Source organism: Spinacia oleracea, chromosome 4 (genome assembly GCF_020520425.1).
Source record: "Spinacia oleracea cultivar Varoflay chromosome 4, BTI_SOV_V1, whole genome shotgun sequence".
Lineage (NCBI taxonomy): Eukaryota > Viridiplantae > Streptophyta > Magnoliopsida > Caryophyllales > Amaranthaceae > Spinacia > Spinacia oleracea.
In genome coordinates, this window is record NC_079490.1 from 24248449 (window position 1) to 24320537 (window position 72089).

Sequence of the window (72089 nt, forward strand, 5' to 3'; positions counted from 1 at the left end):
CATAAAGCCAGGAAACATATTATTAACACATAATCATTTAGCACAATTCAGATGCATACACTTTGTAGCATGCCCTCCCTAGCTGCGCCCGAACCGAACAAGAACAAGTCTTTAGGACTCCAAGTGTCGTCCCTCCGTAGATAGTCCACAGCACGTCCGGATCCGCCTTAACCTTGACCAACTAGAATCGCCCTTAAGGTTACTAGGATTTTCGGCTATTTGGGTTGCAAGTGTTTGGCTGATTTTGCTTAAAAATCTTACCTTTGAATACTTCAATTGTATCTATAAATTGTGACCCTAGGCACCTATTTATAGAGATATGGAAAAGGAATTGTAATCCTACTAGGATATGGATTTATTAATTAGAATCCTATTAGAACTCTAAATAATAAATTTAATCTCTTAGGATTAGGATTTAATCAATGCACGAATTCCAATAGGATTAGGATTCGTGACGAACACGAGTCTCGCACGACTACGAGGGATGCACGCACCCGCGCAGGCCTTGCGGCCCACACGAGTGGGCGTTGCCTCGCAGCCCACGAGCACACGCTCAGCGCGCGCGCCTACGGCCTTGTTGGGCCTGGCCTTGCGCTGGGCCTGGCAAGGCTGTGGCCTTCGTGTTGGGCGCTTGGCTTGCTGGGCGCGGGCCTGGCTTCGTGCTGGGCCTTCGTCTAGCAAGCCTCGTCCGATGCTAATTCGTACGATGCGCTTCCGATTAAATTCCCGGTTCCGGAATTCATTTCCGATACGAACAATATTTAATATTTCCGATTCCGGAATTAATTTTCGTTTCAAACAAATATTTAATATTTCCGTTTCCGGAATTATTTTCCGATTCTGACAATATTTCCGTTTCCGGCAATATTTCCGATTCCAGAAATATTTCCATTTCCAATAATATTTTCCGATACGTACCATGTTTCCGTTTCCGGCAACATCTACGATTTGGATAATATTTATATTTCCGATACGATCCATATTTCCGTTTCCGGAAATATCATCGTTTCCGGAGTATTCATTTCTTGCTTGTGACGATCTCAGCTCCCACTGAAACCAAGATCCGTTGATTCCGAATATCCATAGATGGAGTATTTAATTCCATTAAATACTTGATCCGTTTACGTACTATTTGTGTGACCCCACGGGTTCAGTCAAGAGTAAGCTGTGGATTAATATCATTAATTCCAATTGAACTGAAGCGGCCTCTAGCTAGGCATTCAGCTCACTTGATCTCACTGAATTATTAACTTGTTAGTTAATACTGAACCGCGTTTATTAGACTTAACATTAAATGCATACTTGGACCAAGGGCATTATTTCCTTCACTAAGTCCTTCATTTCAAACTTAGTAGACAAAAAATCTTTAGTGTAATTCACAACCTCAATGTTAGTGCCCATAATAATCATGTCATCAACATAGAGACAAATAATAACAAAAGAGGAATCAAACACTTTAGAATACACACAAGAGTCCGAAGAATTAGTCACAAAGCCATCACCCCTAAGAGTACTATCAAATTTTTCATACCATTGCTTAAGAGCTTGTTTCAAACCATACAAAGACTTCTTAAGCTATAGCCTACACACCTTATGCTCTTGACCCTTAATCACAAACCCTTCCGGTTGAGTCATGTAAATTTCCTCATCAAGATCACCATTAAGAAAGGTTGTTTTAACATCCATTTGATGGACCACTAAGTCATGAATTGCCGCTAAAGCAACCAAGGTTCTAATGGTGGCAATCTTAGTCACGGGTGAGAAGGTATCAAAAAAGTCAATTCCCTCTTTTTGAGTGAAACCTCTAATAACAAGTCTAGATTTAAACTTATCAATAGAGCCAGCAGGTTTCTTCTTCTTAGTAAAGATCCATTTACAACTTATGGGTTTAGACCCTTTAGGCAAATCACATAAGTCCCAAGTACGATTAGACATGATTGAATCTAATTCACTTTTAATGGCCTCTTTCCAAAAACTAACATCTATGGATTTCATAGCTTCACTATAAGTCTTTGGGTCTTCTTCTAAGAGAAAAAAAGAAACAACAAATTCACTCAAACAATCCACATCAAAGTCTTCAACAAGGAAAACGGTCAAGAAATCCGGTCCGTAGGTAGTCTCTACTCTAAGCCTCTTACTCTTCCTAGGTTGGGCTTCTTCCACTATAGTGGGAGGAGGAAGAACACTAGGATTAGGCAAAGAAACATCCAAAGGCACATCAACACTTGACTCATGCACATGTGAAGACAAAGAGGATTTCAAAGGAAAAATATGCTCAAAGAAAACTGCATCCCTAGATTCAAAAATAGAATGATCACTTAAAAGCATGAATCTATTTGCGGCACTATTATGAGCATAACCAATAAACACACAATCAAAAGTTTTAGACCCAATGGTGGATTTCTTAAAATCTGGAAAAGCAACCTTGGCTAAGCACCCCCACACTTTCAAAATACTCATGTTAGGACTATAACCCTTCCAAAGCTCATAGGGTGTCTTATCCAACTTCTTATGGGGCACTCCATTGAGTACATAACAAGCGGATAAAACCGCCTCCCCCCACACGTTGTTGGATAATCCGGAACTTAGAAGCATGGCATTCATAGTCTCTTTCAAAGATTTGTTTTTCCTTTCGGCAATACCGTTTTGTTGTGGGGTGTAAGGGGAACTTAACTCATGGATGATCCCATTGGTTTCACAAAATTCTTTTAAAGAACATTTCCCATATTCACCACCTCTATCGTTTCTAACTCTTTTAATTTTAAGGTCAAGTTGATTTTCAACCTCGGCTTTATACTTTAAAAATGCACTTTCGGCCTCATCCTTAGTTTTCAAAAGATATACTTTAGTAAACCTTGAAAAATCATCAACAAAAGTTATGTAGTAATTTTTCCCACCTCTACTAGTAGTGCAATTTTTAAAGTCCACTAAATCCGAGTGAATCAACTCTAACAATTTAGTACTTCTCGTTGTCACTTGCTTAAAAGGTTTCTTAGTATGTTTGGCCTCAACACAAATAGGACATTTAAAGGCTTTGTCAATTTTATCAAAAGAAATCAAGTTCATGTCTTTTAACTTTTTCATGTAAGAAACATTTAAATGTCCTAATCGATTGTGCCAAACATCCATAGACTCAATGATGTAAGCAAAAGAAGAAGTACTTTCATTATTGTTCAAAACATTCAACACAAACAAGCCTTCACTAAGGTAACCTTTCCCAACAAAGTCTCCATTCTTAGAGATAACAATCTTGTCCGCCTCAAAGACAAGTTTTAGGCTGGCTTTGTTGAGAAGGGCACCCGAAACAAGATTCCTCCTTAGGGAGGGAACATACAAGACATTATTCAAAAACAAAGTTTTTCCGGAAGTGAGTTTAAGGTGGACCTTCCCTTTGCCAAGAACTCCGGCGGTGCTACTATTTCCCATGTAAACATGGTCTCCATCGCTAGCATCCTCAAATCCTTTCATGATAGCCTTGTTAGCATAAAAAGTGTCTTGATGCTCCCGTATCCAAGATCCATTCCACCTTGTTCTCCACCAAGTTGGCTTCAACCACCACCGCGGCTATCACCTCATTCTTTTCAACAAGGTTGGCTTGGGAGGCACCATTGGAGTTGATCTTGTGGCGGTGATCACATTGATAGGCTTTGTGTCCTATCTTTCCACACACATAGCAAGCTCCTTTGCTCTTTTGAATCTTGTGGTTGTTAGTGAAGTTTCCTTTGGTTGAATGATTTTTCTTCTTCCCTTTGAACCTGTTTTTAGCCATAGGAGCACTAGATTCAACCAAATTAGCTTTAGAAGAATTCAAAGAAAGAGATTCAAACTTATCCTTGAGGCGGTTAGCCTCTTCGGTCCTCATATGACCAATGAGTTCTTGAAGGTTCACGTCCTTCTTCTTATGCTTCAAAGAATTGAGGTAGTCATTCCATGATGGTGGAAATTTTTCCAAGAGTACATTGGCTTGGAGAGTTTCACATATCTTTATACCTTCACCCAAGATGTCGGTGACGATGTTCTCATAATCATGGACTTGATCCATGATCGACTTGTCATCCGTCATCTTGAAGTTGATCCACTTACCAACAACATACTTTTTCTTACCGGCATCATCGGCTCCATACTTCTTTTGCAAGGTGTCCCAAATGGACTTTCTTGACCGATTGGTGATGAGGAGGTCAAACAAGATTGCATTCACATGATGGAGAATGTGAGCCCGAACAAGTTTGTTGTCTTTCTCCTTCTTTGGCAATGCTTCGGCCGCCTTCTTGACATCTTCCGCCAAAAGGGAGGGATCCGGTGCTACCTCCTTGCTTGCTTCAATCACATCCTCATAGAGCACATAATCTATTTCAAGTTGCTCAAAAAAGATCAATAATTTTGGTGACTATCTCTTGTAGTTCTTGCCATCAAGAGGCTAAAACTTTGAGAGGTCGGGAAGGGTCTTGTTCATCATAGAGTTAGCCATAACAATAGACATAATATCTCGTTTTCAAATTGTTGTATTATAAGTGTTTTCAAGGCTAAAATGAAGAAAAAGAAAGTGAGACTTACGGAACTTGTTGTGCCGTGGTAACCAAACCACTGCCTTGAAAACGAGATTCGGTGCAACCGGGATGCACAATTGTATTCACCAATTCGTTCCCTAAGGTTTACACAACTCTCAACACACAATGGCACTCTTGGGTGTGAGATGGAGTTACTAGAACTTATGCCCAAAAGAGAGGAAGAAAAGGAGATGATAAGAGAATGGTTTTTCTGTAAACAACACAAAGAATGAAGCATGTATTTATAGGATTTGTGGAGGATATCAAACAGCCCAAGGAAATCAAAGGACTCAAAGGAATCCAATGATCTTAATCATGACAATTAACATATGAAAATGAAGACTTGAAACCCCCTTAATCAATAAGGAGTTCAACTCACTTAACTCACCATAATCAGAAAGGTTAACAACCCTTAAACCATACTTAATAAGGCTGCCAAAAAAGGAATCCCAAGGAAGCAAAACTTACGTCCAAAAAACGTCTTTTTACGTCTTTTTGCATTTCGCCCGATCCACTGCCCGGGCGAATTACTCGCCCATTTTTTATTTGAACCCGCGCCCGATCGGGCGCAATCCGCCTGATGACCATCGGGCGAACTACTTTTTCAAGCTTTACTTCCAACAAATGTATGTGCAACAGACAGATCAAAACACAGAGCTTTTTTCAAATTTTATCACTATGTATTATACTAAGGATCGGAGTTAGTAATAGCTTACTATTCATACTAGGGGTGCAAACGGGCCGAGCCGAGCCGAGTTTTAACCTATTCATGTTCATGTTCATTTAACTTATGCGATCTCGAGCACGAGCCCGAGCCCGAGCTTTTAACCGAGCTCAAAAATCTGTTCAAGCTCGGTTCGTTTAAAAGATTTTGTGTTCGCGAACTGTTCGTGAAAGGCTCATTTATTAATCGAGCTGAGTTTATAAACGAGCTTTTTTCATGAACAAACTTTCTTAAACGAGCTTTAGAGTATAACCACTTGAAAATCTAACAAATTATAATCATATGTAATACTCCCTCCGTCCCAGATTAGTTGTTACACTTTCCTTTTTTGTCCGTCCCAAATTAGTTGTTACACTTCTAAATTAGGAATGACCCCACAATTATTATATTGTCTCTCTCTTCCCACTAAATTTTTTTGTCCCCATACCCTCTCTCATTCAATTAAAAAAATACCCCACTAACTCCTATCACATCTACTTTTTCAATAAAATAACAATTGATAACCAAACAACCACTTATCACCTAAAATTTTGTGCAAAGGTAAGTGTAACAACTAATCTAGGACGGAGGGAGTAATAAAAATTAAAGTACATTACTTTATTTGATAAACAAACTAATAATTTAGAAAGAGTCAAATAGCACTAATTTAGCAATTAAAACTTTATTTCAAAATATTTTTATTCTATTATAGATTTCAAAAGTCAAAAATATTTGAAAAACGTATATATGGTAAAATATGATACATAACATAACTAGACGAACTTGTTCACGAACATAAATGAACGAGTTGTTCATAAATTAACTTAAATGAACGAGCATACCTATGTTCATGTTCAAGCTCGTTTATTAAGCGAGCTTCAAAAGTTGTTCAAGATCGGCTCGTTTAATAAATGAACGGACATAAACGAGCTTTAAACGAGCCCAAGCCCGAGTACTTTATTGACCGGTTCGGCTCATTTGCACCCCTAATTCATAGTAACTAATAGCAATACATTATCCTAGATCGAGTCTCCCCTTTTAATTATTAAAGAAAAGTTTCCAATCAAAGAAAAGTCTCCTTTCAAAAAAATTGATAATGTTATTGATCAAGAGTCAACTAAAGAGGCAAAGAGATATATTGTGTGATTCCATTTATACATCAAGGATTGCTACGTGACAATATATGTGAAATGAACGTTTTGCTATTTTTTTTTTTTGGTTTTTTTTTTTATTAATGCAAGAATTCCACATTACATCAATTTAATGATGTTAGTCAAAGAGACATTTCTTAGAGAGTACCACGTACGTAATCCTACTACATACTCGTAATATTGTGATGACATTGTTGGAACCTTATATTGAACAGATCATAAAAGTAAGAACCTGAAATCGTGAATAATGTTAGGGTAGTGTTTCTGCGAAGAAAATGCTTAAGTATGAAAATAGGGGAAGCCTCGTCAACCAGGCTGTCGTTTTCCTCCGATCGGTCGTGGTTTGTCCTACAAAAACGGCAAACGTAAACTGGCCCGGGGGGTTTCCGGGAAAACCCTCTCCGACGCTCAAGTCAGTCCTTGTAGAGAGAGAAAGTAGTGAGAGAGTTGGTTTGGGAATAATTGCATACCTCAGTAATGATTAGGTGAGACATATTTATAGTAATGCAGGATGGCATTATTAGTAAATATAGGCAAGTGTAGGGGCATGGAATCTTGGGCTTGTTAGAGGCTGAGATATGGGCCCCTAACTTCTGGTCTGAGCCCATCAGAAGGTTTGTGTTTGAGGGTATTTTCAGTAATTTCCCTTAGAAGGGTATTTTGGTAATTTATGCAAAAAAGTGGGTCCCACAGGGGGGCCCGAACATTAGCCCCACGCCAAATTTGCGAGTTTGGCTGAAAACTCGGGCATTTGGCGGAAGGAAATAACCCGGAGCTTGCCGGCGTGGCTTGCGGTGCTTGGTCTGTAACATAAGCACATGGGTGGGCATGGTGAGGTGCACAAGGGTCCGCGCTTGCCGTGCATAGGATGTGCACGTGTTGATTGCGGTGTGTGGGCGAGGGACTTCGCTGTTGTTTTTCCTTGCGCGAGGTGCGCATATGGGTTACACTCGGGAGACGTGGCTTTTGGCGTCATCGTATGCCAAGCCCCAAGTCGGGCGAACCGAGTGAGCATGCATTTGGCTTGGCTGCTCTTGGCGGACCGGGCGAGAGGCGTCGACTTATAGATGGGCGAGCACGGTCGAGCGAGTATGAGTGGGGCATGATGGCATGGACAGGCGTGGCTCCTTCTCCCCCTTGGGCGTGGCTGCCCCTTCTCGTTTTTTTTTTTTTTTTTTTTTTTTTTTTTTTTTGGCAAGGTGGCTCCGGGCGTGGCTGCTCCTTCTCGTTTTTTTTTTTTTTTTTTTTTTTTTTTTTTTTTTTTTTTGGAGGGCTTCGGCGTGGCTGCTCCTTCTCCCCCTTGGGCGTGGCTGCTCCTTCACCTTTTTTTTTTTTTTTGGCAAGGTAGCTTCGGCGTGGCTGCTCCTTCTCCCCCTTGGGCGTGGCTGCTCCTTCTCGGTTTTTTTTTTTTTTTTTTTTTTTTTTTTTTTTTTTTTTGGCAAGGTAACTTCGGCGTGGCTGCTCCTTCTCCCCCTTGGGCGTTGGGCGAACGATGATGCGCCATTCTTGAAAATGACTTAGATTATTTTTCTAAGTATGGGAATGGGCTGTTGTTCTCCAAAGGGACTAATGAGCCCCATGTTTGGGCGAACGTTGAAGCGCCATTCTTGAAAATGACTTAGATTATTTCTCTAAGTGTGGGGGCTTATGTGTCTGAGCTTGGCGTGTCTTTCCCTTTTGACGCGGGTGGCGCTTGCCTGGTCGATATTTGGCTTCTGCTTATGACATTCAAGAAACAAGATTTCGATAAGCGATATTACTAGCCGAGCTCTTTACTATTGCCTTGAAGATATAAAGCTTTGTTTACAATGATGGGATGTTTGTTTAGTCTATGGCGGGCTTACATACACTATGCCCCCATGTTCATCACTGAAAACTATGGCTAAGAGCTATGAAACTAAGTACTTCTTAGGGAAGAGGGAACATCTATGGGGTTTAAACATAGAACCTTCTGAGATTATCGGCGTTCCATGGTCGAGGGAGAGCCTTGCCTTCAGGGGTTTCGAGGCGGAAGGTTCCTGGTCTTACTTGTTCAGTTACCTTGTAGGGTCCTTCCCAGTTAGGAGCTAGCTTTCCCATGTCAGATTGTTTACCCGTTGATTCGATGTTCCTTAGCACCCAGTCTCCTTGGTTGATGGGCTTATGCTTAACCCTTCTGTTGAAGTGCCTTGTCATCTTTCTTTTTTGGGCAATGGATCTGAGTAAGGCATTACCTCTTATTTCAGGAAGCAAGTCTAGGTCATGGCTCTTCTTTCTCTTATTCTCCTCATAGTCATAGAACGTTACCCTTGGACTTGTAATGCCCACCTCTACAGGGAGAACAGCTTCACTTCCATATATAAGCTCGAAGGGGGACCGCCCTGTGACGTCCTTGTTTGTGGTTCGGGCAGACCAGAGTACTCCGGGAAGGTCGTCTACCCACGTCCCTTTGGACCCTTCTAGCATGGTTCTGAGTCCATGGAGTATGATTTTGTTTGCAGCTTCTGCCTGACCATTTGTCTGTGGCCGTGATACAGCACTGAAGTAGGTGCGTATAGCAAATTGCTTACAGTATGCCACGGTGGGTTTGCTGTTGAACTGCCTTCCATTGTCAGATATCAAGGCCCTAGGAACGCCAAAGCGAGTGATTATGTTTCTCCAAATGAACTTCTGAATTTGCTTGTCTGTGATTGAGGCAAGGGGCTCGGCTTCAATCCATTTGGTGAAGTAGTCGATGGCGACCAACAAAAACTTTCTCTGCCCCGTTGCGGGGGGAAAAGGGCCTAGGAGGTCCATACCCCACTGATCGAAAGGTAGTGTGGCAATGATGGCTGTTAGTTTGTTGGAGGGTAGATGTTGGACTTGAGCGTATTTTTGGCACTTTTCACAATGACGTATTAGCTTCTCCGCATCTGCTTGGAGAGTGGGCCAGTAGAATCCGGCTCTGAGTGCCTTACCAGCGGTGGTTCGAGACCCTTGATGACTTCCACACGCCCCTTGATGTATCTCCCTTAGCACATAATCACCATCCTCGGGGGTAATGCACTTGAGGAGTGGGTGTGTATAGGATTTCTTATACAAGTTATCTTCATACCATACAAACCATTCAGCTCGTTTTTTTACTTGGGCTGCTTCTTTTTCATCTTCAGGCAACTCTTGGCTTCTCTTGTAGGCTACTATCTGATCCATCCAAGTGTTGGATCGGTCGAGGTAGTTGACCGCGGGCTTGTTGATGCTTGGCTCTCTTAACACCTCCCACATGATGGTTCTTGGGGTAAGCCCTTCAGCCGAACTAGCCATCCTTGCCAAAGCATCTGCCTGTGTATTCTCTCCCCTCGGGATATGTTGAATTTGGAACTCGGCCAGTGCGGTGCTCATGTTCTTGGCTTTGTTTAGATACATCCGCATGCTATCCTCTTTGGCTTCGTATTCCCCCGTCATCTGTCCCACAATGAGTTGCGAGTCTGAGAAAACATGTATGGCGCTTGCTCCAGCCACTTGACATAATTCTAGACCAAGGATGAGGGCTTCATATTCAGCCTCATTGTTTGAGGCGTTAAAATCAAACTTCACAGCATATTTGAACCTTTCCCTTGAAGGAGATACAATGAGGATACCAGCTCCACTACCGGACTTGGAGGAGGACCTGTCTACGTTCAGGATCCACGGTGTGGAATCGAGGTTTTGCTCAGGGCGGTTGGTGCATTCAGCAATGAAGTCTGCCAGGGCTTGAGCTTTGATTGCTCTTCTCGGCTCATATTCTAATCCGAAGTCTGCGAGTTGATCAGCCCAGTCAGTCATTCTACTTGAGTGATTCCTCCCTTCAATGATCTTCCGAATTGGCTGACTTGTGAGAACCTTGATGGGGTGTGCTTGGAAGTAGGGTTTGAGTTTTCTACTGGCCATTACGAGGGCGAACACAAGTTTCTCTATGTCCGAATACCTGGATTCGGCTCCTCTGTAGGCATGGCTGACAAAGTACACTGGGTGTTGGGTCTTTTCTCGCTCAGCCACCAGGACAGCACTTAATGAATATTCGGACGTGGCCAAGTACAAGTATAAGGGATCTCCTGGTAGGGGGGATACAAGTTTTGGTAGGCTAGACAGATGATCCTTGAGCTGTTGGAAGGCTATTTCGGCTTCTGCATCCCAATGAAATGAACTCCCCTTGAGAGTTTTGAAGAATGATAAGCTCTTGTCTGCCGACCTTGAGAGGAAACGCCCCATGGCTGCTATGCATCCAGTTAGCCTTTGGACTTGTTTGACGGTTTGAGGGGATTCCATGTCTAGTATGGCTTGGATTTTATCAGGGTTGGCTTCGATGCCCCTCTCATCCACCAAGAAGCCTAGGCATTTCCCCCCTTTGACTCCAAAAACACATTTTTGTGGGTTGAGCTTCATGCCATATTTTCTAAGTGTTGAAAGGGTTTCTCTCAAATCTGTGACATGATCAGCCTTGGCTTTTGATTTCACGATCATATCATCGACATAGGCTTCGACGTTTCTACCTAACTGCCCCTCGAAGATTTTGTTGATGAATCTTTGATATGTGGCTCCGGCATTTTTCAACCCGAAGGGCATGACTTTGTAGCAGTAGACGCCCTGGCTAGTGATGAAGGCCGTGTGGGGCTGATCCTCTTCAGCCATAGGGATCTGGTGGTATCCCGCATTAGCGTCCATGAAACTGAACAAGGCGTGGCCGGCTGTTGAATCGACCAACCTGTCAATCTTGGGTAAGGGATGGTCATCTTTCGGGCAGGCTTTGTTAAGGTCGGTGAAGTCGACGCACATTCTCCAAGCGCCTGTTGGCTTCTTGACTAGCACCACATTTGCCAGCCACTCTGAGTATTGGCATTCTTTGATGAATCCGGCTTCTAGGAGCTTCTTTACCTCAGCTGCGGCTGCGGCATTGCGTTCCACCCCCTGATGCCTTAGTTTCTGCTTAACGGGTTTGTATTCTGGTTTGATGTGAAGGTGATGGGTCATGGTGGATGGGTCTATCCCCGGCATCTCTTCTACTGTATAAGCAAAGACATCTTTAAACTCTCGCAGGACCGACAAGATTTCATTGCGTAGTGCTTCCTCAATACCTGTGCCTACTCGGACCATCCGATTTGTACCCTCTTGCAGTACCTCTTCCTTGTCTGCCTCTGCTGGCTTAGGACGATCATATCCCGAGGGACAGTCGGTGAATAGGACCAGTGGGGTCTCTTCCTGCTTGACTTTCTTGGCTGGGGGTTGGGGGGTGTCTGACGCCCTTTTGAGGCTGTTGACATAGCATCTTCTACCCACTTGCTGATCTCCAAAGATCTTTCCCACAGTGCCATCCTCCAACTCGAATTGCATGAGAAGTTGGTACACAGAAATTGCGGCTTTTACTTTGTTTAGTAGAGGTCGACCCAAGATGATATTGTATGGTAGGGAGATGTCCACGACAAGAAAGTCCACCAGTAGTCGTCTTCCTTTGTTCTTAGGTCCCAACCTGACAGGTAGCCTGATGGTACCTTGGGGATGCACGGCTTGTCCTCCAAACCCAATGAGCGGCTGGGAGATGGTTTTCAGATCATCCTTGGAGTATTTGAGCCCTTCTAGGCATTTCAGAGTGATAATATCGGCAGACGACCCACTGTCTACCAGCACTCGCCCGACTGTTGAGTTGGCAACTTTCATTTCGATTACCAGGGGATCGTCATGGGACTCTTGGATTGGGCGACCAGTGCTTCCGCCAAAGGTCATCACCGGTGCTGTCTGAGAGGCTGATGATACTTTCAGGACTTGGTGTTCAAGTGCCCGTAAGCTGTCTTTTGCTTTACTAACAGACCCGCCTGCGGCTAGGCCTCCAGCTATCACTCCAATGTAATCCCCCGTATCTTCACTGGCGGATTCCTTTTCCTTGTCTTTTCCTTTCGGGGTAGGATTTTTCCTTAAGTAATCATTCAGCTTGCCCTGATCAGCCAGGTGGTCTAGCGCCCTTTTCAGCTCCCTACAATTCTTCGTGGTGTGCCCGCATTCATGGTGGAACTCACACCACTGCGACTTGTCTCGCTTTGTCTCGGGCGTTCGGATTGCAGGGGGCTTGGGAAGGATGTCTTTTCCCTTTAGATCAAGGTAAATCTCTCGCCTGTTGCGGTTGTACCTCGGATCCTCACCATGGTCCTCGGCTATCACTGGCCTTTTGAGGGAGGGTTGAGTTCGATCGGGGCTGCCATTTTTCTTTTTCTCCGATTTCGAGGGCTCTCCCCAACTTGGCTTTTGTTTTTGCCTTGTACTGCGCTCACCTCCCCAACTGATTTTACACACATCTGTGGCCTGGATGTGCTTCTGGGCTTTTTCCATGGCTTCTTCGAAGTTCGACACCCCAGACTTGATCAGCTCAAACTTGAAGTCATCCGGTTGGAGACCCGCCAAGAGGGCTGTGAACTTGGTTTCGTCCTTAAGGTTGTGTATCTTCAGGACTTCTTCATTGAATCTCTTTACATAATTGCGAAGGGTCTCCGTATCTCCTTGCCTGACTGCCATTAAGTTGACACTTGTCTTTTGGTGCCTCCGACCCGCCGCAAATTGGCTGATGAAAACTCTTTCAAGTTCATTGTAGCTCTTGATACTTCCTTTTGCTACGTGCTTGTTGAACCAGATAAGGGCCAGACCCTTCAAAGTAGTAGGGAAGTATCGGCACCAAGTGGCTCCACACCCGGTCTGGACGCTCATTTGGGCTGCGTAGGCAGCCATGTGCTCCTCTGGGTCCGTAGTTCCATCGAAAGTTTCAATGGTAGGAACCTTCACTTTATCCCGGCGAGGGGTGTTCATTATCTCTTGGGAGAATGGGGTGAGGGCTTCTTGCAACGATGAGGTAGGTCTGTGCTTATCAATTCTTGGTTGGGGGGAGTCCCACCTTCCTCTTGGGGAGGCATGCCTACCTCTGCTCTCTGGGGGTGGCGAGTATGTTCGCTCACGGCGCGGAGGGCTCCTCTCTATTCTCGAAGGCGAACGAGGTCTAGGGCGATGAGAGGATGAATGGTCCCTTGGATGTTGGTCACGGAGTGAAGTCCGTGGCCTGGGGGAATGGCCTCTAGTTCGGGTAAGGGGTGAGTGCCGCCTCCTTGTGGGAGATGTCCTTCGGGAGCTGACTTCGATTGGCTCGGCCTGCTTTGAAGGAGTGGGGTGATCTCGTGCAGAGACTGTAGTCCTGACACTAGAGGGGGGTAGACCTCGGGTGATCCTATCATTCCTGATGGCTTCTCTGGCTTGTTCGAGGCGCCTCTTGTGTAAGAGGTCTCGAGCATCGAGGTCTCCTCTGTGCAACCGTCGCTCTTCAATTATCCGGCGTGCATCTTGATTGGCCCTTGATTGATTTGGGCGAGGCTGTGCCCCACCCCTGTCTCCTAGCCTGTCCATCACACTTCGAGGCTGTGCCCTGTGAATGGTGTGAGATGCCGTGCTCACTCTTGAGCTAGCTGGGTGGTTTGGATGCTTCCTTGAAGGTCCTCCTTCTCCCCTCCCTTGGAGGTTGTGGATAGCCTCATTGACCTGAGCAGCCAAATGTTCCAGATCCTTTTGGGTGGCCAAGTTCCCCAGGTGACCTTCAACACAAGGCTGCTGGTTCTCATGGTCTTGGTCGCCATCATGATCATCTCCGTTCCCCGGAATAGGCATCAGCACATAATTAGGATGGGACCCTGATCGGTGAGAGGATGACTGTTGCCTGGTTCGTCGAGTGTTAACCATGGCTTGTAGTTGACTTCCCCACAGACGGCGCCAACTGTTTCTGCGAAGAAAATGCTTAAGTATGAAAATAGGGGAAGCCTCGTCAACCAGGCTGTCGTTTTCCTCCGATCGGTCGTGGTTTGTCCTACAAAAACGGCAAACGTAAACTGGCCCGGGGGGTTTCCGGGAAAACCCTCTCCGACGCTCAAGTCAGTCCTTGTAGAGAGAGAAAGTAGTGAGAGAGTTGGTTTGGGAATAATTGCATACCTCAGTAATGATTAGGTGAGACATATTTATAGTAATGCAGGATGGCATTATTAGTAAATATAGGCAAGTGTAGGGGCATGGAATCTTGGGCTTGTTAGAGGCTGAGATATGGGCCCCTAACTTCTGGTCTGAGCCCATCAGAAGGTTTGTGTTTGAGGGTATTTTCAGTAATTTCCCTTAGAAGGGTATTTTGGTAATTTATGCAAAAAAGTGGGTCCCACAGGGGGCCCGAACAGGTAGTTTGTCAAAGACTACGTAACCAAATACGTAGTAACATAAGTGATTATTAGTTGTAAATAATTTAACTGTCTTAAATAAAAATAAAAATAATTTGTGGTCCCATGAGTAAAAATTGTGAAACAAAGTCACCTATATAATTAAATTAAACACTCCATCCAGTAGACCATGACTACACTAAAAAGGGAGACTTTGTAAAATAACATGTACCATCTTCATCACATTTTTTGTATTCCCATTATAAAGTTTTATCTGTTACTATGTACGTTACGTTAGGGGGAACCTGTGTTTCCCCGCAATAATAATTGGAAGGGGACAAAATCCTATCCACTCACAACTCGCCCCGAATTCAGATTAGCTCTAACGTAAACTGGTTAATACACCAAAAAATATATGTTACTAATTACGTTACGTTATGCTTCCTCTATTTGTTTTTACTCGTAATATTTGTCACTTAATTTCACACTTGCAAATACATAATTTTGATCATTAATATTTTAAATTTTCTTAAAGAAATGATTATAAAAGTTAACACTACAAGAATTTGTATCTTTAACGACAACCTAATTAAGACGGGTCAAAAATCCCGTCGCAAAAGCCTTTTGCGACGGGGCTAACAACCAAACAATGACGGGAATACCCGTCGCAAATGTCTTTTACGACGGGTTTACGACGGATTTACGACGGGATTTCTATTAACGACGGCCCCCTTTTATGACGGGTTCGCGACAAGAAATCCCGTCGTTAATCAACGATTATTGGCCTTTCGCGACGGGATCGTTAATAGTACAATTTTTTGTAGTGTAATATTTTGAAAATACACATTGAAAAAATATATAAAGCTACATGACTATGTTTTATCTTAGACGTAAATAACCAACAATAGTTAAAGTAGCATATATATGTGAATAGCGTACAAACTCCAAACGCTGCGAGTATTAAAAATGGAAAAAATATTTGATAATCAGAACACGTATGTTGTTGCAGATATCACATACTCCCTCCGTCCCTTAATACTCGACCTGTTTTGACTTTTTGCACTATTCACATAATTCACTTTGACCTTATTTTATTTTTAGTATATGAAAACAAATGTTAGTACATAATATATTGTTGGATTCGTCTTAATATATATTTTCAAAATATTAATATTTTATAAGTTTTTATAATATGTAATTAAAAAAATTGGTGGTCAAAGTTGTGCATTGACAAACGTGTCCGCTCAAAACAGGTCGAGTATTAAAGGACAGATGGAGTATAAGTATATAACCCTTACAAGTCAATATGTCGATCGTTACTTGTAAGTTGTAACTACCATTTAATTTGTTTCAATATATAAACAAGAAAATAAATATTCAACAAGCTACACAAGTTATAATTAATAAGCGTCAAAGTATTTGCTTTAATTTATTTTTAATATTTAATTTCCAAAAATAAAACATAAAATTTGAAACATTCTGCTTATGTAACACAACTACGTCATGTAAACTCATTGAACAAGCAAAACTAACGCGTAAGTGTATATGTACTTGGGAGAATTTGCCAACACTTAACAGCTAATTAACAAAACCATCTTATCTAGAACATCAATACAAAATTTGGTCCCTTTTCTTTATAAAACCCAAAAGTTAATAAATCTTAGTATTAATTAGCTAATTAAACTTAAGCAATGTGTGAGAAGAACTGTTGTAATCATACACACCACGCAATCTTCTTCTTCTTCCTCCTCTCCCTTCTACTCTTGCTTAACGCCTCCAATATCAACCTTTTCAACCACTCCACACGGCCGTCCCACGGTGCAAAAGCCGGTGAAAACGATGCCGGTTCTCCCTCTCCTCCATGTGGCACCACCGGCACCACTAAGATGGTTATGGCTTTTCTATATGGCGCCTTATTCACATTGATCCTTACTATAGTTACAAACAACTCGGGATTATCCTCTCCTAAACACAATGACGAGAGGGCGGCCTACTCCGGCGCGGGCCCTTCCGATCGTACGACATTTACGAGATCTATCGTTGATGACGATGAGGTGGTCGAGGGAGGAGGAGTCGGGGTCGGGTTCGCCTTGCTGAGGACGTTTCCGACGTTTGCTTACTCGGTGAGGCGGCCGCCGAAGATGGGGAAGGGGTCGCCGTTTTGTGTGGTTTGTCAAAGTAAGTTTAGAGATGGAGAGTTGGTAAGATGGTTGCCTGAATGTGATCATATGTTTCATCTTTCTTGTATCGATAAGTGGTTGACTTCTCATAAGACTTGCCCTTCTTGTCGTGATGATCTTGATATTACCACAACTAGTCATGGATCTATTTCAAATAATGGTACTATTTCTAATGAGATTTATGATTATTTCAATAATGAGTATAATTTATATCTAGGGTAATACTTTAGTTTTAGATCATTTATATTCGTGTACTTTTTGTATATATTTGTTGTTGAGGCAAAAGAATGTACCGATTGGAATTAACCTTACATATGTCGGCCCCTTTCGAAAATAAATAAATTACGTACATAGACGATCCAATAATTTAACCATTATGGGTCAGGTCTTATACGCTGGATTAGAACTTTCGACCTCAAAGTCACAAGGTGCAGCAGGAATCACTACAAGATATTGTACTATTAACGACGGGAAATCCCGTCGCTAAAGACCAATAATTGTTGATTAACGACGGGATTTTCCGTCGCGAACCCGTCATAAAACGGGGCCGTCGTTAATGGAAAATCCCGTCGTTAATCCGTCGTAAAAGACATTTTCGACGGTTGTTCCCGTCGTTGGGTTGTCATCCCGTCGCAAAAGTCTTTTTAAGACGGGATTTTAACCCGTCGTTATTAGGTTGTCATAAAAGATACAAATTCTTGTAGTGAATATCACCACTAACCTACACGGCTACACCAAGCTTATTTGATATTATGTTCATACATATTTTATTGCATAATTTTTTGTCGATTATGAGCCTTACTTGTATGTATAAAGGGTAAATCGAATTTAATTTGTAAGGGGCCTAGGTTCGTCTAATTAGGTTGTGCAGGAATGGATGTAAATTGTGTACATATGGTAACATTTGGAAGAAATTACCTTTGACTATTGAGTTTTCTCAAACTCAACATGTAAGCTTTGTTTATAGGTAAATGTTATATTAGTTGAGTTGACTTGACTTTTCTCTATTTCTTTAATTTATCCTGCAACTTGGATTGTATAATTAAATTAAATACCAAAAAGCTTGATAATTTGTCAATGCTAGTGGATTATATTTGATCTTATTGTTTAATTTCAACTGTTTTTGTTTTTTTGTTTTTTGTTGTGGCTTTGTGAATATATTGTAGTAGTTCAATAAGTTTTTTTTTTTTTTTGACATTTAAGTTTTATATTTATGATGCTTAAAAAATTATGGTCTGAGTTATTAGATGGGATCTGTTTAAAAAAACTATTTGGTTACAAACTGAAGTATTTTTGTGTGTGACATTGACATTGTTGAGGCCCAGGCGGCCGAAAGCTAGAGACAGTTTTTTTAGTTTATTGAAGCTTATTTCCTAGATAGAACATTTCCAACGACCCGGTAGGACAATTTATCTCAAAAAAGATAACGTATTTAGGAGCATGCACGGTTAAATGGCGAAGCCAATCATAAATTCTAATTAACATTTATGCATCACAATAGTATACGAATTGAAACAAATTCTGATTCTAAGTAGATTCTTACGATCATATTAAGATAAACTTCGAAGTCATAGAAATGTAATACGAAATTACGAATTCACGTACATTACAAATACCTAGATGGTAGAATCTTACGATTTTAAAATCCTATTCAAAACGACCCAATCAATATGAATTGAATAGAATTACAATTTCGACAACTACGGATAGGAGCGGATCATGCGGTCTAGTTCGCGCGATCAACATCATATCCAAAACAAGTTCATGTATGCAACAAACAAGTTCATGCAACACTATAATGTTGTATTTATAGTTCAAGAAAAATTGTATCTATAATATCTCTTACTACCTCCGTTTCAAAAAGATCTTTACACTTACTATTTGCAATGACTCCGGTGCAATGTTTGATCGTTAATATATCCAATTTCGTATGGCAAAAAATTATAAAAAGTTGATATTTATAAAATACATTCCGAGATGAATCTAACAAGCTATCTCATGATAATTTTTGATAGATATAATAGTGAGAATTTATGGTCAAAGTTTTGGTATTTTGACACATTTTTTAAAGCGTAAAGATATTTTTAAAACAGAGGCAGTAGCTAGCTAGAACAAGTTAGGAATGGATCATGCTTCTTTGCAATTACTCATATCAATAATTTAATCATGATTATAAAAGACTTCTCATACACATTATCTTTGCGTTTTATGAAATTCTACGTAGAAGGTCTCGCTTTTACCAAATAGTTAAGCTTTTTTAATCATTTCTTTAATTTAACTTGACTCTTTATGTGTTAGGTGGAGGAATATTTTCACTCCAAGAAAGTGGCTGCAATATTTAGAATAGGTGTAAGCTGTAGAATTAGCTTAAACCTTTGTTCTCTTCTCCTAGCATGGTTTGATTTTTCTAGTGTTTGGTCTGGTTTGGTCTAATTTGATTCTTCATGGTCTGGTTTGCATGTTTTCTGCAAGTGATATCTTTTTTCTGATTTGGTCTAATAAGCAATAAGATAATTAATTCTTATTAAGATGAAGAAAACATAATCTTAATTAATGTTATTTAAATAACCAAAGGTTAATTGTGTAGCCAGAATTCGATCCATACATTACGATCAAGCTTTACCAACCAAGCTGGTTGGCATTCACGACTACTGGTTAATAACATGCTACTTCAAAATCTTTTTAAATTGTCTTAATTAGCACAAAATTTTATCTGCAAAGTGTTTGATTCACGACTTCTTGATAATATGAAGTAAGACTTTATAATTTATACTACTTGTCTATATTAAAATTACACTACTTAATTAAGTTGGTACTAAGCTTAATTGATCAATTTACCTATTTAATTACATATTGGCATGATACATTTGCTTCGTAATACCTCTATTTCTCACCAAGTTTCTCCTTATTTTCAACATGAACTCTTTCAATTGCAAGCATTATTACAACAATTTACACATTTTCGTCGTGACATCATTTCTAGTTTGTTCTCTTTACCCACCTAAGACTTCACTTGCAAGAGCACAATATATCAACGTCGACAACTCGGACTCGGACTCGGACTTGACCTCGGACTCGATTTGGAACCCGCTTTACACGGGAATAGTAGCTACGGTCTTAACCATCTTCTTCATCCTCTTCTACTACACGGCTTACACATGCTTCATTCGCTTCTGCTGGCAGCGGCCGGACCCCGTGCCAGATCAACCAGGCCGAGGCGGGCTCGACCCGGCAATCCTTGTGGCTTTCCCTGTCTTTACCTACTCTGATGTGGAAGGCCTTGGACTTACCAAGGGGCCGTTAGGTCCGGTAGAGTGTGCGGTGTGCCTAAGCCCGTTTGAGGAGAAAGACACACTCCGTTTGCTGTCCAAATGTTACCATGTGTTTCACCTTCATTGTGTGGACCGTTGGTTGGCGGCCCACACCACATGTCCGCTTTGTCGAGCCAACCTCGTCACCTTGCCCGGTGAGACGAGTCGAGTGGAATCGGGAAGTGTTGATGAGTCGGGAAGCATCATTTTGTCAGGGGTGGCAGCGGTTGAAAGTGATCATACACCCGAGGGTAAGTTTATTGGCAAGATTTGGAGGTGGAATTCAACAGGGCACTTGACGGAAATCGGATGGGAGGAGGGTGAGGTAAGGTCCGGTTTAAGGTCACCAGAATCAGTACGAAAAGACTTAGTGGCAAGCAATAATTTGACTAGGAGTAGTAGTTGTATAATAACGTTGTGGACGTAGCTAGGAACGTAGGATATATATACAAAGAGAATGAACATAAGTTGCATTTCTTTTGAAACAAATGTGTTTCATACTTTCATTGGCTTATAATAAAGACCTCGCAATTTAGAAGGTGGAGTATGGTGCACAGTGAGAATGGTGCACTTTAAGAACACTAGTATATAATTAAATGAATATTTGGTTACGTAAAAAGAATATGAATATATTTTTAATAAATAGTGAAATAATATACGAGGTATTATAATTTATAACAAAAAAGTGAAATATTATATCGCATGTTCTTTTGTCGTAGTGTCATGTTCCTTTGATTATGCTCATATGTTATTTTGCTCCACTCCATACTCATTGTGCACCATGCACGCTCCATAATCTACTTATCGTAAAGACCTTACAAGAAGTAACACCATAAGTGTCAAAGAACCAACTCAACCATAAGTTACGTTGATGTCTCAATATTAGTTTTATACTCTTTCACGCTCCCTCCCATGAAAGCCCTTTGGGCTTGAAATGTGGATGCAACATAGGTCTCCTCATACCCAACGCTAAATATTCCACTTTAAAAGGAGGGGTGTATGAGATTGAACCTGTGACCTTTGTATCACGATGACTCTTAATGTGGCTAAAAAGACTCGTCCACCTTAGATCAATCGCAACACAACACAACACGTGACACCTTTTATGCCAAGTGTCATATGTTCCGGAAAAGAGGCATAGCAAAATACAATGATTGAATATGTTAAGGAAAGCCTAAAGCAGATGCCCAATTAATAAAGAGGACCACTGAAGCTCTCTACTTCCATATCTATCAACGACACATATCCTCATCTACAAGGTTAACCAATCATATAAACTAGGATTTTTGGAACAAATCCCAAAAACCTAGCCTTATAAATAGCCCAAAATCCCAAGGTAAAGGGGCAATCAATTTATTCTCACCTACCTTAATTATTCTGCTCTAACTTCTCTTCAAAAATATTTTATCTTTTTATCAAATACTTACTTATGTATTGAAGGAAATATTTCTACGGAAATATTTTTGTTTTGCAGGTTGTAAGAAGACTGTGCCAACGCATACTTGATACCTCCATGAAAAGGGCGGCAAGTCAGCGCCAACAAAAGTTCCTTTATCAAATCTGATACCATGTCAAAGGACCAACTTAACCAAAATCTTAAGCTTATGGTTTAAGTCTCAAGATTAGTTTTATTTTCTATAAATAAGATTAGACTAGCCATGTAAATTATATTAACGCAACTCGGTCCAGCCCAGACATGTCAAAAACCAACCCGAAACTGACCCGGAAATATTGGATCTTGAATAAGATATTGTAAACCGTGACCTGATTTTATCCGAATATGAAAAGTAATGGTTCAAAATCCAACCCGATTGAAAATCGTTGTATTTATAATAATAATTGAGATTATAATGAATTTTAAACACAACAAACATGTTGTTATTGTTGTTAGGTATAATTTGATTATGATTATAATTATACCTCATTTTATGTTCGAATTTGACTAAATATAAATCCAAACCCAAAAATGAACGGCCTAAATTAACCTAAACCCAAAAATATCTTTTTAGAACCCAATTTGACCGACTCAAGGTCTAGTCCAGCCTATATTAACCGAACTAACCATGTACTAGTAAGTTCTATTAACCGAACCATTGAAAAAAAGCTCTCGATTTCCCCACTCGTGTACGTACTAGGTCCAATATTTATATTAACCGAACAAACTACTCCCTCCGTCCCGGAATACTCGACCCGGTTTGACCGGCACAGAGTTTAAGGGACTTGAATTGACTTATTTATTTTAATAGGTAGTAGTTGATAGTGGGGTATTATTTTAATGTAGTTAGTGGAAGGTGGGTTAAGAGGTGGGGTTGGGGAGAGTATGGGTTGAATTTTTAATTATTTTTTGTATGGAGTAGGGAGTAGGTGGGTTAATAGGGGTGGAGTGAGAAATAATATAATATTGTTAGAATATTTCCATTTTTAGAAACAGGTCAAGTATTAAGGGACGGCCTGATAAGGAAAACAGGTCAAGTATTCCGGGACGGAGGGAGTAATAGAGGATATTAAAGGTATACTCGTAATTATACTATTGTACCATATTATTATATACATGAGTCACAACCATCCGTATTAGGGTAAATTGTATCATTATATTCACATGGTATCAAGAGCTATAAGTTTTTTCTTTAGATCCAAAAACCCTAAAATCTGATTTTATTAAATATTCATACGGAGTATTGCAATCTGCCAGTACAAAACTCTCGTAATTGTGCTTGCAATTATTAATTTGATACTTCAAAATTTATCTTGGAAATTGTGAGTTACTAATTCAGATTTGTTTTTACTCTTTTTTGTTTTCTTCCGCAAACATCCTTCCCACGTTAATGGAGAACACATCTCCAGTGCTGCCTGCAACCATGGTTATTCCGGCAACCCCAACCACAACCTGCGCCTAGTCCTACACCTCCGCAGGTCCCAGCTCCTGGTTCGCAGCCGCTCCCAGCTTCCCCTGCGCAAAGTAAACCACTTTTGCAGCACCTTGCCGGCAACCACCGGCACGTACCTTCTGGTTCGCAGCCGGACTCTGGGTTTGACGCACCACTCACCTTCACGTGGCAGTCGGCTACTACCACGCCCCGCCGTCTCTTTGAGGCTAGCCACACTGATGCAGCGGCAGGGGTCCTTCGCTCCATGAGTTTTGGTTCGTACGGAGGAGATTATGTCAACTCTAGCTTTTCTAATCCACCTCACACAGGGTCACATGCGATCATCTTTTGGTGGACCTACATTCGTTGGCAGTCAGGGACTGTCACCTCCCATCTCAACGCCAAGTGGTTTCGGCCCTCCCCCCGGTTTTATCCTTACGGCCCGACCTTGTCTCAACTGTCTGGAAATTTGGTAACTTCGACATCTAATGTTAAAAATATAGTTACTAATGTTCTTACTACTGTTGAAAATTATTTACCATGGCGTACGCAGTTTGAATCTTTTTTGGTTTCTCATGGTCTGTTAGCTTCTTTGATGGTTCTATTACTATGCCGAATATGTTTGTGATTGATAATCAAAACCGTCAAACTATGAATCCTGATTATTAACATTGGTTAAGAATTGATCAAACTATACGTTGCTGGTTATTTGCAACTTTGTCTCAAGATATGCTTGTTGAGGTGCATGAAGTTAAGTTGTTTTCGCATTTGCTTTGGGAGAGACTTCAATCTTTTTTTATGCATGCTAGTATGGCCCGTTCTATGGAGTTGAAAACTTTGTTACAACATGTTGCTAAGCAAGAATCTTAGTCTATGGAGTCATATTTGCGTGAAGTAAAAATTCTAGCAAATTCTCTGGCTGCGATTAACTCTCCAGTTTCTACTCATGACTTGATTTTGCACACTGTAATGGGTCTTGGTCAAGATTATGATGCCTTGACAAGTCAGTTTCTACACTTTAATGATAACATTACCTTTGCTGATTTCGTCGGTCATTGTTAAGTCACGAACAACTTATTAAAGGTTGTCAGGTTAGGGAACAAGGTTTTGCCGCACATCAGGCATTCTTGGCAAGTACTCGTTCTGTCTCGAATAGATCGGATAACAACTCCACTTCCTCTACTACAAGGAATAATTTTGAGGGATCCCGTAGCAACAATGGGAGCCGTGGGGGTGGCAAAGGTCGTGGAAAAGGTCGTGGTGGTCGTGGAAAAGGCCGTGGTGGGGGTGCAAACCAAACACAAGCGCAAACACAAAATTCAGGAGGTACAGCTTTATGTAATTCAGTTTTGTCATCTGATAGTGCTGTTGTTGCTCTTGCGTCCTGCGGTACTAACAATTTATTTGCAGGGAATTATAATGTAGAGGGTGTGTTTGGTCCTAGTCCTACAAATATAGTCTGTCAAATCTGTTTCCATCCAGGTCATTCCGCAGTTGCTTGCCCATCTCGTTATTCTCAGAATTCGAATGCCGCTCTTGCTAGTCTTCCCGCAGGAGAGCATAATGAGACTACTTGGTTTCCTGATTCCGGAGCATCTTCTCACATAACTAACGACCTAGGTATGTTATCTGACAAGTCTATTTATACTGGTCCTGTTCATGTTGAAGTAGCAAATGGCACTAAAACCCAATAAAACATGTTGGCAAGGTCACATTAAACTCAAACAGTCGTCCTTTGGTTTTAAACAACGTATACCATTGTCCCAAAATTAAATTTAATCTAATGTCGGTGCAAAAGTTAGCTAAAGATAACAACTGTACTATGAGTTTTAATGGTTCTCATGTTTTTGTAAAAGACAATCAGCTTCTCAAAGCTTCTAGTCAAGGCAGTGTCTATCCCATCACCCTCATCAACCAACCTAGAGATCGGTGGCTTTTGCGTCAATCACAGCTCCAGGTCCTACGTGGCATCGTCGTCTTGGTCATTGTGGTGATAGAGTATTAGGTGCTCTTAAGAGAAATAAAGCAATTGTTTGTGCCAGTAGTAATGTGTTTGATTGTACGTGTTTCATGTTGCTTAGGAAAGTCTCATAGGCTACCTTTCCAGGATGCAATACACTCGTTTGATAAACCTTTGCAATTAGTTCATTCGGATTTGTGGCAATCGCCTATTTTGTCAAACCTTGGTTTTAAATATTATGTTTGATTTGTTGATGATTTCTCTCGCTATACTTGGATTTATCCTTTAAAACAAAAATCGGATGTGCATGATCGATTTATAGATTTTCAAAAATTAGTGGAGAATTTATTTGACTGCAAAATTAAATATTACCAAAGTGATAGGGGTCGGGAATTTGATAATGCTCTTTTGCTTGATCATTTACGAAAATGTGGAATATCTTTTAGAAAATCTTGCCCAGACACTCAACAACAAAACGGTGTTGCTAAACGAAAGCATCGACATATAATTGAACTTGCTCGAGCGATGCTCATTGAGTCATTGCTTCCCGGTCAATTATGGGTCGATGCTGCGTATACGGCAACATATATAATAAATCGATTGCCTAACCCAGTTTTGCAAGGTGCTTCTCCTTTTGAAAAATTATTTTCAAAGCAACCTGATTATTCGATTTTACGAGTGTTTGGTTGTGAGTGTTTTCCGAATTTTATTGCGAAACCATCAAATAAGTTAACTCCGAGGTCAGTTCCATGTGTTTTTATTGGGTATGGCCCGGGCTATAAGGGGTATCGTTGCTATGAACCAAAGTTGGGTCGTGTTTATGTGAGTCGGAATGTGAAATTCCATGAGTCGGTCTTTCCGTATAGATCTCTAGTATTATCGCGTCCTTCGCCGTCGACAAACTCTAGTGATACGGACCCATCCCTCCTCCTCCTTTTACTGTCGTCTTTGTCCCATAGCGTAGCCCAAACTCCGGTTAGCCATCCCCTTGTCGCCCACCTAGGTCAGTCTGGACCGCAACCTGACCGTGGCAAAAATGGCCACGCCACAGCCAGGCCGTGGCCCAATCTGCCAAGCTGTGAAGGGAACACCCAGGCACAACATACCTGCGGTGAGACATGCCCAACCACAGGCACACCGTGGCCTACTGTGCTTCTCTCTTCACCTTTGACTTCCCATCAACTCCCAGGCCCAATATCCGCAGCCCATTTGGGGTTCCTCCCCAACGACCAATTCCCCCCTACAGTCTTTGCAGACCAGTCCTTCCCCTCCCCTTGGCCCATTCTCCTAGTCATCCCACTACTCTAGAAACCCCACACCTAAATTCTACCTCTCCTCCCTTGCCACCTATGGCCCAACATACCCCACCAACCCAACATAGTTCAGTGGCCTGAAGGAAATAATGCCCTTGGTCCAAGTATGCATTCAATGTTAAGTCTAATAAATGCGGTTCAGTATTAATTAACAAGTTAATAATTCAGTGAGATCAAGTGAGTTGAATGCCTAGTTAGAGGTCGCTTCAGTTCAAGTGGAATTAATGATATTAATCCACAGCTTACTCTTGACTGAACCCGTAGGGTCACACAAATAGTACGTAAACGGATCAAGTATTTAATGGCATTAAATACTCTATCTATGGATATTCGGAATCGACAGATCTTGGTTTTAGTGGGAGCTGAGATCGTCACAAGCAAGAAATGAATACTCCAGAAACGATGATATTGCCGGAAACGGAAATATGGATCGTATCGGAAATATAAATATTATCCAAGTCGTAGATGTTGCCGGAAACGGAAACATGGTACGTATCGGAAAATATTATCGGAAATGGAAATATTGCCGGAATCGGAAATATTGCCGGAAACGGAAATATTGTCAGAATCGGAAATATTATCGGAATCGGAAAATAATTCCGGAAACGGAAATATTAAATATTTGTTCGAAACGGAAATTAATTCCGGAATCGGAAATATTAAATATTGTTCGTATCGGAAATTAATTCCGGAACATGCTTTTAATTTTGAATATTATAATTATAATAAATTTCATTTATTCTAATTATTTTACTAAAATTAAAATCATGAATTAATTTTAATACGACTGAAAATAAATTAAATTTGTGGATTCAATTATAAATTTATATGATCTTTAAATTTTAATTAAATTTGTATGTTTCCGGTTAGACTAGAAATACATTTTTATGTTTAAAATTAGTAAAGCATATGAATTTATTGGTTTAAGTGGGAGCCCTTTTAGTCATAAACTCTTGATTAGATCTACAAATCCTTAAGGTTAAAACAACTTGATTAGAAGTAATAAGGACTGAATAATTTGTAGATTATTGGTTCCCTTGATTAATTGCTGCAAATATTTATGTGATGCATAACGTGTTTTACTAACCAGCTATGTGGGCCATTCATGATAATGAATGGGTGAATGGTATATATTGTATATGTACTGTTTTGCAGGTTATGAAGTGACTAGTATGGCCCAAATAGGATAGAAAATATGGTCTGCGTACCATTAATTTGAATGTAATTGGTCTAAAGTACCAAAATTGTTTTTCAATTCAAATATGGTCTTCGTACCATCATAAAGTTGTAATTAGTTTAATTATAGCTTATCCTATTTGAAGAAAATGGTGCCTCCCACGGAGATTTTCGAGACGGACTTTGAAGTTGAAGCTTCAAGATGAAGTCGGGCCATACTAGATCACATTTATCTTATGCATGCTTTAAGTTATTTATTGCTTTAAATATGTCTTAATTATGCATGAAATTGTGGCTTGATTATGTTGCATGATTAAGGATTTTAGTTCACTTAAAATCTAACCAACATAGTAAGAGCCTTAAGTTCCAAACTTAAAAATTGAGTTAAAAGGTGCCATGCCAAAATATACACTTGCTTGGATATCCTTTACATCAATCTAGTAATAGTTTTCGCTCAGCGAGGTGTTACTTATTGGTCCTAAAGGGGCAAGGTACACAAATAATTGTGAGTACATGTTAGTTTTGGTGAAACTCAACGATATAAGTAAGGAGTCCTTTTATGTCGTGGAAAAATCGATAGGTTTACCTAATAAGTTCTTAGACGTGCCTATCAACCAAGAATAGTTTCTAGACTATTAGCAAAAGGTTTTTGCTTACCTAAGATGTTTTAGGATTAAGTCGACAAACTGTGCTTAATTCTTCAATGGATTTTAGGATCTTGGAATCATTTTATTCACACCTGCCGGAACACAAAACTTGAATAAAATGCTTAATGAACATTGAATTATGCATGTATGCTAGAATTTAAGTTTATTAAGAGAAACTGTGAATGGTTATTTATTTGTTTATCCTTTTCCATTGTAGTTTTAATTATGGCAAACAACAATTCATTCATCATTCGATCAATTCTCGAAAAAGAGAAGTTGAGCAGGAAAAACTTCCTTGACTGGGAAAGGAACTTGCAAATAGTTCTTATGCAGGAAGAAAAGGAGTATGTCCTGGAAGAGGCGATGCCCGAAGCCGCAGGCGACGGGGTCACTCAGGCAGCCCTCAATCGTTGGATTGATGCCAACAAGGATGTGAAATGTCTAATGCTCGCCACCATGAGTGCAGAGCTGCAGAAAACGTTAATCAACTCAGATGCTTTCACGATCATCAGTGAGTTAAAGAACATGTTCCAAGATCTGGCTCGAGTCGAAAGATTCGAGACTCATAGGCAAATTCTTGAGACCAAGCTTAAGAAAGGCGAGCCCGTAAGTCCACATGTTCTCAAAATGATTGGACTCATTGAGAATATGAGTCGGCTGGATCAGCAATTCTCTCAGGAAATGGCTGTAGACACCATCCTCCATTCTCTTCATAACGGGTATGATCAGTTCAAACTGAACTACAGTATGAATAGTCTGGAAAAAACGCTCACTGAGCTTCACGGTATGCTAAAGACCGCTGAAAAGACGCTCAAAAGTGATAAGCAAGATGTGCTTATGGTGCGTGGGGGCAAGTTCAAGAAATCTGGAAAGAAGAGGAATGCTAAGAAAGGTGGCAACAAGGCCAGCCCAACTAAGCAAACTGGCGCCAAGTCTGAAAAGAGGAAGGTCAGTCAACCCACTTCTGAATCTGAATGCTTCTACTGCAAGAAGAAGGGGCATTGGAAGAGAGATTGCTTGAAGCTAAAGGAAGATTAGAAGAACGGAACAGTCGTTCCATCTTCAGGTATTTTCGTTATAGACTGTATACTTGCTAATTCAACTTCTTGGGTATTAGATACAGGTTGTGGCTCACACTTATGTTCCAATCCACATGGACTAAGAAGAAGTAGAAAGTTAAGCAAGGGTGAAGTCGACCTACGAGTGGGAAATGGAGCACGGATTGCTGCATTAGCTGTAGGAACTTATTATTTGTCGTTGCCCTCTGGGCTAGTTTTGGAACTGGAAGAATGTTTCCATGTTCCAAGTCTTACTAAAAACATCATTTCAGTTTCTTGCTTAGATGCTAAGGGATTTTCCTTTTTAATAAAAGACAATAGTTGTTCGTTTTATTTTAAAGAGATGTTTTATGGATCTGCTAGATTAGTCAATGGACTTTATTTATTAGATCACGACAAACAAGTTTATAACATAAATACCAAAAATGCCAAAAAGGATGATTCAGATCTCACCTATCTGTGGCATTGTCGATTAGGCCATATAAACATGAAACGCTTAGAAAGACTTCAAAAGGAAGGAATTCTAGAACCATTTGACTTAGAGGATTATGGTAAATGCGAATCATGTTTACTTGGCAAAATGACAAAGCAACCTTTCTCTAAAGTTGGAGAAAGAGGAAATGAACTATTGGTTTTAATCCATACAGATGTATGTGGACCAATGAGTACAAATACTAGAGGTGGTTTCAGCTACTTTATCACTTTCACTAATGACTTTAGTAGATATGGTTATGTCTACCTAATGAAGCATAAGTCTGAATCCTTTGACAAATTCAAGGAATTTCAGAGTGAAGTAGAGAATCAATTAGGCAAGAAGATTAAGGCACTGCGGTCTGATAGAGGCGGTGAATATCTGAGCTATGAATTTGATGACCATCTGAAAGAATGTGGAATTCTGTCAGAATTAACTCCTCCTGGAACACCACAATGGAATGGTGTGTCGGAACGGAGGAACAGAACCTTGCTAGACATGGTCAGGTCAATGATGGGTCAGGCCGAACTTCCAATAGAATTTTGGGGACATGCACTAAATACAGCTGCACTCACTATAAATAGAGCTCCGTCTAAAGCTGTCGAAAAGACTCCATATGAGTTATGGTTTGGAAAGCCTCCAAATGTGTCTTTTCTTAAGATTTGGGGATGTGAAGTATACGTCAAACGATTAATTTCAGACAAACTTCATCCGAAATCTGACAAATGTATCCTTGTGGGCTATCCAAAGGAAACAAAGGGGTATTACTTCTACAATACATCTGAGAACAAGGTGTTTGTTGCTCGAGATGGTGTCTTTTTGGAGAAGAATCACATTTCCAAAATGACAAGTGGGAGAAAAGTAGACCTCGAAGAAATTCGAGTCGAACAACAAACTCTAGAGAATGCTCAAGATGACATTCAGGATGAAACTCAGAGATCTTTAGAAGAATCTGGTGAGAATCATGGTCAATCTAGAAATGTTACCCCGCGTAGATCGCAAAGATATAGATCTCAACCGGAAAGGTACTTAGGTATTTTAACGAACGAGAGCTATGACGTTCTATTACTTGAAAGTGATGAACCTGCGACTTACAAACAAGCTATGACGAGCCCTAGCTCCAAGCAATGGCAAGAAGCCATGCAATCTGAATTAGACTCCATGTCTGAAAACCAAGTATGGGATTTGGTCGATTTGCCAGATGGCTACCAAGCCATTGGAAGCAAATGGGTTTTCAAACTGAAAAAGGACAAGGATGGGAAACTTGAAGTTTTCAAAGCTAGATTGGTTGCAAAAGGTTACAGGCAAGTCCACGGTGTGGATTGCGATGAAAATTTTTCACCGGTTGCAATGCTAAAGTCTATTCGGATAATGTTAGCAATCGCTGCATATTACGATTACGAAATATGGCAGATGGATGTCAAAACCGCTTTCTTAAACGGCGTTTTAACAGAAACTGTGTTTATGACACAACCTGAAGGTTTTGAGGATCCAAAGAATGCTAAAAAGGTATGAAAGCTAAAGAAATCAATCTACGGATTGAAGCAGGCATCCAGGAGCTGGAATATACGTTTTGATGAAGCAGTCAGTGACTTCGGTTTCATCAACAACGCAGACGAATCTTGTGTATACAAGAAGGTCAATGGGAGCAAAATTGCTTTTCTATTATTATATGTCGACGACATATTACTTATCGGAAATGGCATTCCTATGTTGAACTCTGTCAAGATTTGGCTTGGAAAATGTTTTTCGGTGAAGGATCTAGGAGAAGCACAGTACATATTGGGCATCAAGATTTACAGAGATAGATCTAAAAAAATGATTGGACTTAGTCAAAGCACTTATATCAATAAGGTGCTTGATAGGTTCAAGATGGCAGACTCCAAGCGAGGCTACCTACCCATGTCTCATGGAATGACTCTAAGCAAGACTCAGTGCCCAAAAACACTTGATGAGCGTAGACGAATGAATGGGATTCCATATGCATCATTGATTGGTTCAATAATGTATGCTATGATATGTACACGCCCGGATGTTGCGTACGCACTCAGTGCTACGAGCAGATACCAGTCAGACCCAGAAGAGGCACATTGGACTGCTGCCAAGAATATTCTGAAGTACCTGAAAAGGCACAAAGATGACTTCCTGGTCTATGGTGGAGATGATGAATTAATTGTTAAAGGCTATACGGACGCAAGTTTCCAAACCGACAAAGATGATTTCAGATCACAGTCTGGGTTTGTCTTCTGCCTCAACGGAGGTGCAGTAAGCTGGAAAAGTGCTAAGCAAAGCACCATTGCGGATTCTACAACTGAAGCGGAGTACATTGCTGCACATGAAGCAGCAAAGGAAGATATATGGCTAAGGAAGTTCATAGGTGAACTAGGTGTAGTCCCCTCCATTAAAGGACCAATAGCCCTGTATTGTGATAACAACGGAGCTATTGCACAGGCAAAGGAGCCTAGACACCACCAAAGAGTCAAGCATGTACTTCGTAGATTTCACCTTCTACGAGAGTTCGTTGAAAGAAAAGAAGTCGAGATAAGCAAGATTGGAACTGATGAAAACATATCAGATCCATTGACTAAACCTCTGCCGCAGGCGAAGCACAACTCGCACACTGCAGCTATGGTAATCAAGCATATTGGAGAATGGCTTTGATGTCCTTATTTAATGTTTTGAAGTTTTAGAGTTTAAATCTTTGTAAAACATTATTGGTTAATCATTCACAATATATGAATAGAATTCATTTTTCCATTTAATTGTGGTTTATTAAATGATGAGTCCCTTCAATTTGACGATATATTCAAGATAGACTGTCAGGACCAGTCCTGTGACTAAGAAATGTCTATCAAGTGAACTTGAATGTCAAAAGTTGAAAATGGTCCCTGGTCGGAGTTTTCTATAAAATTGGACGCATAGAAAACGTTAGACGACTAGAATGCAAGATGACTAGTAGTTCTGTTTCTTGAACTATGTGGACATGGCAATGTCATAATCATTTGCATAGATACTTACTTTGGGAAGACTAGTATCGGACAGACCTATGAAACTTTACTGTAAGAGATGAAAATCTGTCATAAGTAAATTTCATTAAAATTATTAGACACTAAATCCTCAATACCTGAGTGATTTGAGATTACTTGTTTGAAAACTGGTTGCTTTGACGTTGACCAACCGTCGCACCGTAAAAGGAGGCTATAAAGGCAACGGTCAGGTAATCACCTATCAAACGAAGTCTAATCTCAAGATCGCAAGATTGGGATTGTCCTCCCATAAATCGGGATGAGATGCTTAAAAGTTGTACAAGGCCACTCGGAGAGCTAGAAACTGTGAAATGCATGGCCGTGCTCAGATGAATCATAGGCTATGATTATCTGCTTATTTGATCAGTTGAACTCTGAAACCGAGAAACACCTCTGGACATAATAAGGATGACAGCTCTTACCTTATGTTCAAGAGCAAGCATCAAGCGACAAAGGAATTAGGAAATGCACACTTGTCCCTAAGGACAAGTGGGAGACTGAAGAAAATAATGCCCTTGGTCCAAGTATGCATTCAATGTTAAGTCTAATAAATGCGGTTCAGTATTAATTAACAAATTAATAATTCAGTGAGATCAAGTGAGTTGAATGCCTAGCTAGAGGCCGCTTCAGTTCAAGTGGAATTAATGATATTAATCCACAACTTACTCTTGACTGAACCCGTAGGGTCACACAAATAGTACGTAAACGGATCAAGTATTTAATGGAATTAAATACTCTATCTATGGATATTCGGAATCGACGGATCTTGGTTTCAGTGGGAGCTGAGATCGTCACAAGCAAGAAATGAATACTCCGGAAACGATGATATTGCCGGAAACGGAAATATGGATCGTATCGGAAATATAAATATTATCCAAGTCGTAGATGTTGCCGGAAATGGAAACATGGTACGTATCGGAAAATATTATCGGAAATGGAAATATTGCCGGAATCGGAAATATTGCCGGAAACGGAAATATTGTCAGAATCGGAAATATTATCGGAATTGGAAAATAGTTCCGGAAACGGAAATATTAAATATTTGTTCGAAACGGAAATTAATTCCGGAATCGGAAATATTAAATATTGTTCGTATCGGAAATAAATTCCGGAACCGGAAATTTAATCGGAAGCGTATCGTACGAATAAGCATCGGACGAGGCCTGCCGGACGAAGGCCCAGCACGAAGCCAGGCCATCGCCCAGCAAGCAAAGACGCGCGCCAACGCCCAACCCATCGCCCAGCAAGCAAAGACGCGCGCCAACGCCCAGCCCAAGGCAGCGCCAGGCCCACCGCAAGGCAGGCCCAGCGCGCCAAGGCAAGGCTGCCCAGCGTGGGCTGCGTGGGCCGAGCGCACGCGTGCGGGCGCCCTCGTGGCTCCGTGCGTGTGTGTTTGTGTCCATGCACAATTCCTAAATCTATTAGGATTTGGTGTATGATTAAACTCCTATTCCTATTAGGATTATTTAATTAATTAGAGTCCTTGTAGGATTCTAAGTTTAATTAAATCGTATCCTACTAGGATTCCAATTCCCTTTCCAAACCTCTATAAATAAGGGCCTAGGGTCATAATTTATAAACACGATTGAAGTATTCAAAGGGTAAGTTTTTGAAAGAAAAATTCAGCCACTCTCTTGCACTAATAGCCGAAAATTCCCAAGCACCTTAAGGGCGATTCTAGTTGGTCAATCTTGAGGCGGATCCGGACGTACTGTGGACTATCTACGGAGGGACGACACTTGGAGTCCTAAAGACTTGTTCTTGTTCGGTTCGAGCGCAGCTAGGGAAGGCACGCTACAAAGTGTATGCATCTATACTATGCTAAATGATTATGTGTAAATAATTTGCTTTCCTGGCTTTATGGTTTTTCCGCATGATTTATGTATTGTCATATGTATCATAACCTAACATGGCCCAACTTCCAAATGATTTAAGTGCTCCACTTTCTAGCACAACCCAATCATCATGTGAGTTTAATGCCCAACCATTAAATGAGCCTAGCACATATACAACACATTTAGTGTCGCCAATATCTCCAATCCCGACTCAAGTCTCGAATACACCTCCCTCGAGTGGTAATTTTACGGATCCGTCTACGAGCAATGTTCATCAAATGCGAACACGTGCTAAAGAAGGCATTTATAAACCAAAATCAATATTAAATCTCAGTACAGTTGAAAAAGAAAAGGCACCGACATGTTTTTCTAAAGCTCACAAAATTTCGAAATGGCGTGAAGCCATGGCGGAAGAGATTAATGCAATGCTTGTCAACAAAATTTGGGATTTAGTGCCATTTGATGCATCAAAGAACTTGGTTGGTACAAAATGGATTTATACGATAAAAACCGACGAAGATGGTCATGTGATTAATCCTAAGGCTCGTCTGGTTGCTCGTGGGTTCGGATAGCAAGAAGGTATAGATTATTCTGAGACTTTTAGCCCTGTTGTTAAATCAACCACTATTCGGTTGGTTTTGTCTTTAGCTCTTTCTTCAAATTGGGTCATTGGTCAATTAGACGTTAAAAATGCGTTCTTACATGGTGATTTAATTGAGGAGGTATACATGAAACAACCTGCAGGTTTTATTCATCCTGATTTTCCTAACCATATTTGTCGTCTTAATTAGGAAAGTAATCTATGGTTTGAAACAGGCTCCTAGAGCTTGGTATCTTTGCTTCAACAGTTTTTTGTTACAACAGGGCTTCTTTTGTTGTCAATCAGATAATTATATGTTCATTTTTCGTCGTGAAAAATTTATTGTTTATCTTCTTCTTTATGTTGATGATATCATTGTCACGGGCAACTCGGCTCCTTTGATCACCAAACTCATATCTCTTTTGTCTGCCGAGTTTGCTATGAAATATCTAGGTGATCTGCACTATTTCCTAGGAGTGCAGGCAATTCGTACTTCCAAAGGTTTATTTTTGTGTCAGAAAAAGTATGTCAATGATTTACTTCTGAAATTACATTTAATTTGCACACTACTAAACCTGTGCGTACTCCTCTTCCTAGTCGTACCACACTTTCTATTAACGATGGTGATTTATTATCCGATCCTACTGAGTATCGCAGTATGGTTGGGGCTTTACAGTACTTGACTATGACAAAACCTGATATTACATATGTTGTGCATTTAGTTTCCCAATTTATGCATGCACCCTGCACATCTCACTTGTTGATGGTTAAGCGTATATACAGGTACTTGCAGGGTACTTCAGACTACGGTCTATTGCTTCGCCCCGCCCCGCCCCACACATGTCAATCATGATTGCCTACTCAGATGCGGATTGGGCAGGTTGTCCTGATAGTTGTCGTTCCACCACTGGTTATGCAATTTTTCTTGGTGGCAACCTCATTTCCTGGCGCTCGAAGAAGCAACCCACCGTCTCCAAATCTTCCACAGAAGCAGAATACCGCGCTGTTGCATACACGGTACAGGATACTCTCTGGATTAGTTCCTTGTTAGCTGAGTTGGGGATCGTCATCCGTGCACCCGTAAAGCTCTTTTGTGATAATGTTTTCTGCATCATCGTAGCAAACATATCAATATAGATTATCATTTTGTTCGTGAGTGTGTAGCTCATGGTGATTTAGTTGTTCGTTATGTCCCTATTGAGTTACAATTAGCTGATATTTTTACGAAAGGTTTGTCAGGTCAGCGTTTTGAGTTTTTACGGTCCAATCTGCGCGTGGTTCCCCTGCACAGATTGAGGGGGTGTAATAGAGGATACTAAGGGTATACTCGTAATTGTACTATTGTACCATATTATTATATATATGAGTCTCAGACACCCGTATTAGGGTAAGCCGTATCATTATATTCACAGAAACCACGTAAATTCTCGCGTACTTTGATCTCTAGTATAGTACATTCATGTGTTGTCTTTTAATCCGTAAAAGTAAAAATTAAGCCTACGACCCTTAGATTCATGGCAAAAATGATACCAATGCAAAAATCGAATGGTTTATCGTAATTAAGTTCGTAACAAACCATTGACATTATGACATTAGACGATAAGATAATGATCGAATACTCATTCAACCGAGACTAAATACAAGTATATCCAAAGAATAATTTGCAATATCAAACTAAATGAATCTACTACTACTTGCTAATTAATTAATTAAAATGTAAACCGATGCAAGAGTCAACTGTTAACATTAACACCCTTTTGTGAGTTGCAAAACTTGCAATACTTATTTTTTTTGTTCCAAGAATCTTACTAATGGCTTGCCACTTTCTGCTCAAAATTGTAGATTCTAATGAATGATGGCTACACGATTTTGCTTCAAAATACTATACTGTAAGTCTTTCGATCTCACGCGTAATCGCTCCTCATCACTATTTATTTTAAGTTAATTGGTACTAATTCGAACAAATTAGGAGTTATATTCATCAACGTAACATGATACATTTGCTCCTTTTTTCGAGTTCTCTACGTTATTATTACCATACAAACATTTTGTTCATCACATTATTATTCCTTTCTTCTTTTTACCCTACTAATTTATTTGCAAGAGCACAATACGTCAATGTAGGCGACTCGGACTCCGACTCGAACTCACTTTACACGGGAGTATTGGCTGCGGGCTTAATCATCTTGTTCGTCATATTGTACTATGCCGCTTATGCTTGCTTCAATCGCTTCTGCCGGTTCTCGGATGACCCCGAGCCCGCCCAATGCGTCCGAGGCGGGCTTGACCCGGCGATCCTAGGGCTTTTTCCTGTCTTGACCTACTCTAATGTAGTAAGCCTTGGACCCAACATGGAACCATTAGAGTGTGCGGTGTGTCTAAGCCCGTACGAGGAGGAAGAAACCCTACGTTTACTGCCCAAGTGTGACCATGTTTTCCACCTTCTTTGCGTGGACCGCTGGTTGGCAGCTCACACCACATGCCCAATTTGCCGGGCCGAGCTTGTTAACACGCCATACGAGTCGGCCCGGGTGGATTCGAGTAGCGATCACGAGGCGGAAAACGGGCCAAGAGTGGAGGTTGGAGTAAGACGGGAGATAGAGGATGATCATATTATTGACATGATTTGGAGATGTTATTCAACAGGACACTTGGCGCAAACTGATTGGGTGGAGGAAGATGAAGAGAGGACACAAGAAGCCGTAAGGACAGACTTTGTGAAAAGTAATTTGACTAGGAGCATTAGTTGTAGAATTACATTGGTCGAGAGGGGATAAGTTGCTTTTTTTTTGGGTTGGAAATTTGTAATGTGTTTTAAAATGATAAACTAGCTAGTTCTATGACAATTTTGTATAGAAACTAATTATTCTTTATAATTAACAAGAGTGATAAACTCTATATTTTGTTTAGTTGATGAAGGGAAATGAAAATGATGGTCAAAGTGTTTATTAGGGGCCAAAAGTTGGTGAATAAAAATCACTCTAGAGTTTACGCCGTTTTACATTAGTTGTTACGTATATTTTCATATTTTTAATGCGGGTAATTTTCAACAATAACTTAATATTTTTAGTTATAAATGAGCAACCGTTAAAGAATAAAATTTACGATAATATTTAGAATATATACATACAGACATATATATATATATATATATGATGACAAATTTGAAAAGATTTCGATCATATGATATCGATTCCTCCTAGAAAACTCCAAGGCCACTAGGTTGGGTATGGGCCAGGTTGTAATAATTAATGGCTGCATAGGTATGCATCTATCTCTAGATGCATATGAGCTAAAACACACTATATTATACCCATTTTTCTCTCTCCTCTAACCTTTTCCCATTTTCTATCTCATCAAACTCCATTTTATTTTTCTCTCACCATTTTCTCTTTCATCAAAACCTCCACATTCTCTCTCATCAAACTACTATTTTCTCTCATCAAATTACATATTTATCTCTCTTTAAACCTCCAATTTGACTCTAATGGATTCCACAGTGACGGTTACTCATGCGATTCTGGCGAATTTCTAGTCGGATTCGTCAAATTTCTGGTAAGATCTATCGATTTTTTGGTCGGATATGTCAAATTTTGGTCAGATCTATCGATTTTCTGGTCGAATCTGTCAAATTTCTCATCAGTTCCGGCGAATTTTTGATCAGATCCGTCGAATATCTCTCTCCTCTCTTTATGCCAATCCATGTTTATTTGTATGAAATTCGTGAGTTTCCTTTGTAAATTGATCTTTAATACGCATTTATTCAAGGTTCATTTGTTGTGAATTCGTGTTTAATAATTTGTTAGTTTCGTCACCAAATTTGATTGTGACTTTAACTTACATATTGTCGTTAATTGATTTCGTGGTTGGAGATGTTCAAATTAATATATGTAGATGTTCAAATTAATATATGTAGGTGTTCATTTATTTCGAACAACAATTTTATGCTGCGATTTTAGATCTATCACCGTTCATGTTTAATTTATAAAGTTCGATGTTCAGAATTGTAGAATGAACTACATTTGGTAACTTAGTATTGTGTTGTTGTTGTTGTTGGTATTGTTGTTGGGATTGTTGTTCGTGGTGGTTGTGGTAGTTATTGCTGAATATTAATTTTGAATTTGTTATGTTCAGTTTATAATTTATCATGTTCAACATATAAAAGATGATGTTCACAAATAATAACACTTTTGTGTGATGTTCAGTTTTTCAACTCTCGTGTTAAACTTATAAAGAATCATGTTCAACTAAATTCAACTTATAAAACTGATATGTTCAACACTTTGGTGTGATGTTTTTCAACGAAATTTAACTTATAAAAATAATATATGTTCAATACTTTTGTGTGATGTTCAGTTTCTCAAGTCTCATGTTCAACTTATAAAGAATTATGTACAACTAAATTTAACCTATAAAACTATGACATCTTCAACACTTTGTGTGATGTCCAGTTTCTCTAGTCTTATGTTCAACTAAAAGGCAAGCATCAACATTAATAAAAAAGCATCAACATCAAACAACGAGCCAAAAGCATTCTTTAAAACAGATGTTCATTATTCTTTACTAAAAGATCATGTTCATATTTTATAAGCAGGTGTTCATTATTCTTTACTAAAATATCAAAATTGGTACCTTCTAAATATTGTCATGTTCAGTTTATAACTCATCATGTTCAACTTATAAAAGATGATGTTTAATTTATAAAAGATGATGTTCACAAATAAGAAAAAATTTGTGTGATGTTCAGTTTCTCAAGTCTCGTGTTCAACTTATAACGAATCATGTTCAATTAAATTCAACTTATAAAACTATCATATGTTCATGAATAAGAACACTTTGTGTGATGTTCAGTTTCTCAAGTCTTATGTTCAATTTATACAGAATAATGTTCAACTAACAACATTATGATTTTCATGCAGGAAGGAAAAGGTTAATATGAATGCGCCAACAAAAGAAATAAACCGAAATGGAATATGTGGTATTAAGAGAGGCTGCAAGAATTGAAGGCAAAAACAACAAGAAAAGAATCTGCAAATAAGGAAGCATGTAGAAAGAGGAAAAAGACCGGTGTAGCAAAAAAAGTGAAACCCGAAAGGAAAGAAGCAGAAAATTTAGAAGCATATAGAAATAGAACTAAAATAGAAGAAGCGTATAGAAAAATAGATGACAAGTTCAGTTTTTGAACATGAATGTTCATTAAGTTACTTTAAATGTCCATTTGTTTGTTCCTTATGTGTGGTTGCAGCTTACTCAAATAATGAGATTTTTTTTGGGGAAAACAAGCGTTATACAAAATTTTTTAAAAAAATTAAAATTAAAAATTAAAATAATTTTTTTTTTTTAAAAAAAAAAAGAGGAAACAGAATAATGCATTAAAAAAGGAATGCTGAAACTGCTGAAACAAAGCAGTTGAAGCTCATATGCATGCAAAATTGCATGCATAGCTATGCAGCCAAAAATTTGGGGGCCAGGTTGCACGGGGGTCTTTTGAGTCAAACGCAAATTTACGTAACATGGCACGAGCCCATTAGAGGCCCTAAAAGGTATGAGTGATATGCCGATAGAATATGGGATTTGTTGCTAATTGCTATGCATGACGACCTGCGAATTTTTAGTTGTACCCGGTACAACCAGCTATGGTTGTACCCCAATCTAAAATGGGCATAGTTTGTATTGTTTAGGATGAACATTAATACTAGTATGGAAATAAACATTTACTATTTCGGAAATGAACATTTATTTATTTATTTGGAAATGAACATTTATTTATTTATTTGGAAATGAACATTTATTTATTTATTTGGAAATGAACATTTATCCACTCATTCGAATATGAACGTTTATCTAATTATTTGGCAATCCTTATTTGTTCAACCAATTTAGAAATGACTATTAAATGAGTATTTACTAATTTTAAAAATGAACATAGTTATTGCATTACTATGTTATTACTTTGAACATATATTTACACATATTGAGAAATTAAAATATGTCAAATGACATATATATCTTACCAAAAAAATGAACATTTAAGCATTACATATGTAAAATTGTATTTGAATTACAATATATTGGTAGAAATCATCACTTATTTTTCTATATATTCAATCTTGAATCTTGTTTTTGATGTAGTCCCGAGTTTATATACTTTTGAATGTGTGTATGAAGTGTGATATGAATATAATTGACTTTCCCGATTTCAATTTCCTCGTTGTTGTAGACTAAAAATGAAGATAGTAAGTAATTTGATATGATGATCACAACTAATTTAAAAATGAACATTTACTGATTTGAAAATGATGAGCATGCAAAGAAAACATATAGGTGAAAAAGAAAGAACAAGAGTTTAAAAGATGCTCAGTAATAGAACAAGAAAGAACAAAGAATACAAAAGGTATGAACAAATAAAACAAAAAGTATGAACAATTTCATTATGAACGTTAAGCAGATGATCATTATGAACAAACAAATAAACAAGAAAGAACAAACAATTCAACAAAAAGGAACATAAAATATAAAAAAGAACATAAAATTCCAGAAGAAAGAACAAACAGTAAAACAATTATGAACAATTTTATGATGAATTTTAAAAAGCAAATTTAGATGCCAACTATTGCTCAGAATAGTTTGGCAGCAACATGAAAGAACAAACAGTACAACAAGAAAGAACAAACAATACAAAAAGAAAGAACAATATAGGCGCTTGTAAAAATATAAAGGATCAATGAATAGCTCAATTTCATTATGAACATTAACCAGATGATTATTATGAACAAACAAATAAATAAGAAAGAACAAACAATTCAACCAAAAAGAACATACAATATAAAAAAGAACATAAAGTTCCAGACGAAACCACAAACAATACAACAACCCTAACACTTTAAAACATGCAAAGTTCAAGTTACTATTGCAGTAATAGTGCTCTGGCGATTTTTCCCCCGCTTCTATCCCTTTACTACTGATCTACCCTTCTTCTCAAATATTGCCACGTGGCTTCTCTACTTTCTCTCCAGATTATGCCACGCTTGTTTCTCTGCTTCCCTTCTCCCTGTTTCCCTTCTTCTTTCTTTCACCTCTGGTTCCAAACCCTAGCTCTCACTCGAATCTCCTTCACCCTCATTTTCTATCTCATCTCCCTTCTTCGTCCTCTCCCCTCCAGTGTTTTGCGCTGCTACATCATTCTCACTCACGAATAGCAGAACTTGGTTGTTCGTATGAACAACGATTGAAATTTCTTCCTCACTACGCATACTCCTTCTGAATCTCCTCACTATTAATTTGTCTCTTTCTCCTAGTATGATTCTCCTTCTCTGGATTTTTCGAATTAGGGTTTTATTTCTTGCTTTTAATAGTTGATTTGTTCGAGTTAGGCTGGTCTAACTGAATTGAAATATTGATTTGGTGTTTTTGTTTGATTTGTTTTTCATGATTTCTGGTATTTTTGGGGATATGGCTACAAATGTGCCACCAATCACAAGTTCACGATTGGCTGCTTCCGCGCCATCTACAACAAACGCTGCTTCTCATAGGCTATGTTCTTAGCCTTGGTATAAGGTCTTCTTTCTTTGGAATCAATGGTAACTTATCCACCATCAATTTTGTCTTTAATTTGGTTTTATGCATATTTTTGTAACATTGGTAATTACCCACCTTCAATCTTCTATGTAATTGTTATATAATTTGATTTTTGTGCTAATTTGAGCTCATGGGTATGATGGGGGACTGTCTGTTTTATCTTGTAGTTGTTGATTTTAAATGTTGGTTACAATTGGGAATTTGTGTTTGGGGTTTAATTAGTGTGGTGGAAAAGTTTAGTGCAATGGTTGCTACTTTGATGAATTCAGTTATTGGTTGTAATGCTTGATAAGGTTTTGGTGGAGAATTTGATGAATTGATATTATTTTTTTAATGGTTTTTATATTGAAATAATGTTTTATTTGTTATTGTATGCTTCTGATTAGATACATAATGTTTGTTTTGATGAATTAAGTTCTTTGCATTGCTTGCAGTTGGAGCATTGAGATTGAGTGGAGTTCAGTTACAACATTTTAATTGGTCTAGGTGTAATGGGCACAGTGGCGGTTCTCTTGGTTCACAAATGAACCTCTTTGATCAATTTTCTAGAGTTAAGGTTTGAGTTTTGAAGTTATCTGTTTGCAGAAGTCGGATTTATTGGCTTTTGTATATGTTGATAATTGGTGACATTTTTCATGATGGGTTGTCATCTTTGTTGGACTTATTCGTATGCAAACTCGATTTTTAAGCAATTTTGAGGACGCGGAGAAAATTTTAGAATAGACTGTTCTTGAGATGAATGAAGATTTGACCAAAATGTGACAGTTAACAACGCAGGTACGACGAGCGGCTCGGTTATACACTTGCTTTATTCTATTCCCTATCTATTGCTCCTTCATTTTATGATTCCTGCATCTCCCGTTCTATCTCCTTCATTTTCGATTTGCATTGAATTTTAACTGAAATTTGTTTCTTTTCTTTTGAAAATTTGACAGTCGCACACAATTCTCGAAAGAGAAAAAGATCACCAGTGTTTGATGCAGGTTTTCCATGTCGTGGAGGGTTTGTCACACATTTTTCTAAATCCTTTAGACATGTGGAAAATTTTGCTGAGGACTTCTTTGATATTATAGGCCGTTATTTTCCTATCCACTACACACATGTAAGTTTGACAGCTTGATGAACCTTCCATTGTTCTGAATATTCCTCTTATCAATTCTCCCTCTAGATCAGCCTCATTTTATTGATTTTTCCAGCATTGTTGTGAGGCTAATACACTTATCTATCTTTTGTCTGAGACATAAAGATTTTAGTCCTATTTATTCTTTAAAGTACTCAGATTGATTTTTCTATTTTATATTGTTCTTGGTACATCTTCATTCGGCCAAAGAGTGGAGATGTTGATATCAGCAGATATGACCTCTCAAGGGCTTTGACAGTATGTAGTTTATTGCGTGCTTTCTTTGTCCGATTTGGTTTCATGAGCTTCATTATGTTTACCAACCACAATTATTTATTGATTTTTGGTTGCAGTTAATTTTATGAATGATTGGAGTCATGTACTTGGACTGTAATATTACTTTTAAAGCCCCATAATTTCCCACTTCTTGCTGGCTGAAGCATTATTAGTTTGCAATAACCTATCTTGGAAGGTTGGATTGTTTCTTAAATTGATGTGCTAAAGATGGAGATATAACTATTACGAGTACAAAAATATGTAAAAAAAAGTCTTGTGTTACTGATTTCCAATTTTCCATCATGTCGTTCAAACCTAAGTTCTCTTCTGATTCGGAATTTGTTTTTTGTAGCTCAGAATCTACTTTTTATAAATTCTTGCCTATTCAGATCCCTGAACATCCTGTTGTGAAAGTTGTAGGCAATAACCATAGCAAGTCTAAATTAAAAAGAAGGTTCTATCTCAAACATGGTAGTGTCTTTAATTACCACTGATGAACCAGATGTCTTCCCTAACATGGAAAGGGACCTGGTTTAATTAGCATGTAATCTTTGTTATGTATGTTCTATTACTAATGGTGCTCAGAAACACCTTCTCTTTAGGATTGTTTTTTATTTCATACCTGGTGCAACCTGAGTATGTGTATATGGTTACTTAATTTGCTGTAATGTTTAGTTGGATTCACAATTAAAAGGAGTATGTAGAAGGAGAGTTTTGTGTATTAAGCTTTACAATGCAGTATAACTTTTCTCAAAGAGTTTGAGGTATATTGTCTTGCAAGGGTGCGATTGATGCTTGTAATATTGCTGCTAAGGATTCATGGATAGTTAAAGAGAATTTTTGTGTTTCTCTACGTCCAGGATCGTCAAAAATTCCAATTATATGGAGCTCCATAGAATCCGAGCTTGACAAGTAGATGTCGATAGTTTCTATGAGTTTATCACTTACATTGATTTGTTGTATTTTCATCTATAGCATTATTATGCTTGTTAGGAGTAACTTAGGATATTTATGAACTACAGAAACATTTGTTTATGAATCTTATCGTTAAGCATATTCAAGAGAACGTTTATTCACAAAGGTAGTAATAACTAATAAGCCAAAGGCTCTTTCTTGTGTGGAAAAAGACGTACTTGTTATTGAGCTAATTAAGGTACCATTTTGGTTAACCTAATTGAACTTCCTTATAATTAAGGGTCCAACTGACTAGGTCACAAGGGCTTTGGTGATTTAGGGTATTGAATATACTTCAGTTGCGTATTTACTATTTAGGAAACAACACAACTCTAATAGGCTTCAGAAACTGAAATTCTACAAAAAATATCTTCTGTTGCTTTTGAATCTTATGTTTTGTTTATAATTTCGTATGCAACTTGTCGTCCTTTTATCGCTTTCATAGTTCTCTTCATGTACAGATGACGTTTTCTACTTCACCCTATTTTGAGCCATTTGCTATTCTCTTGCTTCCGGAGAAACTTTCCTTAAATATGCAAAGGTTAGTTATGGATGCAACATGCAGTTTCATATGTGCCCCAGTGCAGCTAATATTATTTATTCCTCTGTCTGAGCTTGGTTTTATGTTGGTAGATAGATTCACTTAAATATCTAAGCTATTCCACTGTGAAGTACGGGCCTAAAAGAATAGCAAAACATGCCAAAGCTATATGGAGTTCTCTAAATGTTTAATACATGTGTGTTTCTATTGTCTGTGACTCATTCTTCTCTATTACATTACTAAATTATGAAGTTTTATTTGGAGTAAAATACAATTAATTTATTATACGGTTGCTTATTCTCAGTGGCGATATTGTAGGAGAAGACTGGTGGTGTTGACGAGGAAGGTGTGGCCCAGTAAACAGAGTCTCCATAGCGTTGATGAGGTAACACAAATATCCTCTTCAATCATTCCAGATAGAAGCTGTGGAAACTTTTGTAATATTAGAATAAAACTTAGTGATCATAATTGAAAAACAAGTTTATGGGATTTAAAAAGAAGATATATGTTGATCATGGATTTGTTCATATCTAATAGTTTCATTCACGTGGAGATGTTATTGCTGGAGAGGAAGAGGAAGAAGTGATAAAAATGCACAAAGAATGGGCAGAGTCTTTGAGGGCTGAGGATTCCGGCCTCCAGAGTGATGACCAAGATGATAATGATCAAGAGCAAACTGTAGAGGTAATTTCATCTGCTGCAGGCCTATGTTATTTAGAATATTGTCATCTTAAGATCACCAATCCACTCCTTCCCTACCCTTTGATTTCTTGCTTGTTTGTCATCTCAACCAAAGCTCTAAAGCTGTCAACCCTTTCATACTTTTAATTTTGGGGATCTTAAAGTACGTTGTAGATTTGGATGTTATAATTTGTTTAGACCTTGCCATCATTGAGACTCAAATTTCTGTTGTGAAAATAACTTAGACCAATGTGGTGTAACCTCAAAGCAAGCAAGTCTGTCATATGTGGAAAAGTAAGTCGGAAAGTTGACCATTAGTAGAGGATAAAGAATTAGCTATACAAAATCTCGCTCTCCATATGACCTCTTTTGAGAACTGGACTTAATGGTACTGAAAAATTATCCCATGAGAAATGCACTTAATGGTATTGAAAAATTATCCATTTAGAACTGGACTAATGTTATTGAAAAATTATCCGTCTATATGCTGAGATTTTTCCAGCCACCAAGAATTTGGTTAATATAATGCCCGTGTAACCTGAAGAATATACTAAACAAGTTTAGACTGGATATAATCCATGTAGAAAAGTTGTCTTAAAGAGTTGAAGGTCTACCCATTAAAGCTTAGCTTGTGAAAGTATCCTAGCAGTGTAGATTCTATGAGAATTTTGTAGAGTAAGTCCATTGTTTCTTTTACCATTAAAAAGCTTGTTTTGCAAACAATTTTAGGAGGTTGCAATCTATATCTCACGCCAGAGTTCCTATTCTGAAACTCGAAGGGTAGTGAGTGCAATGATACTCGATCATCTTGGGCAATTTCTCGGCGACAGTGAAGGGAACGAAAATGATGTTAATTCTAATTTCTGCGTCCTCCTCGGTTATTGCTAAGGATCATTGAATTTGGAAGTCCTCTCAGTTCAGTATCCTAATTGGAAATTTAGGTATTTCACTAATCTACTCAATTTAATGACATCATTTTTTTTTTCATTTTTCCTCTTCAATTTTTCTTTGAATTTGACATGTTTGCGCTTGTTTATCTACTTTCCAACTCATGAATTTGAAGAATTAGGGGCTAAATGAATTTCTAATCTAAATCCTCTCCATAATTTAACCTGTATTGTAATACCTCGTATTTTTCTTTATTTTATAAATATATTTTATTATATTTATAAAGCATTTTTATGATTTTTAGAATTTAAATCGCATTTAAATATTATTTAAATGTATTTTTAATTAATTAGAATATTTATTATTTTAATTAATTATAAAACAAGAAGACTTTATTATTTCAAGTTGGGAATTTAATTGGGTTTCAAAAGTAAAATGATTTTAAATTAATCTAGCCCAATCCAATTCCAAATTCAAGTCCAAACAAATTAAGCAAGCCCATCTTATGTTTAATGAAGCCCGAAAGGGAATCCTAAACCCTAGCCCATCTTTGAGTTTCCTAAGCCTATAAATATAAGTGCTCACCCTCAAAATCCCTCACTATTATTCATTAAACCTAAAAGTAAAACTCTAACCCTAAATTCCCCTTTCTTTCGTCGAACTTATGTTTGGCCGTTTTTCACCAACTTCCGTTTGTTTTCAGAAAAAGGTTTCTTCTTAAAAGTTGTAGATCTCAAAAAGTTCTTGAACTTTGCCTCAAGAATAAATCGATTCCGAGTTATAGATTAGAAGTTATGGGCGTTCTAAAATCCTGCTGCAGTAGTCTTTCTTCTCTCTTTTGCTCTTGTCCGCGCACAGCCCTACCCCGCGCCCGCGCCCCTGCTTGTGCGGTGCTGCTGCCTGTGCTGGCTGCCCACACGCAACACAAGTTCCGTTGTGTGTTGTCGTTGTTGTTGATCGATTTCCACACTCCGTATACTTTTAACATTTTTCAAATTTCGTTTTTAAATTATTACATTATCATTTTCTTTTTGGATTATTTAAATTGTTGGAAACGATTGTGAACACCGTGTTTTAATGTTTTCGTATTTGAATTGATGAGAATGATTTTAATTATGAGAACTATTATTTTCAGATTTGATAAAGTATTAAAGTGTCAATTTTTATGGTCAAAACATGGTTTTATTGATGACCTATTGATCGATAGGATTCTAATTCCAATGGTTTAGGCGATTGATTCACATAATTTAATGACGACTTAAATAATGGGGATCAACTTAAATTTTCAGATTTACTATAAAGATTTAACGGATTTTTCACGAAATACCCCTCAATTTTCACGAAATTCACCAAATGCCCCTCGACTTTGAGAAATTCACCAAATGCCCCTCACCTTTAATATAATACCCAAACTACCCTTACACTTAACAGATGTTAAGTCTCCGTTAGCATGACTTTACTATTTTGCCCTTATTTTGTTTTTTGGAGCCTTAACCTTTCCCTACCACCCTGCTGACTGCTCCTCTCTCTCTCCCCCTTGTTCTTCCTCATTCATCAACCTTAACTGCATCCATTAATCACCGGAAAACACCCAAAAACTTCTGAAGATTTTGGATAAATTCGTCAGTCATGTCTTCAATTATTCCTCAAAGCAAAATCAATTCATTTGAAACCCAAAACCAACAATAAACTTCTGGAAAACCTATCTTTAATCCCCCAATTTTCTTCAGAAATTATTTTATGCTTCCCGGCGAATTTCTTGGGGGTTTCAGGAATTGCGGCTGAAGGCTCGGAAATGGGTTTAGCGGTGACAGGAGGAGTGAGGAAGACGGTTTATGGGTCGATCTTACCTATCGACGGTGGCGGATGCGGCGGCTTTGTTGGCTTCTGTGACTATCGATTAGGGTGGAGGTGGGTCCAAAGGTCCAATTTTTGCCTTTGCTTAGATGCGTGGAGGTGGGTCCAAAGGTCCAATTTTTGAAGATGGTCCCAATTTTGACATGGTATTCAGATATTCCATGGCCGTGATGGAGTTGTCCCGCTTTCTAGGAGATCACATTTGCGATCTGAGAATTTGGAGATTGATCCCCCTGCACCTATGGAAAAATCAAAAGAAAAAATCTCAATCATCAAAGGTAAGGCCCCCTAGTTTGATTGTCGAAGATCCATTAGCAATGCAAAATATCAAATACAATTCAAAAGTTGCTGATGAAGAGAGACCGAAATTCGTAAGTTGGGTAAATCATGTTGTGAATGAACATCAAGGTCCTTATATAAATGAATTCAAGGTTGTTTTTGATCTGGATAATAGTTTCCAATATGATATTAATAAATGGGTGGATTATGCAATAGCCAAACGAGCAAAGAAGCTAGTGTTACATTTGAAACCACCAGGGGCGTATTATCAACAAGAACAAAAGCGTTATACTTTTCCAGATGAATATTGTAAGGCAACCACTTTTGGTTTCAGGAACACTATTACATCATTGAGTCTAAATGACGTGAATATAACTTCAGAAATGGTTGAAAACCTTATTAAGAATTGCCTGTTTCTTGAGTACCTTTGCAATGGAGAGGCGCCATATTTATCCTGCATTAGATCAGTTTCTTCTTCTTCATTGAAACATTTACAATCGCACCTATGGAATAAAATGATGGACGTGGTTTTGAATCATGGATTCTCTATAAAACTATGTTTGATTAAGGACCTTTGTCTGTTTTGGGGGGGGGGGGGGGTTGGGGGGGGATGCTTAAAACTACTTGGTAATTGTTTGCTGTGACTACCATATATTATGTTCATTTGCATACCATGTGGAAATGTCAAAATGAGCAAATTCCCATCCCTATCCACCCCAACAAAGTGATTTCCAGTTACCACATACCCGACTAATAGCATATTTCCACAACTTCTAAGCTGCTAATGTCGTTTGAAGTAAACAGCGTGAGAGATTGTGCATCAAAATTGTTCTTTAAAAATATAAGTATTTGGTGAATTATTTTTCAACAAAGGGGTATTTGGTGAAATTAGTATTAAAATAGGGGTATTTGGTGTTTGAAAATTGGCTAACGGAGCACTAACGGCGCGTCATTAGTAAGGGTAGTTTGGGTATTATATTAAAGGTGAGGGGCATTTGGTGAATTTCTGAAAGTCGAGGGGCATTTGGTGAATTTCGTGAAAATTGAGGGGTATTTCATGAAAAATCCGAAGATTTAAAGTGTTGATTTTTAATGATTTTTAAGGTAAAAAAGTCAATGTTTTTATACTAGGACTTGAGTTGACTATTTGAGACTATCAATTTAATTAATAACGATTAATTTCTAATTAAAACTAAGGTTTTAGAATCTTAAATAGTTGCTGGAAATTTAGTAAACATGATTAATAATTAAGTTTCTCCATTGTGTTTATAGGAGTTGATTTCTAGTGAGTCGTGATTCGCACAGTGGCCCCGTACTTAGGTATTCCAGGTACGTACAAGACTAGGGTGACCACCCATCCCTTGAGGACTTTGTGAAGTGTATTGAATGCGAATCATGTGAACTTATATGTTGTTATGAATTCATGTTTGATGATTGAGAAAGAATATGTTATTAAATTCATGTTTGATGTTGAGAACGAGCATGTTATTATTATTATTGAATCTATGTGAATGAACATGTTATTAATTAAATTATGCTTTATAGATTCTATTGAACTATCATGTTATGGACTTTTATAATCGTTGAATTATGTCAAGCATGTTTAGTTGGTTTGCATGTATGAGTAGTGCGCATGCAAGTTGTTATTGTTATTATGCTGTAGTACAGGATGTCTAGCATAATTATTGAGCCAGTCGAATATTGCCAGTGAGCAATATATATTCTACCAAGGGGTTGAATATGTTAAAGAGTCTATGTGAATCGAATTAAGTACAACTCGTGCTAAGGGCACACCCCGCTTGTTAATAGGCAATGTCGGGTTATCTCAAACAATGTTTTTGAGAAGGAACAATGAGAGTAATTTCTCTTGATTCTATGTTTGATCACAAGTCCTAAAGAAGTAAAATAATGAAGAGTTATTGTTAATTGTTTAATTGTTTGTATGTTGTGTCTTGAGTAGAGTCTTGAGTCGCCTTGAACATAACATATTAATTAACGTAAAGTGTAACCCAAAGAGCTTCAAAACTCTGGGAACGTATATACCTTGAGTATGAACAATGGGGGGAGTCTTGCCGGAAAACTTGTACTCCTAGAATGATAAAAGACGTTGTTTCATTCTCTTTTATGTCGTTGTGCATTGGAATTCCTGTCGGTATGGCCCGACTGTCGATAGTAGCCCGACTTATTTTGGTGTATGGTAATTGGCTCCCATCACCCTTTTCTTTCCTTTTGAGGATACTTTACTTTACCCGTTTGAAGCTACTTTTTTTTTATTAATCTGTGATTCAAGAGTCTTGTCAAGTGTCGAGTATTGTCTCCATGTTTATCTGTTTATTATATGGCTTATGCATGTGGATTATCTAATTTGTCGAGTGAAGCATGTTAGGATAGAATGTTGTTCTAGCTTGTTCGTACTCAGCTTTTGCTCACTTCGTGCTTCATGTATTCTGGTCATGGCCTTTGCCTTAATGACCCTATGATGATCCATCAATTGCATTTGCGTTGTTGGGGAGTAGATTTTTAATAAAGCAGGTTTGTAGAGATAACTTGCGGGAGAAGTTATCATGGGATTCGAGTGGAGAGTTTTATTCGTCCGTAATTTATAAACTCTATTTTTATTTAGTCATGACTATCGTTTTTACTAATGCTTATAGTTAATGGATTTTAAATGGTTTAATACTTTGGTTTGGGCCTCAACGGTTCCAACTTGTTTTAATAACCATTAACTACTTATTTAATATGTTTTGAAAGTTAGTTAATTCCGCTGCGAAATTCTGGTAAAAAGCCTTAGCCGTTATCACGGTGGCGGTAATATCTTGGTAATTCCTGTGTTTTAAGTCGAAAAATGTTTTATAAAAAGCAAGGAATTATTAGGGTGTTACATGTATTTATACGTCAAATTCAATTGATGTTTAATTGATTGTTGTGTCACTAATCTAATCTCAAAACCGAGGCATCGAAGAATTAGATTTTTCAATTCGAACGGGTTAGGGCTTATTCGAGGTCTAACTTTTTAATATTTTGGTTGTGTTTGCTCTTTTACTTCTTCTGTGCAATCTTAATACTATTGTCCTAATCATTCTTATGCCAACTTCTGCCAGTTTTTAACTCAAAGCAGCAAGACTTATGTCCCCTTGTTTTAAAAGCAGTTGTTCTTTTATATTATTTTATTAAATCTTAGTACACAAACTCTCTCATCTTAGTGCTAAACAACTTGATGTTGTCATTCTAACTTAATATGAAACATAACTATGGACTACAATAAAATGACATAAAGAACCCAGAGGAAGACTTCTGAAGTGCATAGGTTCAAGTAAAATCATCAAGCAGCAAAACAGTATATCTAAGATGAAGGTGACACGTTGTTGTGTTTAGAGAAATAGAGATCGGTAATAATAAGCTATTAGAGACTTGTAGGCTTGTAGCTTATATCATCGAGAGAAAATAACACAATGGTAAATAATACGTTCCAACAATCTAGAGGCTTTATTCGGTCACAAAACCATGTATATGTCAGGTTTGAGCAGAAAGATATCTTAAAGCATCATTTTTAACTTGCCTTTACCTTTCTTTATATTTTGTTTTCATTTTCATAAGTTTTGATATGAAGAAAATGCATCTCTAGCTGGGAGATCAAGTTATCTACAACAGACAAGTATAAATGGACAACAAGAGTGCAACTCACACTTATAATTTCATGTTGTTCCACATTGAAAGGAAGTACGATATGGAAAAGGTCACATGTCTCAAACCAATAGAATCAGTAAAAAGTTGACCTTTTCATTATGCTCAAATTTCAAAAAATGCAGGGATAAAACAATATTACAGATGAGTACTTAATCAATAAAGAAAACAACAAATGAGCAATAACCGAAGAGAAAAGTATGCTCTGATCATCACATATACTAGCACACATACTGGAAGATAATTGGAATGTCTATTTCTACTTAAACATTAAATCATTAAATCAAAATATTCCCTATGGGTATAGTTACTATTTATGGTATAAGATTTAAATTAGGCATAGTGATGTATTCAGAAGAAGAAAAACCTGATTAAGATTAAGAACATATAGGATTTTGTCTAGGTGAGAAGCACAAATTTTGGTGCTTAGTTACATAAAGTTGGGGGAGGGGGGATCCTTAATTAGCTAACAGATTTGTGGATCACGATGGTAATATTATAGTATTTGTTAAGAGTTATCATATTAAGCGGTTTATGAGATTATGATCTCTGTTGAAGTAAAATTCAGTTTGTCATTGCAATGTTGTTTTAGTATATGTAGCCCTTTCCTTTTTGAGCTGATATTTGAATTACTAATGAACTATTTTTCATTATTTCAGGCATTTCATTACCTGCATTTACGTTTGGAGATGGATTTATTTTATATCAAATAGATGATGCAATAAGCAAAACAATGTTTGATGCTGAGTGGAGCAACTAATAAAAAAACTAAAAAACTAATTTCACAAACTGGTGGAAATGTATTCAGAGAATGATCCTTCAAGGTAAATCCCTAATTTTGTTGAATTCTAGCTCGAAAGTTGTCTGCTATTTTGAGTAAGGTTTCACCTTGTGTTATGGGGGGATAAGCCAATTTTGCCTATTCTGCTAAGTTGGATATAAGGAGCTAAAGGAGTTTGGCTTGGAGGGAGACAAGAAAGGGATGAGTGTTAAAGAGAGGCTTTATATGAACGAGGTTGTGATTTATTTGAGATTATCTAATAGTAACGGAAGAGCTAATGCTATTGATAATTTGAATAGGACCGGTTTCAAGGTCTTTGGCGAATCCGCTTGTTAATTGATTGACCATGTTTGTTGTTGGGTTGTTGTATGAAGCTTCTAAAGTCGATCATTTTTATATTTATTGTTGTACAAAGAATTATTTGTCTATTTCGTTGAGTGCTTTGTAACCCAGTCGCGCTTTTGGTGATTTATGTGTGTGTGAGAATGACTTGTACCTTAGAAAACAACCTATATAATCAAATTAATGGCTCATGAACAACTTTTAGTCTACTACGTAGCATGGAATACAGTAGTATACTAATTGTTACACTAGTGGAAAAAAACCCCTGTTGCAGCCCCCTTGTTGAGGGGGGCATTTAAAAGCACACCTCAACAACCCTAAGTCAACGCGGGTCAAAGATTTCAAAGAGATGTCGAGGCGGGCTTTTAATTGTTCGCCTCAAGACAACTCTATTGGGGCGGGCTTTGGTGTTGTACGCTTCAACCGTTTCAAGGTTGTGAAGCGAACATTCTATTGCTCGCTTCAACAGAGTCTCAGCCCGCGAATTTTAAAGCCCAATTAAGTAATACCCAAATGCCCAACTCGCCTCCATTATAATTAGGGTTTTTTCTTATTTCCTTGGCCGGCCGTTTTTTCTTCTCTCTCCTTATTTCCTTGATATTTTTTCATAATCATCTCACTTCTCATCTTTTTTTCTTGCGATTTATTTCAAATCACCTTATTTCTCAATTACAATTACCAATTGCGATTTAGATTTACAGATTGTGATTTATTTTTTACAACTCATACATTTACAGATTGCGGTTTATTTTTTCTTGAAAAAAATAACCATGGATTCTTCAACCATCTCATTCCCTGTGGCGTTTTCTCTCCATTCGTGTTTGCGGTTCGTGTTTGCGGTTCACAAAAGATAGAGAAACCAAAGCTTCAAACCATCCTCCCTATTTTCTCGACATGGTGATGCTAACAAGGTCCAATCTCCTTTTCTTTTTATTTTTTCAATTTAATTTTTGATTGAATTTGGTTTTTTGCTCTATTTTCTACTTTGTTCTGATTTGGTGATGTTTTGATTTCTTTGCTAATGTCGGCAGTTAACTCGATTTTTTGGTGAAATTTGTTGTTCTGCTTATGGATTGATGGTCGATCTTCAGTTAAAAAGATCCATCTCCAACGTTAGGATCTAGATCTAAATGGGTGAGTTTTGTTTTCTTGTCGGTTTTTTTTTACTACTTTTTAAAACATTTCTGGTATATTTTCATGGCAACTGTTTTGTAATTTTTCATCTTATTATTTCATAATTTAAGGATCTTTATTTCTGTTTTATTGTTATTGTTCATTTTTTTTTGGCAAAATTGTTATTGTTAATTAAATTGTGTCTTACTCGTTTTTTTTTTCTTTGCAGGTTTGCCATGGCTGTGAGATTCATTTTATTAGCTAATGAATATGCAAAAAAAATACATTTTCAATGGAGTTGTCGATTTTCTTAGTTTGGATTTTTCATATATTTGTACTTTGATTTATTCAACTTTGTAAGATAATATAGAAACTCATATGTACTCCGTATTTGATTAATAATAATAAAAAAGTTAAGTATTTCAAGATTTTTGTCTCCAAAACTTTAATAGCATGCGCAAATGTAAACTTTCATAGTATTTTAAGATTTTTGTCTCCAAAAGTATCAATTCGTAATCTGTTGAGGCGGGCAATAGTTGATTTGTGGGTCTGTTATGGGGGGCATTTGTCAAGCCCGCCTCAACAGAGAGTTAATTATTAAGCTTATTTATGGGTCTGTTGTGGGGGGCTTTCAAAAGCCCGCCTCAACAAATATTTTTTTGAGGCGGGCTTGGCCCGCCTCAACATGTCTCTGACCTGTTGAAGCCCCCTCTGTTGAAGCGGGCTATGTTCGCCTCAACAAGCCCGAAATGCCCCCCTCAATAGGGGTTTTTTCCACTAGTGTTATTACTAGATAATGAATTACAATACCTAGCTTCTTTATTTCAGGTGATTATGAGGCAATCACAACCGTGAAGGAGAAGCTTCGTCCTAAACATATCTTGGTCAAGGTAGGACCAACAACATCCCTATCCAAGAGCAATGCTCTCCAATGGTATCTTAAAGAAGTGGCATTAGAACAAGTACGTGGCGTTAGAGGATAATGTCTAGGAATCTTTGGAGGTTGTGGCCGAAGAGTAAACTCTTTTAGAAAGGCCTCCCTTTTTTATGTGTGCAATCTCTGTTAGAATCAATATTATGTAGGTGTGCATGACCAGTTAGAATTAATATAATGTTTCGTGAACCTAATTAGCACCGAAACCATATGCGCCTTTTGCAAGCAACTATTATATATGTAGCACGACTTCGGTACTTAAACTACGTTATGTCGTGGGGTATACATTTTTAGAAGAACATGTATAACTTGTGATTTTATGTTCCTAGGAGTAGGAAATACCCATTGTACATTTTGGATCTCTTATGACTATGTATTAGGTATTTCTACTCATCTGTTATATTCATGCTTTCAACTATTTCCAGTCATATACTTCGTATTAGACTCGTGATTTTCATAAAATTTCGGTAAATAATTTTTTATATCTTGGGGGACCGTGCGCGCTGGCGCACGGTCCAACAACTAGTTATGAATAATTTTATGATGAATTTAAAAAACAACATGAAAGAACAAACAGTACAACAAGAAATAACAAACAATAGCAAAAGAAAGAACAAACAATACAGACGCTCTAAATCACATAAAAATTGATATGCAAGAAAATGGAGAGAGAAAATGGAGATTCGACCAAAAAATTTCTAAATCACATAAAAATTAATGTGCGCACTAACGTGGAAGATAAAAGGAAAAATCTACTGAGTTATCAAAGAAGTTCTTCTAATCAACATATAAATTCAATAAAAAAACCACAAAAAATAAGAAAATTAAAATAAAAAATGGAGAAAAGATCGAGAGAAGAAAGAAGAAGTTTACAACTAGTGGCAACGACATCATTCTCGTGAATTATAAGGGAGGCGCAAACGCAAGCGGATTCTCCGATTGACATTTGTTAAAAATCACATACAAATTAAATGAGGAGAAAGAAACTATTGGGGAGAGAGAAAACAAAAATGAGGAGAGAGAAAATAAAAATGAGAGCTTTCTGAAAATTGAAAATTTTATATTCAATTTTTTTGTTAAAAAGAAAGCACGTGATGTAGGCCTTTTTTTTTTTAATAAATTTCAGTTGCGCTTCATTTTGGTTGGTTGGGAGGGATACAGGCGTACAACTACTAATGGTTGTACCCGAGTATAACAGTTAGGGGTATCATAACGACCATCATTTTTGAATTTGACATGATCGAGCAAAACGGGCCAACCCACTAGTTTATAGCATGTGGGTGAAGCCGTGAGCTGAGTAGGCACAAGCCCAATACGACATTACTTTCTTGGTCAATGTAAGGAACGATGACCCGCTTATGCACAAGGGCACAAGCCTGGCCCATGTGCTTGCATGATCGGGCCCGTGCTCAACTCTAATCTCTAGCTTCACGTAAGGAGCGTGACGACTTACAAGAATGAATGGTGAAATTAACAATTATATATATTTAAAATTTGAGTTTAATAGGTCAAATTGTTGCTCATTTTATGTGGCTCATAAACTTCAAATTGATTCATGCCAAAATTGATTGACAAAAATATTGAACCCGGTTGATAAACAAACCTAAAGTCCAGTCAACACCATTTGTTGAATTGCAGAAACGGTCACACCCTTCCATCCATTTGAAAATTTCATAGACCAACTCGTATAAATTCGATCGAACATGTCCTTTTCTTAATAATTCAGTAATTTTTGTAGCATATTAGAAACTTCTTTCAATTTCACCAAAAGAAAAAAAAAACAGAAATTTCTTTCCATTAATCGTCATAATATTAGAATAACGAAGTTCTCGAAGAATAATGTCTTTTTCTTCACAGATATTCAACAATTACAAAGAAAAAAAATACCACTTTATTTTGAATGGATTTATAATTATCATAATCTACCATTGACATTAATCTTTAACTCCAATTCTCGCTTATTAACTAAAATATGTTGTATATATATATATATACACCTTGTTACATACATTAATTAGTACAACATAATTTCTTCTTTGAACCTCCTTAGTGTATAGCCTACTGATAACGTACGACATAACAATGATTTTCTTGTATTCCAAAAAATACTACAATGTATCCCGTTTCTTCATCATATTAATCATTTTTTCGTTCTTTCATCCTCGTATACTCGTAAGAGCACAATACAATGAATACATACATGGTCGTCGCCGTACCTCTGAATCGAGTTGGGGCGCGCTTAATGAGGGTTTACTTATCGTGGTATCCGTCGTCCTGCTCGTTGTTGTTTACTACTTAGTAGCTCGTAGTTGTTTAAACCGCCACCGTGGGAGGTCGGCTCAAGAAACAGCCCCTCGGGCTCAGGTTGGGCTCGACTCGTCTGTCCTCGAGACTTTTCCAGTGATTGTATACCCCAATGTGTCGGGCCTCGGGGTTGATAAGGGCCCGTCAGAGTGTGCGGTGTGCTTGAGCCTGTTTGAGGAGAATGAGAAATTACGTATGCTGCCAAAGTGTAAACATGTGTTCCACCTTGATTGTGTGAACCGCTGGTTAGCGGGCCATACTACATGCCCGTTTTGCCGGGACGACCTCGCTCCCCCTCCCCAACCCGTTGGTTCAACGCAGATAGGACCGGGCTGTGTTGATGGGTCGGGGAGCAGGTCAGGAGTAGAGGCTAATGTTGCGGCGAACAACATGGTGTAGATTGTACTATTGTAGAATGAGCCAGATAATTATGTGAAGATTATGATACGCCTTAGTCCTTACCCTTTAGTATTCTCCCTAAAAGCTAGCTGCTTTAGAGCGGATCTTACTACATGTACACCTGGTGTATAAGACATCATGTACATCATGCTTTTCCATTGGTTGAAATGACATATTTATTGTCTTTCATTCTCATTTTTTAGTGGGTTTGATGATGTGTCAACAAATTAATGGTGGTGTACAAGAGAATCTTGTACACTAAGTGTACATGTAGCCTTCTCCCTTTAGAGCAGTTTTGGAAATTTGGATGGTGAACTCATCAATCAGTTGATTGGGCAGAGGAGGGTTTTTTTGGATGAGAGAGAAATTGACTAGAAGTTATGTGATTCGTATGCCCAGGGGCAAGCCTTTCTCATGTTTTTTGGTTGACTATTGTTGCATACTACGTACATTTTCGATCAGGACTTAGGTTCGTTGTAAACAAGTAGGAGTTATTAAAACAATCGAGTTGTACGGAATTGTACGAAGTATATGTCTAGTATGAAGTATTTATAGTACTCCGTACAATTTTTTGCTGAGCAGTTGAGAATCATTCATAATTTTGTTGCCAATTACAGAGTATACCTGTTAAAAATTGAACCAACTCAAATTCGATCCAAAAATATTGGGTATTGAACAAGATTTTGTGACTTGTAACCCAATTGTATCAGAACCCAAGCAACCCGAAACGTAATGGGTCAAAATCCGACCGAACCTGTTTTTTACCCGACCGATTGAAAATCATTGTATTTATAATAATAAATGAGGTTATGAGGAATTTTAAAAATAGTAAACATGTTGTTGTTACTATTGTTGGGTGCAATATGATTATAATTTGAATTATATATGCCATTTTATGGTTGAATTTTACCAATCACAAATTTGTGCCCATATTTTGTATATTTATTACTTAAATGATGAAAATATAATAAGCGCTTTAAAATCTCTGAACCCGTTGGGTCGACCCCAACCAGAAAGTTATGGGTCTTGAACAAGCATTTGTAAACCCGAACCCGAACCGACCAACCCGTTTGACAGGTGTAACGGAGTACTATCTAGGTATTTAATAACATTACGAATTACTACGTACCTTGTTAAAAAGTTTTCATTTACAGCTAGGTGTTTAGTTATTATTGTTAATTATGATATTATCCCATATTTCGACCAATTAATTACTAATCATATCATATTTAATTATTAATTATAGGAAATTTTGTCAGAAATGACATTTTATAATCAAAAAATTGTGATAAAGGACCTTTTAAAAAAAAGTTGTGAGATAGGACCCAAATCGGATTTTTGGTTGTGAATAGGGACCAAGACCCATTTTCCGGCAGTCAAACTCATATCTCTGGCGTTGACCATCACGCGCAGTGCACGTGAGCCATAAAAACAAATATATATTTTTTTAAAAATCTTTCCCTCCGGCCTTTTTGGCAGCAAATTTTCTCTCTCTTCAATGGAGGAAGTTGGAGTGCAACACCTCCTTGAGTGTAAGCTTCGTCTCTTGCGTTGCACCCTTCTACAACCGGAGCACTACTATAAATCCCGCCCTTTGGAGACGCTTTTAAGACCATTTAATGACGCCAAAAAGCGTCGAGAATTTAGCCCTCGACGCTTTCCAGAAGCGTCGAGAAAATTGAAGCCGAGAATTTTCTCGACGCTTTTATGCGTTGAGATTGTCGACGCTTTTTGCGGACCATATTTCAGTTTTGGCGTCGAGACACTCGACGCTTTTAAGCGTCCAGACTTTTTATATTGCTGTCGACAACATAGTTTTCCCGATATGCCCACCTTTTAACTAGTTAATGTTCTCGACGCATCAAGGCGTCGAAAAGTTTGGATTATCTACTCTTTCCAGTGTCCATAATTTTCTTTTGGCGTGAGTTTTAATCTAAATGAGCTTTATACACGACTCCAAAAAGCGTCCACATTTGTTTGTATAAGCTTTTTTTTTTCCACGTATTCGTGTATCGCATACATGCTCTTTTTATTCCACGTACCTGTTCCTGTATCGCATATATATAATATAGATATACATAATAAAACATTATTCATCCCTATTATAAATTTAAAAATTAATAACTGCAACACAAGCTAGATCAATGAAACCTGATTGGATTTTGAATAATTGGTCTTCAATTAACTTACAAAAACTTAAGTAGTTAAATTTCATAGTACGTACACGTACGTTACTAACCAGAATCCAAACATACATGCATCTATATCACTAACCGAAATCCTAACCAAACATTCCTAAACAACGTCATAAATCCAACCCAAGAAATTAAAACCAAAACCTAGAAAAACGAACTAGCTAGGATGTAATATATATACTAAATATATATATAGATGATCGATGGTAGTAGCTCATATGAAGCTCAACTGTCTTGGCCTTCATGTTGCTTTTGCACCTTATCACGTTGGACAACCTTCAAAGAAAAATACAATTAAAATGCAATAAGTACATAATAAGTCGGAAACCAAAACCACGAAGGAAATTAAATACAACATGAGGAGAATTTCATATAAATTTTTTAATCACGCAAATTGTTTACCTATCTTTGGACTTTAGCACTAGGGAGTCGGATAACAAATTTCGTTTCATCATATCCTAAGCTGAAGATAAAGTTATCTGGGGAAACATTGAAACAGGAAAGTTTGGTAGGAAGTCATCATGAGGTTTAGATGCAAGGTCTTAGAGATCTCCAGGAAGCATTTGAAAGTTCAGTATGATGATCTGCAGGGCACCAAGCAAGGGTCGTTTCCAACTTTCCACTACTGCTAGCAGATTTAGGACAGCAGCAATTCATCAAATGAACTGTACTAGGAAGAAGATTCTAGTGCATAAGTACTAGAGAAAGAGAGAAAGCCATTGTGTGCTTTGTATTGCATAGGGAAGGCATATAAGTTCTGTAAGGCTCTGTTTAAGCTCTTTTGCGACTCTTCATGTTCATTTTTAAAAAAAATTGGGGAAAAAACTAAACGAACTGCATTTAGGGGGAATGTAGTTCCAATCCTCTTTTGTACATTATGTATGCTGGTTCATTTTTGTAATTGTTCCATAGACGCACGAGTACTAAAGCCTGGTCACTGTTTCTCTGCATATGATTGGTGCATCACTGATTCCTTCAACCCAATGAACAAAGAACATAAAAAGACTCAAGGTTTAAATGTTCAGCAGACCATCTTTCATTCAGAGTTTGCTCTGAATCTCTGATAATACCTTGATTCATAGTCGTCTTAGTAGACAATTTATTGGGTCCAGGAAATTAACAATTTAGAAACGATTTAGAAACTGGCATCTCATTAACAGATAGACAATAACAGTTCTCCTAGCTGATTCATTCCCATTCACATTATTTAGATTGACAATTCATATCCTCCAGGGAGAGCATTCCTTTGACTTCCCTAAAACACGCCAGCTGGACAACTGACAACCAGAAATCCTTGATCCACAGAATACAAAATTGGAAGGGGTGAACCAGAACTCGATTGGACCAGAACCAGAAACACTAAAATGGTAGGCCAGGACAAGATCTAAAAAATATTATGATTCACACTGGAAAACTGCGAAATACATAACTCCAGTTTGGCGTTGCACCATTTTCACTTCTTTTTTCCCTGTAGACTTATGTTTCGGCCCCATTTAAAACCAAATTGCACATTATTCATGCCGTTTACCTACTTTCTTTTTCAACTATTTTCTACATTCTTGTAAACCCCATTGGAAGATGAGTGGACAAACCTAATAGAATCTAAAACTTAGGATGGCCGTGTGGGTGGTAAGACAATGACTTTTCTAATAAAACTTCAAAAATAATTGAAAAAAACTACTATTCGACTGCGTACTTAACCGAATAAGAAACTTAAATCCATTATTTTGAGGAAAAGGACGGATCACAGATTGTTAATCACCTGTTCTTGTTTATCTCAAATTAGAACTTGCAAACCCCTGGTCTAAATGTGTCCTTGTTTAAGCATCAAGGCTCCAAATGTGTCCTTGTTTAAAGTAGTTATAATAAATGTACTCCGTATGTTTCAATAATAGAGAATAACATGGAACTATAGTTAAAAACAAATAGGACAGCAGTGATGCATGGAATAACATGGAATGACAGTGACAACATACAGTTAGATATAAGCACATACGTGAGAAGTGACAGCAGTGACAGCAGGAAAAAGAGAAATAACATGGAATGAGAGTGACAGTAGGGACTCCCACACGTAAGAACTACATACAGTTAGATATAAGCACATACGTGAGAAATTTTTTATAAATTAACTCATAATGTTATAAAGATATAAGCACTAATAAGGAAACAAACAAAATATCAGGCAAAAGAATATTGAATGATATGCTACTGGTGCCCATATTCCATATCAATTTCAACAGATGCAGATCAAAGCAAGTGTATAAAGTTGGCAACACAGCAGGGCAGCAGCAAGAATCTGTTGAAAGACTTACTTCTAGATTCAGAGTTGATCATACAGGTACTACAAGTTCATCCCCAAAAGAAAAAGCACTTCTCTGTGTTCTGCATAAGCCAAAAAAAAATCATGTCAGCTATAAGTCAAGTTTATAAAGAGCTGTAGCAGTTAAGCAGGATATGAAATAGAAAAGGAAATCTCATAAAACAAATAAGCAAAACACCATTCAATAAGTAATATAAATGTAATGACAATGTTTATCTGAAATTAGTATAACATTGGTCGACTCCTAGAAGCGTCGAGGCCACACGGAACCCCCCCCCCCCCCCCCCCCCCGCAAACTCACTATCTTTGGCGTCGAGGACCAAGCGTCCAGAAGGTCGCGTTTTGTAGTAGTGTATAAACCATATTAGATAAACATTAGAGAGATATTGACACAAACCCCAATTCAGTTTATCAAAGCCAAATAATAAATAATATCAAGATTTAAACTTTTTCCAGCAATAGCATTGCAACTCGAACCACTTAGCTGACAATAGTAAGAAATGTAAATAGTCTCAAAAGGATAAGTAGAAGTACCCAATACCTACAAGAAGAGTAACAATATCAATACAATAAAGCATCAGACTTGTCCAAAAAGCATTATAATTTGTATAATGAAGATCCTCAATCTCCATCCAATATTTTCATAAGCATCCACCCCTTATGTCAAAAATTATTAAGCATATAATCAAAGTATCGTTCACGAACCACATAATTTAACAACACAGCTAACAATAGGCAATTTCACACTAATGAAAATGCCTAAAAACAACTCTAATTTTATTGAATTTTAACAGAAACAAAGGCATTAGCTATTCCCACATGCTTTCTGATGCTTAATCTCACATTGCTCCAAAAAAATCTCAAAAATTTCTTGTTCAGCGCTACACAATAGCAATAAGAATTTATCAGACAAAGTAAAAAATTAAAGCAATAAATTAAAAAATTACAAGTAATGAAACATACGATGTAAAATGTTTGAAGAATGAGTTAGGGATAGGATGAAAACCTTTAAAATTTGAGAGCACATAACTGAACTAGAACTACAAGTTTCATAGAAAAACAAAGAAAACATGACAGGGGGGTGAAAGAATTAGAACTGGTGAGTAGATAAATGATTAAGAGGGTGAAAGAAACTCAAACTCCATTGAGGTTTTAGAGTAGATCTATGAGAAAGGTAGGACTTTTCAGCAATAATGTAGAGTTGACACAAAGTTAGGCTTGAATGTGAACTGATGAGAACGTGGGAGTTATATGGGGGTGGTATTCCTTTTTCCCCTAAATTTGAAGTCATGGGTTGCTTAGCTACGATCACGTGCAGTGAACGTGTGATTTTAGTAATATCTCGACGCTTTTATCCAACAGATAGATGCTCTCAGCATAAAAAAGCGTCAACACACCAAGCGAACTGAATTTTACTCCAAAGCTCATTTCATAGAAATAACTAACAATATTTTCAAATGATAGCCTTGGTCACCTGATGGCTGATGATGTGGATATCTGGTGTGTTTGCATTTAGGATCTAACAAGCTTCACTGTTTGTTTTAGCCTCACGGTTCTAAATAAGATTTTACATTTTACTCAGCTTAAACTCACGATTTAGGAAGGTCTTGAGAAGAAATTTATTAGCTTCACTCACCAATAAATTTCTCATCAATCAGGTTTCATACGCCTAATCTGAGATAAGAGGGAGTAGTATTTAACAAAGCAATGTCTCAGCAACTAACCTCACCAAACAGAAGTATCAAAGTAACTAAACTGGAAGTGTCTCCACCAAAATACGGTAAAAGAATAATAAGCATATTGTCTCTACAAATTATGTGTATAAGACATATATGAGGAACTCCGAATTACCTCCACTGACGCAGCGTTGCAGATACGAAGTGTACATAGTAGTAGAAGTCAATTTCAAACAACAGGAAATATCTTCTCTATCGTGAAAGGAAGAAGTGTACATTGTAGAGTTTCAGTAAAATCCTTTAAAAGTAAAGGGGTTTATCTGAAAAGAAGAACAGCTACTAAGAGCTTAATTTGCAAGAAATACTAGATGTATTATGATTACACGTGTTCTAACTAGTTATCAATCCTTCTTTTCAGAACAAGTTATGTACAAAGAGAATTCAATTAGAAGGACACTTCCTTGTAAAGAAGAAGGGGAACAGACGAGGGGAACAGACATAGTCATTAATCCCTTAAACACTAAAAAACACATAATCTAAGGCAAAAGGATGACTTCCAACCACAAACAGTCATTAGCTAATCTAGAAAATAAAAAAGAAAACAAGCAGCAATTATCACAATAAAACATGACTTTAATTAAAACACATTGCAAGATCTAGACATAATTTGAATGATGGCTACAACAAAATTAATTGAATCCCAAATTAGCAATAATAACCTAGATTGCTATTAGTCCAAGAATTCAACATTGAGAGTAAACTAATTTTATGTCAAATTAACACCATAATCATTACTTGCGACATAAAATCAACTATAAGAGAGAATACCTAGCTGAAATCCAATACAGTTTACATTTCAGTCATGACATAATAACAAGCTGAAACAACAAAGTTTCAACAACATTCACAAACGAAAAAACTAACGCAATTAGGGCTAGAATCGCAAATTTCTACTCAACATAGAAAAATTAAAACCCAATTTAAAGAGCGAACACAAAATTACTCGGGTCTAACCCAATTATACGAGAAGAACAAAATCAAATTACATGATTCAACTGCAAACAAGTACCTAAAAACCCTAGGAATTTAGATTATTTTACCTTTCACAAGGCTGACAAGGAAGAAGATGATAAACTATTGACACGCCGAACAACATCTACAAGTTTAGAGAATGAAATTTACAAAATTTGGAGAGGCGAGATAGAGAAATACAAGTCCATGAGAAGAAAAATGAGGAAGCTGCGTTGAAAGAGGCTTACAATTTCAACGAGAGTGGAGTAGATCTGAGATTTTTTAGCAGGAGATGAGAGCGATGGATGAGAGCGATGGTTGAGAGCTATGAGGTGGTTTTTCTTTTCCAGAAAAATGAAAAGTTGCAGGCAACATGTAGCTAATTTTCTAACATCACGTGGATTGCACGTGTATTCTCGACGCCTAAGGGTGTCTAGATTGTGCTGGACGATAAAAAGCGTCGTGAACAAGCGGAAATTAATTTATTCCCCCAACGCTCATGCTCAAGCGTCGAGCTTCCGGCGTCCATAAACCAAGGCTTTTGTAGTAGTGACCGTCTCATACTCGTCGATTCCTTCACCCGCACGATTCACCGTATTTTATGCCCTTTCACCTCCTTGTTGACAATATCGCCTCCCTTATTGAATCTGGACGCTATGTGGATTCTCTCTCCTCCGCCGGAGAGCGAACCGTATTTCAATTTTTCGACTCGTTCGAGTCGCTCGACCCGAGTCAGTTCTATGCCGAGTTGGAGAAAGCTGTTAAACCTTTTTAGTGGATGATTGTGCTGAAGGCCATGCTTATTTCAACTTTTTTCTAGTTGTTCCAATTGTTGTTGCTGCTATTCTTGCTTTCTTGCATTCTAGTGATTGAGCTACCTTCAGTTCCATTGTCGTGGAAGGTGATTAAGGAGGGAAAGGAATGGGAAGCGTGGGCGCAAATTCATTTGATGTCTGATGGTTCTGATTTGGCTGCCAGATTTTCTAACTTACAGGTACTTTGATTTAGCAAAAAAAAAAAGCTTATGAACCCTAATTTTGAAAGTTTAAAAATTGGAGGAATTGTACCAAAAACAATTAGGGCTTTTACTCTTTCCTGGTACGAAATGCAACGAAAAACAAGGGGGAAGTTACAAATTTTATTGTTTAAAACTGTAGGCAATGAATTGATGAAGAACATGAAGAAGAGGAAATGTCGAGGAAGACAGAGCAAAGAGGATAGAGAAAAGGGGAATTTTTATTTTAAATGTTTCCTGTAATTTTAATCAAGGGAGGGAAATATTGGAAGGAATTAATTTTTTTTTTAAAAAAAATTGGTTATAATGGGTCACGTGTCGGCCACGTGTCAGTCAACGCCGGAAAATTGGCGTTGACCATAGGAAAATGGGCCTTGGCCCCTATTTACAAAAAAGAAATTAAACACTACAAAAATTTGCATCTTTAACGACAACCTAATTGCGACGGGTCAAAAATCCCGTCCCAAAAGGCTTTTGCGACGGGGCTAACAACCAAACAAAGACGGGAACAACCGACCCAAATGTCTTTTACGACGGATTAACGACGGGATTAATTTTCTATTAACGACGACCCTCTTTTATGACGGGTTCGCGACAGGAAACCCCGTCGTTAATCAACGATTATTGGCCTTTCGGGACGGGATTTCCCGTCGTTAATGGTACAATTTCTTGTAGTGAAATTAGGCCCTATCTCACACCTTTTTTTTAAAAGGTCATTTGTCACAATTTTTGGATTATAAAAGGTCATTTTTGACAAATTTTCCTTTTTTTTTTTATAAATATTGACAAATTTTCCTTAATTATACTTTAAATATTTTTATTAATTAAAAAAAATGAAAATAGAAATAAAAAAAAATCAAAACTAACTAAATCAGAAAGTTAAAAATATCCAAAAAAAAAAAAATTAAACAAACAAACAAAATTGGTCTATTTTCGAGGCGGTTTATTGGAGTAAGTTTTAGAGCAACTCCAATGGTTACAAAATGAACATGCTCACAAAAAAAAATGAACTTGTGAGCAGGTATCCCACCATTGGTACAACAATGACATAAGCAGCTGTTAAAACCTTGTAGCTATTTTGGATTACGTAGCTCAAAAAAATATATCTCTAAATTAATTAAATTAAAATATCATAGGGAGCTACAAAGTATTGTAGCCCACCAATGTGATAACTTGTCGTTTTAATCAATTGTAGCTAGAAATTTGACGTGCCAAACTTAGCCACAACATCTTGTAGCTCACCATTGGAGTTGTTCTTACTTACGTACTCCCTCTGTATTTATTTAAAAGATACACTTGCCTTTTTCGGCCATATTTATTTAAGAGATACACTTGCCATTTTTAGTAACTTATCAACCCCACAATCTAATAAAATAATATATCTACACCCCACCCCCACCCCCACTCCTTAAAATGACATAGTCCCCACTTGTTTTTCTTATTAAAATATCTATTCACCCCCACTTGTTTTATTATTTTATTTCATTCAATTATTTTTCTTAATATCCGTGTCCGACCAAGTGTATCTCTTAAATAAATACGGAGGGAGAATGAGTTATGACGGATGGTTACGTTCCGGTTAGCAGTAGCTTGTGTATTTTATTTTTTGAGAAAATTACAAAGAGACAATTTCACCTAATAGACCTGGTCTACCTCTGTTTGGCCATAGAAAAGCCAATGTTAATGTCAATGCCCTTCTCAAGCTTGAATGTCCCAAAATATCACCAGAAACTAGATCAAAATTTAGAACATTTCTCCATTTGTTTAAAATTGAAGTGTTTTCTTTTATTCCAACGAACCATACATCCATTGTTTACAATATGATACTCTCAATAAACCATCACCCTAATTCCTTAATCCTTACCACCTTGTTTCTACATTCTTCTATCGTAAATGGACAATATCTAATCCCCAGTTTCCGCCCTATAGGAAACCCAATTTACATGGGCATAGCATTGTCGGTCACCACCGTCATTGTGGTTGTCATCTTCGTGGTCCTCCACTTATACTGCAAACCCCAACCACGGCCTCGAGTTGGGGTTGAAGAGGGGCTGACACCCCCCACCTGCATCGGGCTTGATCCCTCCGTGTTGGAGACCTTTCAACAATTTAAGTACTCGGAGTTCTCGGGCCAAAGAGATGATACAGGCCCGCTGGAGTGCTCGGTTTGCCTGAGCCCTTTCGAGGCAGATGAAATGCTTCGTTTGCTCCCCAAGTGCAACCACATGTTCCACGTTAGTTGCTTAGACCCTTGGCTTAAGGATCACGCTACTTGTCCTCTTTGCCGGGTATATCTTGTGCCTGAATCCGATGCGTTGACTTTAGTTGTTTCGGGCCGGGTTGACGAGTCAGAAAGCGGGGCGGGAGGTCATGCGAACGAGGTAGGATATCGGTCATAATCTCTTTGAGGTGAGGTCAGGGAGCTAGGGATACTGAGGAGGGGGCAGTTTAGGAAACAAGAGGTGGAATTCGAGTCATTCAGATGAAGAGTTTGAGCAATTTACGCAAAGCTTATCAGAGGAAGCCATGTGTAAACTTGTAGCGAAAACAGAAGAATTTAGAAGAAATAAGAGTTCCCTGTAAATATGGAGAGTGAATAATGTGGTTTGATGAGGTTGTAGTCCAGAGGCGATGGCTGAGGGCTTGCATACTTGTTCAGATGTACGAATAACTTAACCCTTCCATACATGTAGCTGGTTCCAACCAAAAAATTCTTCGTATATATTTTTACTTTGGAACGTGATCTGATTTTCCTATATAATATAATTTTGTACCACATAAGAAATACTCCCTCCGTCCCTTAATACTCGAATCGGTGCGGGGTTTAAGATGTTTGAATTGACTTATTAATTTACATGGGTGATAGTTGTGAGGGGTCGAAAAAGCACGAGGCTAATGCGTGACCTCGTCCCTCGTGGGTGTGACGATTCTTTTTTATTCGATCAAGTGTAATTGGATTTCCTGTGAGTATACACCCAATTGACTAATAATATAGGAGTCGTCATTCAGTTTTTAACGACAATGAGAGAAACTGACAAAACCCGGTTATCGTGACATAAAGGGAGTGTAATTATGTTTGACCACGACGGCCGTAGGTTCCCTTGTGATCCCTGGTGTGGGGATCTCTCAACATACACCCGCAAGGTAGAGATTGAGGGTTCGGGGGACTGTAACTACCGAGTGGAGTACTCGCTCTTCGATAACTCCATAGGCAGGATATCCTTACTAGCTCAGCATAAATAGTTGAAGGGACATGCGTTAACTATTAAACTAATCTGAGTTGATTTTAGCAATATGCAACATATAATACTAGATCGATCGTGATTATCTGATTTAAATAGCATTAAGGGACCTAGCATGATAATCCAATTTCCCAAAAATATTATATTTGTTAGGCGTGATAGAACAATCAGATTTAGTTAGTTTAACAGTTCATAAAAAGGGCGAGGAAAGCAATTAAATCATCGAGAAGGGGCACATTACGACGCACCCTTGAGAGGTGCGTCACGGTTCTCAGAAAACTAACCACTTTGACTTTTCTATTTCTCCTTTTTATTTAACGAATCTCAATTATGGGACAGGATACGTTCTGTTCGATTTATGGATCGATTGCGACAGAACGCGTGAACAATTTCGCAGCGTGAGGCTTAGGCTAAGGGTTGGAGTCAATACTCAGAATATGCATGAATTGTGTGTGTGTGTGTGTGTGAAGGAAATAATGCCCTTGATCCAAGTATGCATTCAATGTTAAGTCTAATAAATGCGGTTCAGTATTAATTAACAAGTTAATAATTCAGTGAGATCAAGTGAGCTGAATGCCTGACTAGAGGCCGCTTCAGTTCAAGTGGAATTAATGATATTAATCCACAGCTTACTCTTGACTGAACCCGTAGGGTCACACAAATAGTACGTAAACGGATCAAGTATTTAATGGCATTAAATACTGCATCTATGGATATTCGGAATCGACGGATCTTGGTTTCAGTGGGAGCTGAGATCGTCACAGGCAAGAAATGAATACTCCGGAAACGATGATATTACCGGAAACGGAAATATGGATCGTATCGGAAATATAAATATTATCCAAGTCGTAGATGTTACCGGAAACGGAAACATGGTACGTATCGGAAAATATTATCGGAAATGGAAATATTGCCGGAATCGGAAATATTGCCGGAAACGGAAATATTGTCAGAATCGGAAATATTATCGGAATCGGAAAATAATTCCGGAAACGGAAATATTAAATATTTGTTCGAAACGGAAATTAATTCCGGAATCGGAAATATTAAATATTGTTCGTATCGGAAATAAATTCCGGAATCGGGATTTTAATCGGAAGCGCATCGTACGAATTAGCATCGGACGAGACTTGCTAGACGAAGGCCCAGCACGAAGCCAGGCCTACGCTCAGCAAGCCCAAGCGCCCAAAAACACGCTGCCAAGCCACGCCCGGTCCAGCGCAAGGCCAGGCCCAGCAATAGGCCTTAGCGCGCGCGCGGGGCTGCGACGAGTGGGCTGGCGCTGTGCGTGGGCCGCAAGGCCTGCGTGCGGTGCTAGCGTATCACTTGAAGTGTGTTACTCGAATCCTAAGGCTACCGGGATTTGTCATATGATTAAATCTAATCCTAAAAGATTTAGTTTATTTAATTAGAGTCCTAGTAGGATTATAATTAAATAAATTAGTATCCTAATAGGATTCCAAATCCTTTTCCATAACTCTATAAATAGGTGCCTAGGGTCACATATTTACATAGAGTATTCAAGTATTCAAAGTGATTTTTGAGAGCAAAAATTCAGTCATACAATTGCCTAATAAGTGCCGAAAATTCTAAGTACCTTAAGGGCGATCCTAGTTGGTCAAGCTTAAGGCGGATCCGGGCGTGCTGTGGACTATCTACGGAGGGACGACACTTGGAGTCCTAAAGACTTGTTCTTGTTCGGTTCGGGCGCAGCTAGGGAAGGCACGCAACAAAGAGTATGCATCTAAACTATGCTAAATGATTATGTGTAAATTATATGCTTTCCTGGCTTTATGGTTTTTCCGCATGATTTATGAATTGTCATATGTATCATAACCTAACATTGGTATCACGAGCCTCTTATTATTTTCATAATCTAAATTGCATGAACATGGTTAAATATTACAA

At 38.1% G+C, this 72089-nt stretch overlaps 6 protein-coding genes and 1 long non-coding RNA gene across 11 annotated transcripts; all 7 read left to right on the top strand.

Moving 5' to 3' along the window:
- The first annotated feature begins 16257 nt into the window (after positions 1-16257).
- Positions 16258-16968, top strand: LOC130471398 (RING-H2 finger protein ATL32-like). Its single transcript, XM_056841483.1, has one exon. The coding sequence runs from the start codon at positions 16258-16260 to the stop codon at positions 16966-16968; it is 711 nt and encodes a 236-aa protein (XP_056697461.1).
- Positions 16969-19617: 2649 nt separating this feature from the next.
- Positions 19618-20746, top strand: LOC110786197 (E3 ubiquitin-protein ligase ATL6-like). The gene has a single exon (XM_021990736.2). It carries the CDS (start codon positions 19663-19665, stop codon positions 20482-20484), a length of 822 nt encoding a protein of 273 aa, XP_021846428.1. The 5' UTR covers positions 19618-19662; the 3' UTR covers positions 20485-20746.
- A 1929-nt stretch (positions 20747-22675) lies between these two features.
- Positions 22676-25141, top strand: LOC130459812 (uncharacterized). 5 transcript variants are annotated; one of them, XM_056827390.1, is made up of 4 exons: positions 22676-23396; positions 24016-24250; positions 24407-24544; positions 24781-25141. In XM_056827390.1, exons 1-4 carry the CDS (start codon positions 23190-23192, stop codon positions 24927-24929), a joined length of 729 nt encoding a protein of 242 aa, XP_056683368.1. In that variant the 5' UTR covers positions 22676-23189; the 3' UTR covers positions 24930-25141. The 5 variants fall into 5 exon arrangements, with proteins under 5 accessions (XP_056683368.1, XP_056683366.1, XP_056683364.1 ...); XM_056827388.1 differs by having other exon boundaries at positions 22678-23396; positions 24335-24544; XM_056827386.1 differs by having other exon boundaries at positions 22678-23396; positions 24016-24544.
- A 12201-nt stretch (positions 25142-37342) lies between these two features.
- Positions 37343-37768, top strand: LOC110780398 (E3 ubiquitin-protein ligase ATL15-like). Its single transcript, XM_021984797.2, has one exon. The coding sequence runs from the start codon at positions 37343-37345 to the stop codon at positions 37766-37768; it is 426 nt and encodes a 141-aa protein (XP_021840489.2).
- Positions 37769-38388: 620 nt separating this feature from the next.
- LOC130459598 (uncharacterized) lies at positions 38389-40273 on the top strand. The gene is made up of 2 exons (XR_008919110.1): positions 38389-38714; positions 39911-40273. It is a non-coding gene; the product is annotated as an uncharacterized lncRNA (long non-coding RNA).
- A 17744-nt stretch (positions 40274-58017) lies between these two features.
- Positions 58018-58917, top strand: LOC130459245 (RING-H2 finger protein ATL11-like). The gene has a single exon (XM_056826476.1). The coding sequence runs from the start codon at positions 58102-58104 to the stop codon at positions 58720-58722; it is 621 nt and encodes a 206-aa protein (XP_056682454.1). The 5' UTR covers positions 58018-58101; the 3' UTR covers positions 58723-58917.
- Positions 58918-68581: 9664 nt separating this feature from the next.
- On the top strand, positions 68582-69362 carry LOC130459494 (RING-H2 finger protein ATL39-like). Its single transcript, XM_056826890.1, has one exon. The coding sequence runs from the start codon at positions 68760-68762 to the stop codon at positions 69336-69338; it is 579 nt and encodes a 192-aa protein (XP_056682868.1). The 5' UTR covers positions 68582-68759; the 3' UTR covers positions 69339-69362.
- Positions 69363-72089: the final 2727 nt, after the last annotated feature.

What these genes read in the sequence shown, in the direction of transcription:
- LOC130471398 (XM_056841483.1), top strand. Translation starts at nt 16,258, where the DNA reads ATGTGTGAGAAGAACTGTTGTAATCATACACACCACGCAATCTTCTTC.
- LOC110786197 (XM_021990736.2), top strand. Translation starts at nt 19,663, where the DNA reads ATGAACTCTTTCAATTGCAAGCATTATTACAACAATTTACACATTTTC.
- LOC130459812 (XM_056827386.1), top strand. Translation starts at nt 23,190, where the DNA reads ATGAGTTTTGGTTCGTACGGAGGAGATTATGTCAACTCTAGCTTTTCT. An exon ending in CTCAACTGTCTGGAAATTTG is followed by an intron (nt 23,397 to 24,015) that starts GTAACTTCGACA and finishes AAAGGTTGTCAG; the next exon opens with GTTAGGGAACAAGGTTTTGC. An exon ending in TCACATAACTAACGACCTAG is followed by an intron (nt 24,545 to 24,780) that starts GTATGTTATCTG and finishes TTTTTGTAAAAG; the next exon opens with ACAATCAGCTTCTCAAAGCT.
- LOC110780398 (XM_021984797.2), top strand. Translation starts at nt 37,343, where the DNA reads ATGGAACCATTAGAGTGTGCGGTGTGTCTAAGCCCGTACGAGGAGGAA.
- LOC130459245 (XM_056826476.1), top strand. Translation starts at nt 58,102, where the DNA reads ATGATTTTCTTGTATTCCAAAAAATACTACAATGTATCCCGTTTCTTC.
- LOC130459494 (XM_056826890.1), top strand. Translation starts at nt 68,760, where the DNA reads ATGATACTCTCAATAAACCATCACCCTAATTCCTTAATCCTTACCACC.